We start from the raw sequence: 72,089 nt of genomic DNA, 5'->3' as shown, positions 1-72,089 counted from the left end.
TTAGATTTTAAAAGTGGGACTATAACTCACTTTCACAGATTTTTACTTCGTCGAGAAGTAAGACTTGGCCACTGTTGATTCACGAACCTATAACAATATATACATATATATTAAAGTATGTTCAAAATATATTTACAACACTTTTAATATATTTTGATGTTTTAAGTTTATTAAGTCAGCTGTCCTCGTTAGTAACCTACAACTAGTTGTCCACAGTTAGATGTACAGAAATAAATCGATAAATATTATCTTGAATCAATCCACGACCCAGTGTATACGTATCTCAGTATTGATCACAACTCAAACTATATATATTTTGGAATCAACCTCAACCCTGTATAGTAACTCCAACATTCACATATAGAGTGTCTATGGTTGTTCCGAAATATATATAGATGTGTCGACATGATAGGTCGAAACATTGTGTAATGACCCGGAATTTTTCGACCAAATTATACTTATGAGATTAATATTTACATAAATTAAACCATACCAACATGATAAGCAATCCAAATTGTTGAGACTTGTGTTTTTGAAAAGAGTTTTACACAACGTTTGACCGTCCAATATGACCGATGATATCACGAACTATATAACATACGATAATTATACGTTTGTGTATATATATGTATTTATATATATTTAACATGATTTAAGGATGGTTTAACATCTCATTGTGTACTAATGACAATGAGTTATAAGTATATTTTGAAACTACTCACTTAAGTTTTCAAAACGATAACTATACGTAACATTCTTTGATATATATACTTATAATCTATAATGCTTATACATGTATCGTATATATAATGTATTTAATCACTTTTTAAGGACTTAAATACATAAAACAATATAAGTATATTCACAAAAGATAGCTATATTTGAATTCTCGTTCCGTTCCTCAAGATTTCTATACGTATATCTAGGGTATATGTACCCGTATCATACCCAGCTTCTATATGTATTTACTATTGGTATATACACATCAAATCAACATCCTAATCAACATTATTACTGCCCTAGATATGAGGTAACTAGAATTTGTCAAGTAGTATGAATTATTAGTAAGAAAACAAAATTAGGAATCCTTTTCTTTCTTTATAAACTAAAAACGTTTTTATAAATGAACACCATTTCTTCACTCCATTTTCTCATATCTACACCCTCATTTATCTCTCAAAATACTTCTAACATCATACTTGATCATCTCCGAGCATTTTCCCCATCATTTAGCTTCAATTACAAGCCTTAAACACCATAAGAAAACTCTTTCAAGAACATATCAAAATAACCACCCATTTGAAGAAGTTTACTTCCAACCTTTTGATCTAACTCCACCACTCTTTGATTCCAAGATTATTTCTTATCTTTTGCAGTAACTTTGTCCAAGTAACTTGAGGTAGTAACCTTGTTCATAATTTTATTCAATTCATATTCATATAGCTATCTTATTTTGTGGTATAAAATTTTAACAACAAGAACATAGTTTGAATGATTTCAAACTTGTTCGCAAACTAAATAGATCCTTCTAACTTGACTTTTAAAACACTTCAAGACCTGTAATATATCATAATGATATGCTAACCTAACAAGATATAATTTGATTTTACAAAGAACATCTTAAAAACTGAATCTACGTCGTCAGAGTTCAACCGGGGGCTGTTTTGGGTTGGATAATTAAAAACCATCTTGAACTTTGAATTGGAAGTTTATGTTCTAGAAAAATGATATTTCTTATGAATATGTTAACACATAAAAATTTTATGGTTTAACTCAAAGTGTAAGTATTTTTAGAAAAATGATCATTAAATGTTGTTTTTATGATGGAAAATGATCACTTTCATAAGTTTCACCAAAGTTTGACCTATAACCTATGATTTCGAATACAAACTAAGGTATTTTCAGTTCATATTCTTAAAATTTGACTCGATCCAAGGAAGTGGCAAGTTGAACCAACAAAAACGGAGTTGTAATGAAGAAACTACTACTAAAATAAGATTGGGTATCCGAAGCTAGTTTAGCTACGAAAATATTTGGAGAAAAAGTAAATTAATCATATCTTTTCTAATTAATATGATATTTTATATATAATTACTTATGATTTGATTTTATATATTTCAGGACCACCCGTAAGCAACACGAGAAGATTAATCATAAGACCTCATGATTGTACGCAACACGTCATTTGACAACACGGTACTTTATGTACGCAACACGTCATTTGACAACATGGTACCATGGGTCGAGATTAATTCTGATCAATACGAATACGATGGGGTCTTTATTTATTTTATTTAAGCAACTAATTGTGGACCACTAACATCGGACTAAGAAAATATTAAAAGTATTAAAAGTATATGTAACGATTACTTAAAAAGAAAATATGTTGATATATTATATATATGGTTAGGTTCGTGATATCTATCGGAGACCAAGTCGAATTAAATACCTTCAAGGCAAAAGTGAGTTTCATTTGCTCCCTTTTTAATTGCTTTTGCAATATATATTTCTGGGCTGAGAATACATGCGCTGCTTTTATAAATGTTTACAAAATAGACACAAGTACTTAAAAATATATTCTACGTTGAGTTGTACCACTGGCATATTTCCCTGTAGCTTGGTAACTATTATTTACATGGGTATTGTAAACGCGAATCCTGTTGATAGATCTATCGGGCCTGACAACCCCAACCAGACTGGACGACCAGTATTCAACGGTTGCACAGTACTTCGTTTTGGTGACTACACTTGGTACGGTGTAGTGAGATTTCATAATAAAGGGAATATGCGACGTTGATTAAATGTTAAGTATGGTTACCAAGTGCTCAACCACTTAGAATGCTTGTTTATGATTATGAAATCTTGTGGTCTATTAACATATTGAAATGATTGTTATGATAAACCTATGAACTCACCAACCTTTTGGTTGACACTTTATAGCATGTTTATTCTCAGGTACGAATTAAGTCTTCCGCTGTGCATTTGCTCAATATAAGGACATTACTTGGAGCCGATCATCGCAATGGGACCAAATGTTGATGACTTCGTCCAGGTGGATTAGGACGGGTCCTTTCACATTGTATACGTGTCTATGGTATCTCAAGATTACATAATATACAATACAAGTTAATTAAGTTATGGTTGGAATAGATTTGTTACCAATTTTCACGTAGCTAAAATGAGAAAAATTATCCAATCTTGTTTTACCCATAACTTCTTCATTTTAAATCCGTTTTGAGTGAATCAAATTGCTATGGTTTCATATTGAACTCTATTTTATGAATCTAAACAGAAAAATTATAGGTTTATAGTCGGAAAAATAAGTTACAAGTCATTTTTGTAAAGGTAGTCATTTCAGTCGAAAGAACGACGTCTAGATGACCATTTTAGAAAACATACTTCCACTTTGAGTTTAACCATAATTTTTGGATATAGTTTCATGTTCATAATAAAAATAATTTTCTCAGAATAACAACTTTTAAATCAAAGTTTATCATAGTTTTTAATTAACTAACCCAAAACAGCCCGCGGTGTTACTACGACGGCGTAAATCCGGTTTTACGGTATTTTTCGTGTTTCCAGGTTTTAAATCATTAAGTTAGCATATCATATAGATATAGAACATGTGTTTAGTTAATTTTAAAAGTCAAGTTAGAAGGATTAACTTTTGTTTGCGAACAAGTTTAGAATTAACTAAACTATGTTCTAGTGATTACGAGTTTAAACCTTCGAATAAGATAGTTTTATATATATGAATCGAATGATGTTATGAACATCATTACTACCTCAAGTTTAGTAGGTAAACCTACTGGAAGTGACAAGAAATGATCTAGCTTCAAAGGATCTTGTATGGCTTGAAAGTTCTTGAATAAGAAAGATAACCTACTGTATATAACAAAGGTTTCTTGATCTTAGATGATTACTTGGAATGGATTAGAAAGCTTGGAAGTAAATTAGTAAACTTGAAGGGATTTTTGAAGTGTTCTTGAAGTGTTCTTCCTATGATGATTATAGCTTGATTCTTGAAGTGATTTTTGATGAAGATGATGATTAACTACTGGAAAAATACGTTCATAATAGTGTGTGTGTGTTGAGAGAGAATTAGAAAGAGAATTGGAAGTGAAATGGAGTGAATGATGAGTGGTAATTGGTGAGTGGTGAGTGGGGTTAAAAGGAGTTCTAGTTAGTTGACTAGCTCATGGTAGAAGTTAAAATTGATTAGTCATACATGACATAATCAAGAGTGGAATCCCATGCTAGTTCCTATTGGTATATACCCATAGTAAGTACGTTTTGAAGCTGTGTATAATACGGGTTAGAATACGACTAGAATTCTTGATGAAAGAAAAGAATGGGAAAGTAACTGTAACCATTTTCGTTAAGTATGAGTATTTTGATATATGTCTAGAAGTCTTCCAAAAGTATTTTAATACATCTAAATACACTACATGTATATACATTTTAACTGAGTCGTTAAGTCATCGTTAGTCGTTACATGTAAGTGTTGTTTTGAAACCTTTAAGTTAACGATCTCAATTAATGTTGTTAACCCATTGTTTATTATATCTAATGAGATGTTAAATTATTATATTATCATGATATTATGATATATTAATATATCTTAATATGATATATATACATTTAAATGTCGTTACAACGATAATCGTTACATATATGTCTCGTTTCGAAATCCTTAAGTTAGTAGTCTTGTTTATATGTATATAACTCATTGTTAATATACTTATGGAGATACTTACTTATCATAATCTCATGTTAACCATATGTATATCCATATATATATCGACATGTCGATTTTACAAGTTTTAACGTTCGTGAATCGCCGGTCAACTTGGGTGGTCAATTGTCTATATGAAACATATTTCAATTAATCAAGTCTTAACAAGTTTGATTGCTTAACATGTTGGAAACATTTAATCATGTAAATATCAATCTCAATTAATATATATAAACATGGAAAAGTTCGGGTCACTACAGAAAGAATCTCATACATCAGGAAAAATCAGAATATTCTAACTTATTGAATCAGATACTTTCACCAACTTATTGAATTCAGCGGCGTCAGGTTCTTCAGAGAATAGTATGATGGGAAATAGGATAAAACTTCCTTCCTCATTCACAGGGAGTGCTAGATATATGATTAAGAATTATCGTGATGCTATGGCACTTTGTCGTGTATTTGGCTATCCCGACTTATTTTTAACTTTCACATGTAATCCAAAGTGGCCAGAAATCACAAGAGAAATGGACAGGATCGGTTTTAAACCAGAAGACAAACCATCTTTTTGAGCAAGGATCTTTAAAATGAAGCTCGATCAACTAATGAAAGATATAAGCAAAAAAAATTATTTGGTACTGTTAAAGTAGGTTTGTCTATTACTTTTTAATTAGTTTTTGTATATAATCTTCTCTTAAACTATTTAGTTATATGTAATGAGTACATACTAATTGAATAATCACTAATATATAACAAAATTTTAGATTATTCAATAATATAAAACATCCTTATTAATAATTTGTTTCTTTATTTTTTCAGAAGTCTATATCGTGGAATTTCAGAAATGTGGTTTGCCTCAGGCCCATATATGCTTATTCCTTGATGAAAGAAACAAAATACCCAACCAGAAGATGTAGATCAGTATACATGTGCTGAAATACCAAATGAAATCAAAGAACCCGAACTTTATCAACTCGTGTCAGATTTAATGATTCACGGTCCTTGCGGTGAAAGGAATCCATCGTGCCAGTGCACTGATTCAGACAGAAAATGTATAAAAAGGTTTCCAAAACCTTTCTCAGATGTAACAAAAACTGATCAAGACGGTTATTCAATTACCGAAGAAGGGATGATGGAAGAACGGTAACAAAATAAGGTCTTGAATTGGATAACAGAAGTGTGGTAGCTTATAATCCTTACCTCTTTAAAGGTACCAAGCTCATCTCAATGTTGAGTGGTGTAACCAAGTTGCTTCAATTAGTTATTTTTTCAAATATATCAACAAAGGTAATGATAGGATTACAGCGCAGCACTGTAATGCAGAAACTGATGAAATTCAAGACTACTACGATTGTCGATATGTTTCATCGTGTGAAGCCATTTGGAGGATTTTGAACTTCGATATACATCATCATTACCCCAGCGTTATAAGACTACCGTTCCATTTGGTGGGACAACAGCAAATCATTTTTGATGAAGGGGAATTAATTGATGAGGTATTAGAAAAGCCATCAGTCAATACGTCAATGTTCATCGAATGGATGAATTGTAACGCTTCGAACCAAGAAGCACGCGAATTGACTTATGTTGAATTCCGGACAAAGTTCATTTGGAACAAAGATAATCGGAGTTGGATTAGGCATAAAAGAAACACCGGTGCAATTGGTCGTATTCATCATGTGGCACCAGCGTCTGGTGATCTTTTTTTCTTAGAATACTTCTCAATAAGGTTAAAGGTCCAACTTCCTATGAAGATATCCGCACGGTAAATGGTCAGGTATTTAATAGCTACAAAGACGCCTGCTACGATTTAGGTTTATTGGATGATGATAAGGAGTATATAGAAGGTATACAAGAGGCGTTTTTTGGGGAGTGTTGTCATTTCGTCAGAAAATTATTTGCACAATTACTATTATCTAACACTACGAGTCAACCTGAAGTTGTGTTTGAGAAAATATTTCAATTTTTATCGGTGGATATCTTTCATCCGCACAGAACAGGTAAGGATATTTAAATTATATTATACTTCAATTGTCATATTGGAGTATATTATTAAATTAAATTAAATTCATTGCAGGGACATAAATTGAGATTCAACTATTAAAATATTTGACTTTACAAGAGATTGACAAACTACTTCAACGCAATAGTAGTTCATTGAGAAGTTTTAGTTCAATGACATGCCCATCGAATCATACAAGGAATATTTCAGAAAACCATCTTATTATAGATGAGCTCTCCTACGACAAAAGTACACTTACAAATCAACATTCAGATTTCATTACAACGTTAACATCCGAACAAAAGGAGGCATACGATCAGATAATAAAAGCGGTTGATCACGGCAAAGGAGGTGTGTTCTTTTTGTACGGTTATGGTGGTACTGGAAAAACCTTCCTTTGGAAAACACTCTCAGCTGCATTGCGCAGTAAAGGAGAATTGTTTTAAATGTTGCGTCAAGTGGGATAGCAACTTTGCTATTATCTGGAGGTCGGACGGCTCATTCACGTTTTCACATACCGCTTCAACCTACGGATGAGTCATTTTGTACTATTTCTCCAAGCAGCAAATTGGGTGAGCTCATTCAGAGAACAAAACTGCTTATTTGGGATGAGGCCCCGATGGTTAACAAGATGTGCGTTGAAGCACTAGATCGTTCTATGCGTGATATATGTCATCAATCCAATCCTGATAGTATGGATACTCTCTTTGGGGGTAAAACAGTTGTGTTTGGTGGTGACTTTAGACAAATATTACCTGTTATTCAAAAAGGTAAAAGAGAAGATATAGTAGATGCATCTCTAAATTCTTCTTATTTGTGGGATTATGTTACTGTTTTAAAACTTACAGTTAACATGAGATTATGTGGTATTGAAACTGAAGCAAATACTAGAAGTTTTGCTCAATGGATACTTGACATAGGCAACGGTGATGTCGGTGAATCTGAAGACGGAGTTTTTGATATTGAAATTCCACAAGATCTTTTGATAACAGATCTTGATGATCCAATTGGTTCGATCATCTCAACTATTTATCCAGATTATCTTTTTAATCTTGGCAATCCAGAATATTATCAGCAACGTGCAATTCTTGCTCCAACTCATGAAGTAGTTAACATCATTAGTGATAGAATGATGATGTGTTTGGAAGGAGAAGAAAGGTCATATTTTAGCTCAGACGGTATATGTGCGTCATAGAGAGACGCTGACTTTAATAATGAACTATACAATACCGATTTCCTAAATAGCATTGAAGTTGGTGGTTTACCAAAGCACAATCTGAGGCTCAAAATTGGTGTACCAGTTATGTTACTTCAAAATATAGATCAGGTAGGAGGTTTGTGTAACGGTACACGTTTACAAATTGTGCATTTAGGAGAAAAAATCATCAAAGTAAAAATTTTAACGAGCTCAAACGTGGGGAAGATTACAGCGTTATCACGTATGCTTATCGTACCGACAGACAAGAGAATACCTTTCAGATTCCAAAGAAGACAATATCCATTGTCGGTGTGCTTTGCAATGACAATAAATAAAAGTCAAGGACACTCACTATCGCGGGTCGGTTTATTTCTTCCAAAACTGGTGTTTAGTCATGGACAACTATACGTTGCACTATCTCGGGTTACTAATCGGTAAGGAATCAAGATATTAATCTTAGACAATGATAACAAACTATCCAACACAACAAAAAATGTGGTATACAAAGAAGTCTTGCAACACTTATAGACTTAATTGAAGAAATGTTTTAAAAAATTTCCATTTGTATGATATCTTTGAACTATTATGTATGTATAATATTTTTTTATAAATATTTGAATTATGTTACATTATTATGATTTCCACCAAGTATAATCTATTTTTTAAATATGTTTCATTCATATCATATATGTGACAAAAATTGTATAAGTTTTCATGTGATGTTACTAATATTATAAGTACGGTATCTTAGAAATAATATGAATTCCAACGTGCAACGCATGGGCTCCAAAACCTAGTATATATATATATATATATATATATATATATATATATATATATATATATATATATATATATATATATATATATATATATATATATATATATATATACTAGTTAAAGACCCGCGGTTTCGCGGTTTTATGAAATGATGATATTATAAGACAATCTTTAATCATGATAACACAAATAAACAATATAATATTTAGAAAGTTCAAATGTAAAAAAAATGATGTTCAAATCAAAGTAACGGATTTAATAACAACTCAGTAATCAAATACACGATGTCATATAGTTGTTATATACTTATATATCACATAAAATATATAGTTACAAAGTATTTGCTTTAGAAAGTTAATTTTTTAGTTGTATTTCTTTGTTAAGTTGTGTCACTTTGTATTCCAATTTAGATAATCATGTCTACAAATTAACATACATATCAGTATGTTTAATACCGGCGAATTCTCAGAATTAAGAAATTAAAATCCTAATAATGATGTATTTAAATCGAGTGGTGTAATAAAAGGATCTCATAAGTAGGTTTGAAATAATTTGTTTAAGAATATTTCAAGTAGCACTTCATTATCACAAATAGTCCATGATGACATTTCATGTGTGTTTTATAATTTCAGTGCAAATCAAGTTATATTTCAAACCCATGTGGGTTACAAACACTTTTATAAACTTAAATAAGAAGCATCGTCTTTGTTCTGATTTACCCACAAAAATACGAACATATCCTTTAAGTCTTTGTTGCTATAGTGATTAACTATCACACCCACTACTGGTAAATATCCAAATCGTCATTCATTATCTCAGGAATACAAAGCAAAATATGAAGTATTTTTTAGAATATAATGAAATACTACAAATTATAATAATAGTATCAGTAGTATTAGTATTGGTAAAGCTATTAAATCGTTTGTTTTTAAAACTAAACTAAACCCTAAACCTCAAGTCCTAAAATATAAACCCTAAAATCCAAACCCTAATCTAAACCCTAAATCTAGACTCAAAACCTTAAACCTAAACCCTAAAATCTAAACCCTAAACCCTAATCCTAAACTCTAAACCCTAAATCTAAACTCTAATCCTAAGCCCTAAAATCTAAACCTTAAAATCTAAATCTAAACCCAAAACCCTAAACCCTAAAATCTAAACCCTGAACCCAAAATCTAAACCATAAACTCTAAACCCTAAATTGAAACCCTAAACTCTTATCCCTAACCTAACCCTAAAAACTCTAAACCCTAACCCTAATCCCTAAAATATAAACCATGAACCCTAGAATATAAACCCTAAACCTAAACCATAAATTCAAATCTAAACCCAAAACCCTACACCCTAGAATCGAAACCTTAACCTAAACTCTAAACCCTAAAATCTAAACCCAAAACTCTAAATCTAAACCCTAAATCTAACCTTTAAACCCTACACCCTAAATCTAAACCCTAAAGCCTGAACCCTAACCTAAACCCTGAAAACTCTAGACCCTAACCCTAAACCCTAAATCTAAACCCTAAACCTAAACTCTAAACCCTACATCCTAACCTAACCCATAAAAAATCTAAACCTAAACCCTAAGCCCTAAAATATAAACCATAAACCCTAGAATCTAAACCCCAAACCCTAAATCTAAACCCAAAACCCTACACCCTAGGAACTAAACCCTAAACCATAACCTAAACTCTAAATCTAATCCCAAAACCCTAAACCTAAACTCTAAACCCTAAAAGCTAAACCCAAAACCCTAAATCTAAACCCTAAACCCTAACCTAAACCCTAAATGCTAAATCTAAACCCTAAACCCTAAATGTTAAATCTAAACCCTAAACCTAAACCCTGAACCCTAACCTAAACCCTAAAAACTCTAAACCCTAACCCTTAAACCCTAAGCCCTAAAATATAAACCCTAAGCCCTAAAATCTAAACCCTAAACCCTAAACCCTAAAATATAATCGTCATACCTGATGTTATAGTCGATCCTATGAACACTAAATTCATATGAAAAAAAGATAAATCAAATTCACCGATCTGGACAAGCGACACATTAACGTACATGTATTATTGACTAAGATTTTTTTAATTGAAGTTAAATATGGAGTAATATTGCGCTGAAAGAACAGAAGTGCTACTCGTCTCCCATTTTGTCCATCCCTTTTCAAGATCTTTCTAGTCATGTACACTTAATTGAAAAAGGATTAAAAACATAATTGTAATTTAAGATAGACATTTATGAGAATAAGTAAAATTCTATACAAATTTAACCATCATTATACGCAAAATGGATGATACTTTGTGTCAAAGAAACACAACTGATAGTAATTTTATCTACACAAAAAAAGTAGCAAAAAGTAAGCAAATATGACCGACATAATAATCTGTATCCAAACATCACACTTCAAACTCTAAACACCAAGGACACATTTAAATCATAATTACAGCACCTTAATGATTCACAAATATGTCTTAGATGTGTGCGTACATAATACATGAGCTAAAACAAAAACAAAAAAAAACTTTTTTTCTGATCACATATAATCAGTATCCACTGAAACTTATACGCAAGATCAATCTGTAATGCACATGAACATATAATCAGTATCGAGTGTCAGATGGCGTTGGGCTCCCCTATCAATTGTTAACACTTCGGCAATTGCCTTTATGAAATGGTATTTTATATATAAGAATTGGAAAACAGCGGTAATAATTACAAAAATACAAGTTACTAAAGTACTTTCTAACAACGTAAGCCAACTTTTTATTAATACAAAACTTATCTAATCAAACCTCTATTTCAAACATAGCATATAAGAATGAAAATAGTGTAAAGGGAGACTTACTCTGAATTCAGGATCACCCAAGATAGAAACTGAACCAAGCCAATTTGTATTAGCTATTGAAGCTCCTAGTAGGATGCGTGTTGTAACTGCAATGCGTGCTTCTGACAGAATTTAATGAACAAAAAAAATAGACTCATACTTTAAAGATGTTTATCAAGAAAACCTAGGCTGACCCGATCCACGTAGACATGTAACAAAAAAGCACTCACATTCTATGTAACTCCTTCTCACCCATTGACCGACCCATTTTGAAACCTATAGTGCACTTTACAATTGCAAATGATCTACTTATTTAATTTTTAGAGTAATAAATTGTACTTACTCCGAGTGTCTTTAGCAATACACACGAGTGCCTAAGCTCGGGTTTCCTGAATGCAACATCAACTTTCGCCAAAGTCATGGACTCCACAATGGTGTATGATGATGTATTAGTAATCGGATTTAAGTCAAGACACATATCCATCACTACAGCCATGATATCTAAATCTTTCAACTTTTGCCGCTTTCATAAACCCACTTCAGCAAAATCCTTCGCAGAATACATCTAATATCATTTCAGTTCCAGTCAAACATCTAAACTTGCAAAACTCTCAAAATAAGGGGATTTCCAAGATAAAATGGTACATATAGATATAGAATTACACACGAAGTTGATATTAGATTTGTTATCCTTCGTGAAAATCATTCGTATACACATGAAGACAAAGAAATTTAAAGCAAGATGTTTGCATCACATCATTATTCAACAATACATATAGATATGGAATTAAAGTATAGCAGTTAAAAGAAATCACTTTTGCATACGTTCCATGTTGAATTCATCCATTTTGCTTAATGAGATAAAATTCTTCAAATGCCAAACCATATCAGATCAACTTCAGTCACTCATTAAACTGTTTCACAATCAAAACGAATGAATTAAGAAAGATATATTAGATTCAATCGAATAAAAGATTAAGCAAACTGGATCAAAGATGCTAAGCTGTGATATTTAAAAGATTCATCGAATAAAAAGAAGAGTATTAACTCAAAGAAGAGAAGCATCTAACCATGCTCAGACTTCCTTAGAAAGTACCCAGTTTCATCACCCACAACCAATATTAAATATTAATTTGTAATTTTCAAACAATTACAAATTACAAATACAAAAACAAAACAACAGTAAAAATAACTATGAATGTAACACACCAAAACCTCCTATCTGAACTTATTCATTGGTAGCCCAAAGCTTCATACTATAAATCTTAGCATACTCAACCGATTCCGTTGATAATGATCTTCCGAACAAACGAAGCTGATTAAACTGCAGAAACACGCAACATTTATAAATTTAATTAATAACAACTAACAAAACAAAATCATACCAATATAAATAGATACAAATTCACAAGTTACTGGAACGATAATAAGGATATATATACAATCAAAGTAAGTTAAAGTGATTCAAAATCTGTAAAACATGTAAAAATTAAACCTTGTTCCGAAGTTAAGATGGTCAAAGAGGTGTTTGTAACAACAACCTTATACAAAACCTATGCAATCAATCTACAACATGTTATAATTCATCATTTCGACCTCATCGTTACTATCAATTCAATCTGTCGAAGATGGGATTATGACCTGTAAATATGAAATTAGGGTTACTGTTTGCAAATAGATTAGGCATAACAGATTCTTGAAGATGGCGACATACTACAGATTAATTTAAGAAATCATTAACCCTAATCAGATAAGGACATGGTTTTGTTAAAGCAAGATAAACAGACTTGTTCAAGATTAGTAGTTGAATTTAACAAACAGAGTATTTTGAGACATATCTTCCAAACTCATTTAGTTACAAAACAATAATTTTATCAACAAAAGATATACTTAAACTTTTATAATTCTCAGTAAACAAAGTGAACTCATTTCAAACCATTCCAAAAGATTTGACAGATTTTGACTCATTGCCCAATCCACATGAACAACCCCAATGCCACACACAGACACACACAATTTTTTGCACTTCTAATTAAACGGTGTCAAAGAAAATGTGACCTCCTTTTTCGTCTTCACATCATTATTTTAAGGATTACTATCTTATAAACCTGAAATTACTACCTTCTGTAATCAAATTTGCGCGTTGCTCACAACCTGTTGTTCGTGTATAAACGATTGTATAATCACTTAAAAATAAGTTATTGTAAACCAATATTACACCATCAAAATAGAAACTAATGATTTTCTTATATGACCAATATTATCTTAAACTATAAACGATTGGTGATTTAAGATCAAAAATCACATTGGTGATTTAAGATCAAAATGTCATTTATCTAAAAGATAAATGTTAGCTGGTTCAATATTATCAGATTATAAAAAAAAGTCCGTATCAAACAATGTAATATTTCAATATCATTCAATAAATTAGATTAATTCAGACAATCACAAATAATAATCGTCAATCTATACATATATCAGTGAAATCGCATGTATCCATCAAATCAACCAAATAAATCAATGACTTAAACAAATACGTATATCAGTACTTAACTGAATTGAAGTATCAAAAGATATGCGATTATTATCTGACAAAATTACAATATATACTTTTGCGCGGATTTTTTCAACGATTTGGTCTTCAGCGATGTATTACAAGGTCTATAAAATTTATATTTCTTCGAAGATTAACTGTTACAGGTTTCAGAGATTGGAATTTGGTGTCATCGAATTTGAAGAAGATATATTGCCGAAGAAAAGAATCGGTGAGTTTGGGAGAGAAAAAAAAAAGGCTTGAATGAATAGTTAAGGTTTCACGAATCTAATTGACTCTGTAGATATCCCGTATTTTTTTTAATTATTAGAAAAGGGTATTTTAGGAATGAGGGTTTTAACAATTGATTTATTAGCTAATATTTTTAGTGGATGATTAAGGACCGTTAGATAAAGGGGTATTATAATGTAATTTTCTAATCTAATGGTAATTAAGGGGTTTTGAAAACATTTATTAGCTAATCGAGACTCTTTTCTAATGTATATAGTGATAGTGATAGTGATATTTTATATATATATATATATATATATATATATATATATATATATATATATATATATATATATATATGTATATATATATATATATATATATGTATATATCTTTGTTAAAAATATACTTTGATGATTTGATTTATTAATAAGAATATTTTTTAAAATACTTAACATCCGGATATTCATTAACCGCTTTATTCAATGGATATGAATATGAACGAATGAATTATATTTAAATGTATATTAATATGGATATATAAATTAATGTAATATGAATATCATTAATATATCCACATTATTCATCATTTGATCAATGTCTATGCCTCTTGCCGGTTATATCATCCAACTAGTGAAATGAACTGTGAAATCAGGGGTTTGTTTAAACAAAAAAATTTAATGACATGTTTTAGGTATTAAGTGAATGTAAATGCTAAATTCATTTATTTTAATGACCCGTTTGACTAAGAAACTTGTCGTTGTTTTTACAAATATATAGAGACATGTATTTTGGCATACATATGTAACGTAATTAACTTCGTAAAAAGAATACGTACGTATTTTAATATTAATAATATAATAATTATAATTATAATTATTATATTAAAAGTAAATAATAATAATAAAGTTCGCTCAAAGTTGAGTATTTATATTTTTAATAATAATAATAATAATTAGTAATAATAAATGTTTTTTTAAATTTTTTAGAAAATTAAAATACAATTATTATATAAAAGTTGTACAATATGCTTTAAAATTTGAGTGTTCTATAGAAGATTTTACAATTTAGATGAGATTAGTATTTCTTTTTATGAAAGATTTCGTATTATTTTTTTAATTAAATTAATATTAATGTAAAAATTATGACATCATCATTATGAAAATTAAAAGATAATTAACTTAATTATAACATCATCATTTTAGAATTTTATATGACTATACTATATAGATAAATAAATAAATAATGACAATCATTAACTATTTACTTAACTATTTATAATCAAGTAGGCTTTTTAATTTAATTTTAATTTTGTTTTATATAAAAGGACGAAGTCTCCGACGATTATTAGAGAACCAGTTTCCCAACACCTCACATTTCTTAATTATCTCAATATACTAACTGAGAGTGCCTTACTCCTCTGTGGAGTTACTGTTTCATTTGGAGTGATTTGTCCTTTCATTAATTATTATTATTATTATTATTATTATATACCTATATCTAAACGGTAAAGGGGAAATGAATAGCACTATTTCTTTTTCAATTTTCACAAACTTAACCCCTTAACTTTCATTAAAATACAAATCGAACCCCCACTTTATACGTATATTTTTTCCCCAAATTTTACAAGCTTAACCCTCTAACTTTTATTAAAATACAAATCAAACCCCCACTTTACTAACTTTTTTTTTTATTACTAATATTCAAATTTCACAAACTTAACCTACTAACTTTTATTAAAATACAAATCGAACCCCCACTTTACTAACTTTTTTTTAAAAATAAAACACGAACGCTAAAAGAAGCAACTTTCACAAAAGGAACAACCCTTCAATGTTATGTCGAAAAAAATTCTTTTTTACAAAATAGATCAAGACTTTTTTTTAACTCGCATTCAAAACGGAGCCCCCCGGCGCGAAGCGAGGGCTCCACAACTAGTTATTAACTAATTATTAACATTAACATTAACATTAACAACCTTACATACTAAAAGTTGTGGCAAATTGTGTAGTTTTAGTTGTTTTTTATTGTAGTTTTGCTTTTGCGTTCACATTATAACCGGCCCCTCAACTTCGCCTATATTTCCACAATAGTCCCTCAAGTTCACACTTTTTAAGGGGTCAAAAGTGTAAATATATAATTTAATTAAAATATAATAAACTAATTCCACCCGAATTTATAACGGGCTCTATCTTCTCGCTGGGTGCAAGTTACATTTTTCAGATACCGCCGTTCAACTCGAAAAAATCTTCCGAACCCAACGAGACTAACTATACGCGAAACGGACACTTCTCAAAAAAACGCTAAACACAACGACAACCCGTATCTTCCCGCTCGGCACGAGTTAAATTTTTTCGACGGCAACGTCAGACTCGAAATAATTTTATGAACAAAACGAAACTAACCACGTTCGAAACGGGCACTTTTTAAGAAACGCTAAACATAACGACAGCATGTATCTTCCTCCTCGACGCGAGTTAAATTTTTCCGACAGCACCGTTAGTCTCGAAATAATTTTATCAACAAAACAAAACTAACTACGTTCGAAACGGATACTTTTAAAAAACACTGAAGACGACGACACCTACAACGGAGCTTTACAGAGGGCCCGTTTTCCCCTCTGTAAATACACAACGCTACATTAAATATGAATACGCAAGCCGAAAGCCCCGCCGCAACGCGCGGACCGGTCCGAACTAGTTATTATTACTAATATAATATTCTTATTCCAAATTCCACACGCACGTTTGATTCAATCAGGTTCGTTTGGTTGATGCTAATCTTAATTTTTGATGTATATATGTTTTGACTTATTGATTTATTGATCATGACATATTTTTGTGTCTTATTTGTTACTGCATCATAGTATAAGTTTGTGTATATGTATGTTGATCGTTACGCTCTAAGTAGTGATAATTAGAAAAAAATTCGACCGCGCGTTGCTGCGGTTGTATTCAATGCGCGGTCGAATTTGGATATATGTTGTTTGATACCTAATATATCGAATAGATTGAGTTGTTTGTTGTACCTGTATGTATATGTATGAAATATAGCCCGAAATATTTAGTGTTTTTTTAACGATGTCCGTTTCACGCGTAGTTAGTCCCGTTGTGTTCGCTAGATTTTTTCGAGTTGAACGGTGATTTTGGAAAAATTTAACTCGCACCGAGCGAGAAGATAGGGCCCGTTAAAAATTCGGGTGAAATTAGTTTCTTTTATTTTAATAAAATTATATATTTACGCTTTCTACCCCTGAAAAAGTGTAAAGTTGAGGGACCGTTGTGTAAATTGAGCCGAATTTGATGGGCCGTTTGTAGTGTGAACGCAAACTCAAAACGACAATGCGAAATAACTGAAATGACGAAATCCGCTACGCATCATCTTAGTATACAGGTATAATATAATATAATAATTATAACTTGTAACTTACAAGTTGCAATGGTGTTTTATATGAAGTTGTGAATGAACTGATTGTTTTGTTTGGCTTAATTAGGTGTTGAATAGTGATCGTAATTGGTGTTGATTCTGTGAAGAGTGGACTTTTTGTGAGAATATTATTAAGAAAAATGAGCGTGATTGGGTTTGATATTGGTAATGATAGTTGTGTTATAGCGGATGCCAAGGGCCGTGTGATTGATGTATTGTTGAACGAAGAATCCAAGTGTGAGACGCAATCTGTGGTGTCATTTGGTCAGAATCAAAGGTTTTTAGGTTCTGTATGTGCTGCATCCGCTACTGCGAATCCAAAATTAACGATTTCACAGGTTAAGAGGTTGGTTGGTAGGCAGTATAAACACCCAAGTGTTCAGGAAGATCTTAAGTTGTTGCCTTTCGAGACAAGGGAGAGTCCTAGTGGTGGTATTTTGATCGTTATAGATTACCTAAAAGAGAAACGCAAGTTTACACCTGTTGAGATTTTAGGGATGTTGTTTAGTCATTTGAAGCAGATAACTGAGAAAAACCTCGAATCCCCTGTAGCAGACTGTGTGATTGGGGTCCCATCCTATTTTACTTATTTGCAGAGACGTGTGTACCTTGATGCAGTTCATATTGCTGGTTTAAGACCTTTGAAGCTGATGCACGATGGTACTGCTATTGCATTAGGTTATGGTATTAATAAGACTGATTTATACGGAACGAATTCTGTATTTGTGGACATTGGGCACTGTGACACTCAGGTCACGGTTGCAGTTTTTGAACCACGATAAATTAAAATATTGTCCCATTCATTTGATGAAAATCTGAGTGGTAGAGATTTTGACCAAGTTTTATTTAAGCATTTTGCTGCACAATTTGAACAGGATTACAAGATTGATACATACTCTAATGTTGGTGCTTGTATAAGGCTTAGGGCTGCGTGTGAGAAGGTAAGAAAAGCATTGAGTGCCAATGCAAAAGCTTCGATTGGTATTGATTGTCTGATGGATAATATCAACGTGAGAGGAATCATAACAAGGAAATAGTTTGAGAACTTGTCGTCAAAGTTGCTACAATGGATTACCTTTGCTTGCAAAAAGGCGTTAAAGTTTTCTGGTTTAAGTGTTGATGAGATATCTAGTATTGAACTTGTTGGACCAGGATCCCGCGTACCAATAATAATGAAGATATTAACTGAATATTTTAATAAAGAACCAACAATACCACTAAATGCCAGTGAATATGTTGCTAGAGGATGTGCTCTTTATTGTACAATGCTTAGCCCTACTTTTCGAGTTCAAGACTATGAGGTAATACTCGATCTCTTGCAAATTTTGGGTGTTTCTAAGTAATTCATGTTTTATTTTATTATTACTGTTTGTTTGCAGATTCAGGATGTTTCCCCTTGTCCAGTAAGACTTTCACTACATGAAGAAGAAGCTGAAAACAAACCACACCGAGAAAACATAATCTTTCAAAGAGGCAGTCCAATTCCGATTATTCATGCCGTTAAATTTCATGCAAAGACTCCATTACATATTCAAGTCTTCTACATCAACGACACTGGCCCCTTTACTGGACGAGCACCTAAAATTGGTGAATTTAGGGTAATAACTAATAACTTCGCTTTTATTTGCTCAAGTATGTGAAATTGTTGCCTGCTTATGAAATGTCCCGTTCATATCGATTATAAACGTTCCATATTAATTGATTTCGTTGCGAGGTTTTGACCTCTATATGAGACGTTTTTCAAAGAATGCATTCGATTTTTAAACAAACCATAACCTTTATTTTATCAATAAAGGTTTAAAAATATTACGACGATTATCAAATAATGATAATCTAAAATATAGCGTTTTCACACGATTATTACATAATGGTTTACAATAATATTACACATCAATTTAAATCTTCGAATGCAGTTTTTAAACATTATTATACAAGCATGCTGACTCCAACTCTTGTCCATAAATTAGCATGCAACAGCGGAAACTCTTAATAATCACCTGAGAATAAACATGCTTTAAACGTCAACAAAAATGTTGGTGAGTTATAGGTTTAACCTATATATATCAAATCGTAATAATAGACCACAAGATTTCATCTTTCAATAACATACAATCTGTATAAAAATTATTCATATGTTGAACACCTGGTAACCGACATTAACAAAATGCATATAGAATATCCCCAAAATAGAAATCCAACTGTATTAATAACTCGAAGTACTAAAGCATATCATTTTCCAGTATGGGGGGAGTTAGTGCCCGTAGATCTACCTTTAGGATTCGCGTCAATTAGGGTGTCTGTTCCCTAATTCTTAGGCTACCAAGCTAAAAGGGTGATATTCGGTATTCATAATCCAACATAGAATGTAATTCAAGTACTTGTGTCTATTTTGTAAAACCTTTATAAAACTGCATGTATTCTCATCCCAAAAATATTAGATTTAAAAGTGGAACTATAACTCACTTTTACAGATTTTTACTTTGCCGGAAATAAGACTTGGCCACTGGTCGATTCATGAACCTATAACAAATATGTATATATGTATCAAAGTATGATCAAAATATAATTGCAACATTTTTTATTACGTTTTAATGATTTGAGTTTGTTAAGTCAGCAGTCCTCGTTAGTAACCTACAACTAGTTGTCCACAGTTAGATGTACAGAAATAAAGCAATATATATTATCTCGAATCAATCCACGACCTCGTGTATACAAGTCTCAGGCTAGATTACAACTCAAAGTATATATAATATTTTGGAATCAACCTCAACCCTGTATAGCTAACTCCAACATTACTGCATATAGAGTGTCTATGGTTGTTACGAAATATATATATATATATATATATATATATATATATATATATATATATATATATATATATATATATATATATATATATATATATATATATATATATAGATGGGTCGATATGATATGTCAAAACATTGTATTCGTTTCTATGGTATCCCAAGATTACATAATATATGTTAGAATACATGTATAATACAATATAAGTTAGTTAAGTTATGATTTGTATAAATTTGTTACAAATTTCACGTAGCTACAACAAGCAAAATTATCCAATCTTGTTTTACCCATAACTTCTTCATTTTAAATCCGTTTTGAGTGATTCAAGTTGCTATGGTTTCATATTGAATTTAAGTTTATGAATCTAAACAGAAAAAGTATAAGTTTATAGTTGGAAATACAGGTTACAATTCGTTTTTGTAAAGGTAGTCATTTCAGTTGAAAGAACGACGTCTAGATGACCATTTTGGAAAAAACATACTTCCACTTTGAGTTTAACCATGATTTTCGGATATAGTTTCATGTTCATAAGAAAAATCATTTTTACGGTGTTGTTCGTGTTTTCAAGTTTTAAATCATTAAGTTAGCATATCATATAGATATAGAACATGTGTCTAGTTGATTTTAAAAGTCAAGTTAGAAGGATTAACTTTTGTTTGCGAACAAGTTTAGAATATACTAAACTATGTTCTAGTGATTACAAGTTTAAATCTTATAATAAGATAGTTATATATATATATATATATATATATATATATATATATATATATATATATATATATATATATATATATATATATATGAATCGAATGATGTTTTGAACATCATTACTACCTCAAGTTTAGTAGTTAAACCTACTGGAAGTGACAAGAAATGATCTAGCTTCAAAGGATCTTGGATGGCTTGAAAGTTCTTGAAGTAGGATCATGACACCAAAACAAGTTCAAGTAAGATTTTTACTCGAATTAAGATAGTTTATAGTTATAGAAATCGAATAAAAGTTTGAATATGAATATTACCTTGAATAAGAAAGATAACCTACTGTAAATAACAAAAGTTTCTTGATCTTAGATGATTACTTGGAATGGATTAGAAAGCTTGGAAGTAAACTAGTAAACTTGAAAGGATTTTTGAAGTGTTCTTGAAGTGTTCTTCCTATGATGATTATAGCTTGATTCTTGAAGAAATTTTTGATGAAGATGATGATTAGTTTACTGGAAAAATTCATTCATAAGTGTGTGTAAGTGTTGAGAGAGAATTAGAAAGAGAATTGGAAGTGAAATGGATTGATTGGTGAGTGGTGAATGATGAGTGGTGAGTGGGGTTAAAAGGAGTTCTAGTTAGTTGACTAGTTCATGGTAGAAGTTAAAATTGATTAGTCATGCATGACATAATCAAGAGTGAAATCCCATGCTAGTTCCTATTGGTATATACTCATAGTAAGTACGTCTAGAAGCTGTGTATAATACGGATGCGAATACTGAATGACTACGAGTAGAATTGTTGATGAAAATGAATGAAAATGTAATTGTAAGCATTTTTGCTAAGTAGAATTACTTTGATATGTGTCTTGAAGTCTTTCAAAGTGTACTAATACATCTTAATACACTATATGTATATTTATTTTAACTGAGTCATTAAGTCATCGTTAGTCGTTACATGTAAGTGTTGTTTTTGAAAGCTTTAAGTTAACGATCTCATTTAATGTTGTTGAAAGCTTTAAATCAAATTTTAACACATTTTTAATAAAGCGATATTAACCCAAACAGGGGTTGCCACCCCTTGGACCCCGCCAGAGGTTGCCACCCCTTGGACCCCGCTATCGGGGGCGCTGCCCTCGAACCCCCATCATAATCAAGATAAGTTCAAACAAGTGTGCTGATATTGCTCAATAACATCATATATATCTATCGCAATATCGTGTAAAAATGCTCTAGAATGAAGGATAATGAAGGCGTTTTCTACAAGTGATAGGCCAAGATATGCAAATTTGTATCGGAGAGTGATTTATAAAGAGTTTTGATAATTTATGACCTTGGTTAATCCCGATACGAGTTAAGGTCTATTTAGTGCTCTAAAATGGTAAAACAAAGCTTCAAATGTGTTAGGCTTCGTCCAAATGAAAGAAGACTGAAAACAAAACGAAACAGTAGCTTTCTTTACACTTGGACGCCGTCCGGGGCTTTGGGACGCCGTCCAGCGCTTTATTCTTGGACGCCGTCCGGGGAATTGGGATGCCGTCTAGCTCTTCACAACGGGACGCCGTCCAGCCTTTGGGACGCCGTCTAGCTCTTTACAACGGGACGCCGTCCAGCCTTTAGGACGCCGTCCAGAAGTAGGTTTCAGCCACTTTTGACTTTCTGACCTACTTTCTCCACTTTAAAAGCTACCGATTGAGGAACTGTTTTATCACATACGAAACCAGAGGTTACAGAGACGATTTTGGGAGCAAATTTGGTGAACTCCAAGCTCTTGGAAGAGGCTCAACATAAAGTCTTCAAAGATCAAAACATTCTCCATCCAAGATTCATTCTCTAGTAGGTTGTTTTCTTGTTCTCCAACAATGAATTCTACTTATCAGTTGATTGTTATTTTGTTTGTAATTATGATTGTTGGCTAAACTCTATAATGTTTGTCTAGATAAATAACCGAGATGTTGAATGTTTACTTTTGATTGATTGTTATTATGCACGATAGTTTAATGTTTGAATACAAGAACCATTCTTGTTAAAGTTTAATCCTTTCGATTCAACTAATTGATATGTTCATTTGATTAAGAAAGATCATCTTGTTAAATTAATGTATTGATTTACACCTAGTGACATGTGTTTATCCATCTTTTACCAAAAGGGATAAGTTGAGTTCAAATGGTCAGCTTACATAGGAATGTAAGAACGACTCTTGTAGACACTTTCGGATAGCCTAATTGATATGTGTAGTTATATAGGTGAACGATCAATTCCCTAGATTATGTTATACATATTTTCATTACTCGATTCCATATAACTAATAGGTGTTAGTAATTTGCCTTATCTAGTGACGTTTATAGGGATCTTATTACCACCCTAAATTGATTACTTGGGTTGGGTGAATTGAGCATCTAACCGGACCAAGGGAATGAACTAGGCTAAATCATAAGTTGACATAGGAGTGGATCATGATCAACACACCATTGACTTGATCATTCTTCAAGTCTTTAGACTAGTTGAATTAGTTGAATACAAATAGGAGGTCTTAGATGACAAGAACATCACTTGCGTCTTGTAATCCCGTTTGAGTGTTTACTTAAGACTACTCTTGGTAAACCGATCAAGTAGTTCTCGTGCATAACCAATCAATCCAGTCTTAATCCTAAATAACATTCAACATCGAGGGTAAAAAGTCTAGATGATCATTTTTCCTTAAATTGATATCAAAACTATCTTACTTGCTTTCTTTGCACTTATTTTCATCTTATAAACTTAAAAGACCAAAAATATTGTTTTTACATTTAACCTTATCTGATTTGGCTAAATCGTTAAATAGACACCAAAACATAAAACTTGTACCTTTAAGCTTCATTTACTTAGTTAATCATAATATAGTTTATAATTCTAGTTTGAATAATACAACTGTTCTTGGAACGATACACGGAACTAAATCAGTTACTATACTACTACACGATCGGGTATACTGCCCGTTAGTGTGTAGCAATCTCTAATCGGTATTTTTCCATATTATTTTATACAACAATTCATATACCACTTTCCGCACATCAAGTTTTTGGCGCCACTGCCGGGGACAGTTTTGTGTCAAATAGAATTATTAACTAATTTGTGATTAAGTAGTTTCTTAATTATTTTAAATTATTAATAGTCTTTGAATAATCTTGTAGAATCGGTATGTTTAATAGTTTTTGTTAGTTGTGTGATTGACAGATTATAGGTTGCATATGCCACATACCCGAAGTTCAGAATCTCCATTACTTACACCGTTTACGGAACCTGATAGAAAGCTTGTTAGAATTCCAAAAGAAGTACTTGAACTTTTTGAATCTTCATCAAAGCAAGAAACTTTTGATTCAGAATCAAGTACAACCAAGCCTCGATATTCAGATTTTGGTAAACCCGTTCAACCCCCAAAATTTGAAATGGAAGGAGAAAGACCGTTGGTACCAAGACAATCAATAGCGGCTAAGATGAAAGCAACCCGAACCGGCCAAGGTAGTGCTATTATGTGACAACCTGGAAATTTCCAACCAAATTTAAACTTTATCTTTATATTATTCCGACACGATAAGCAAAGTTTGTTAAGTTAAATCTCAAGAATTTTAAATTGTGTTCATACATTCATTATAACCTCGACCAAATTCCGACGATTCACGAACCGTTATATATAAATAAATATGTATATATATGTATATATATATTATAACTTGAGAATATTAATAAAGTATTAAACGTATAATACTTTACATGAACGTATTTGTTTCAATATGTTTATCGATGGAATTAGAAGATAATATCAAATGATTGATTTATCAGATACATTATGATATCATTACGGGTCTATGTTATAAGGTCCACTGTGATTTAAGAAATCTATTCTTTTTGACAACATTCGAAAAATGGTAAAGTGATTTATAAGTAAGAACGTGAAGTGTAAATAACTTAGATGTTGGATATCGACAAGTTAAGTAACTCAACATTTTTCATTAAGATGATTTCATACGTTTATTTAACCTTTGAACTTTATCCCATGCTTCACCAACAAACTGTAATTTAAAAACTTGAAACCTATTATGAATATATATGATTCTACTTTTCTAAAGCATTTTATGATATAACGATTTCCATTATTTTAACCTTTAAACAAAATGATTCTTAAAAATATATTTGGTTTTGGAAAACAAAATTATTATATTTCTTTGATTTAGTTTCAAACGTACAAAAACGTTTTCAGTTTAAAAAGAACTTTATTATTAAAACGTATATAACTTTTATAAATATCTAGAACCACTTTTGACAACTCATTACTTAACCAGTATGATAAAGATAACGATATTTATATTTTATTTTATTAAATATATATAACGATTTAAATTAATATTATATATATTTATACACGTATTATACGTACATAGTTTTATACTTTTACTATACTTAAACTTTACCTTTACTTCATTTTTACTTTACTTTAACTTTAATAATTCACTTTAATAATTCATACTTTAATAATTCACTTTAATAATTTATACTTTAATAATTCACTTTAATAATTCATACTTTAATAATTCACTTTAATAATTCAAAAATCTATTATAAATAGAATTCAATAGGTTTCATTATTTCATAGAAACTTGAAAGTATTTTTCTCTAAACTCTCTCAATCGGTTTACATATATATATATATATTTACTCCGTATTATTTCAAGATATTATTAGTATACATAAAATATTACGTCAGAGTGCTGTCCGAGTGATTTTGAAATTGTTTTTCGAGTGGGATTGGATTAAGGAAATTATGGGTTATAGCTATGGAGGTGATTGGGTATGGTTCATGGGTATGCTCGTGAGGTCAATATAGTGTTTATCATCTCCGTTGCGTCTACGTACCTTTCCTGCAATATTGAATCTCAATATTGATACGTGAGTACTCATAATTTAACTTTTACATACTAATAGTGTATCCCTGACTAGTGCTCGAGTATATAGGATTATGCATGTTTGTACTTTTGATATTGCCTTTAGTTAGGTTATGTTGAATCCTGAATTAGTTATATATGCAACTGAGATAAGGTATAAGATATGCATGTCGTTGGAAAGCTAGCGAAAAATTAAGAACTTTTCATTTAGATATCGAATGATTTCGATGAACGGAATTGAAGTTATAGTCCATCGAATTTTTGTATTATTATTAAAAATGATTATTATTATCGTCGTTATTATCGTCGTTCTAGTTTTATCTTATTATTATTATTATCTTTATCAATAAAAGGATTTATATTTAAAAATTGTTATTTTTTTTATTATTACTATCGTTATTATCGTTAAAGTTATAATTAGTATTATTATTATTATCCAATTATTATTATTATTATTATTATTATTATTATTGGTATTGGTATTATTATTATTATTATTATTATTATCATTATTAATATATATATCATTATTTAAAAATGGTTATTGTTATTGTTATTATTATTATTACTATATTATCATTAAGATAATTATTAGTATTATCGTTAATAATGTTATAGTAACTATCATTATTAATATTAGTGTAATTAAAACAAATATTTGTAACACCTAATTATTTTGATTACTATTATTATCATTATTACGAACACGATATAAAAGACGATTAAAAGCTATTAAACGAAACGATTAGGAAATAATGGGTAAGAGTATCATGATGAAATTAAAATATTATAAGATATTGATTTAGATAAAATTATCGTTCTTATTATTTTTATCATTACTATTATTATTAAAATTATCGTTAGTATTAAAACTATCATTTTAACAAAAATTAACATTTTAATAGAAATGTCATTGTTACTATAAAATATCATTATTATTATTATTTTAAATAGAATTATTATTTTAAAGATAATATTAAAAATTATCGTAAATATTAAAGTTATCATAATTAGAATTATCGTTTTATCACTATAAAATATCATTATTATTATTATTTTAAATAGAATTATTATTTTAAAGATAATATTAAAAATTATCGTAAATATTAAAGTTATCATAATTAGAATTATCGTTTTATCATAATGTCATCTTAGTAATTATAGATATTGATATTTTATAATAATAATAATTATTACAAAATAATACAACTTTTACTTACTATCATTATAGATATTATTTTATCAAATAAATATTTGATACAAACATATTTTACTACGTGTAATAACTTACTTTAATAATACCTATCATATTATCTTTATAATATTAAATAAACCCTATAAATTTTATTACTTAATATATATAAAAGTATATTTTATTATATAAATATAATATAAAATTTTATTTATTAATAAATAAATTATATTATTTACTCTAATAAATCTTTTAAAAATATTTAAAAATATAAAACGACGATATTTAAACTATATATTAATCATGTATAGATTTTTGGAAATTATTTTGAGTCAAATTTACTTTTGTTGACTTTTGCATATTAGTCTAGAGCATTAGGATTGTGGTACACTTTGACTTGACCTAATTTGTTAGACAAATATTGACCAACACATAAATATATATAATTAATTTAGGTTCGTGAATCCGAGGCCAACCTTGCACTTGTTCAATGACGTTATATGTATTTTTACTACGAAATACAATATGGTGAGTTTCATTTGCCTTTTTACCCTTTATATTTTTGGGACTGAGAATACATGCACTTTTATAAATGTTTGACGAAATAGACACAAGTAATTGAAACTACATTCTATGGTTGAATTATCGAAATCGAATATGCCCCTTTTTATTAAAGTCTGGTAATCTAAGAATTAGGATACAGACACCCTAATTGACGCGAATCCTAAAGATAGATCTATTGGGCCTAACAAACCCCATCCAAAGTACCGGATACTTTAGTACTTCGAAATTTATATCATGTCCGAAGGAGGATCCCGGAATGATAGGGGATATTCTTATATGTATCTAGTTAATGTCGGTTACCAGGTGTTCACCATATGAATGATTATTTTTTGTCTCTATGCATGGGACGTATATTTATGAGAACTGGAAATGAAATTCTTGTGGTCTATTAAAATGATGGAAATAAATGATTATAATAAACTAATGAACTCACCAACCTTTTGGTTGACACTTTAAAGCATGTTTATTCTCAGGTGTTAAAGAAATCTTCCGCTGTGCATTTGCTCATTTTAAAGATATTACTTGGAGTCTTTCATAGCATATTTCGAAGAGCGTTGCATTCGAGTCATTGAGTTCATCAAAGATTATTATTAAATCAATTTATAGTTGGATAGTGGATATTATGAAATGGTATGCATGCCTGTCAATTTTTGATGTAAAGAAAGATTGTCTTTTAAAAACGAATGCAATGTTTGTAAATTGTATCATATAGAGGTTAAATACCTCGCAATGTAATCAACTATTGTGAATCGTTTATAATGTATATGAACGGGTCCTTTCAGTTGGTATCAGAGCGGTGGTCTTAGCGAACCAGGTCTGCATTAGTGTGTCTAACTGATAAGTCGTTAGGATGCATTAGTGAGTCTGGACTTCGACCGTGTCTGCATGTCAAAAGTTTTGCTTATCATTTCTAGTCGGAAATCATCTGCTTATCATCCATAGGAAATTACCTGCTTATCATTATTAGTCTAGATACGTCTTGCTACATTAATTGCATGAGTAGTGTATAGACAAAATTCATATCTTAGCATATCTGCTAAATCATATCTTATCGTATCTGTTACTTTAAACTTTGCCTGACATATCCCGCAAATTCCTCCGTAATCTATGAAATCTTTTGATCTCTATATATAGATATCCTATGTAAATAGAATACCACCCGATAGCCGAAAAACATTTTATACCGAAAATCCTTTATCCAATCGTACGAAATGGAATTTGTCATCAGTTCAAGTCACTCGGATTCCGAAATGGAATCTCACTCAAGCTTCGAAAGCAGTGTGACCGGAATGGATCAACCAATCAGTCATCACCTATTCTGGATGAATTGGGGATGGGTTCGTAGCCTCCTCAATCATTGGAGACAAGAAGAAGGTGATCCTTTCCATCCACCACATTGCCCTCTTGGCGAAGAACCTGAAGCACTTACCGGAGAACCTGTTCGAGACACCATTTTCTCTCTCATTTCCAGGGTATCTCGTCACGATTATATACTACATCAAATTCTAGATTTTATTTATCCGCTCGTTCCGACCGACAATCATCCTGGAATAATAGAAGAAGTCAACGAACTTCGCGCTCGGGTAGTGGCTTTGGAGAATATGGTGCAGAGATTACAAACACCAGCAGCAGTACCAGTAGCATAACCAGTACCACCATTATTAACGTCAACAGTACCATTACCACCTCCAACCACAACCGCGTTGTAAACCTCAACTTCACAATCTGTCCCACGAGCATCAACGTCATACGTACCATAGATACCAAGGAGTACCAACAACAATAACTGACGAAGTATTAATTCATAACTTCATTGGAGAAACATTCCGTGGCGATTATATAATCTCTAAAGTCTTAGAGATTATCTAATCTAGCCCTAACCATAAATCAGTTAAGCGAACCAAAATGATAGAAGGAAGAGTAGAAACCCTGACAAAAATGGTGTGTGATTAACAAGTTAAACTTGTTTTACCAACAGCATCAACAGTACCGTCAACGTCACCAGCATCGTCAGTACAGTCAACATCAGAATCAACAACACCTATAACATCACAAACTCCGTCAGTTCAAGAATCACTGTGGACATCATTACGAATTAATAATGTGTATATTGTATCAACAAGTTATGAAGAATTAACTCATTCCCTCTGAAGAAATTATATATATATTTTATATATATATATTTTGAAATAAAAAAATAAATCTTTCCGTGCTAAGCTATTGTGTGTGAATCTTAACTACTCAGTTAATTCATATTACAAATATGTAATAATGTACATCCCTCGCCCGCGACTTAACCATCGTTAACTACAATCTCTGTCTCAATTCAACAAATTCCAATTCCTAATAAATCAAGTATATATTTGATTTTACACTTCATCATTGATGTAACTGAAACTTTTCAGATAACATCATTCGTACTTTGCGAAGTTCACAAGAATTTAACGAAAACCAACATCACATCTCAACAAATAACGAAGTATTGATTCATAATTTCAATATTATTGAAGAAATACTTATGTAACCTCTAAAGCCTTCAAGGAATTATTCAATTCTAGTTCCAACCATAAATCGAATGAGTTTAATTTAGTATTAACTCATTAAAATCTATGTTACATCTGAGGAGAATATATACATATATATTTTCATAAAGACTGTAATAAAATTCTTATGTACAAAATATTAATTGTGAAAATTTTTTAACGGGTAGGTAATACCCGAGAGACATATATAAATTCACAATTAATATGTTACATTCTTCGAATCAGATTAAGCAAATTATCAATTATACTTCCTACTTTCACAATAATATACATTCTTTCATAGAAATCAAAACAACCATACTCATTCAAACCCAATTACATATTCTGCTTTTAAAATCTCAGAATTCTATTTGAGATATAACCGGTACCATCACTTTTAGATTCCTACATCTTTCAAAGCTATACTTTGTCTTCAAAAGTGTGTTAGAACATCAAATGTATACAAACGATTACAATCTGTGTTCAAACCCTTCGAAAATCTCTGAAGACACTTCAAATAATGAGCAATCGAGATGATGATCCAACCACATATTACCCACAGTTATGTACTTAAAAAGCTCTCGAAATCAAAGTCATAATTCAACACATATCTGTGTCAGATCTTTTGGCATTTATTAGCAAAAATAACCTTGCAATTCCTTTGCAAAGTAGCAAAATATATCACAGCTCCAGCAAGACAACTTCGATTTTTTCATTCGGATTAGCCTTATCATAATTTTGATATATGTGATTACCCTTTTGTTACCGGAGAACCTTTCATATTCCACCACATTAGCAATAAACTTACCAACAACTTCACTGATCTTGGGCATTCGGAAGAATCTTTTTATTTATCGAAACCTCATCATTTACTCATCTGCCTCTTGTAACGAGAATTGTCATACGAATCATTGGGAAATAGCAATCAGTATTTTGAAATCTCACAGCATGTTGACGCCAACAGTTATACATAATGTCTATTCCAAGGCTTACATACTTTAAATGTGAAGTTTCTGAAAAACACTCTGAACCGCGAACTAGTTCTCGAAATGCTGATGAAGCAACAAAAACTGTAAATGACCTTAGCAGTAAAAAGTTTGATGATAAAGATTAGTGTATTAACAAAGCTCAGAAATAGAGAAGTTTTGGAACTGGAAAACGGATTGAGCAAAGTATGAAGGAGGCTGTGGACAAATCACAAAGACTGAACCTGCCTTCAAAGAATCTAAATGATTCAGTGTCTGCTGAAGTCATTAACAAATACCTTGCTCCTGACACTAAACCCTCACAGACAATATTCTTCATCATCCTCTGATATTAGAAATTCTAAGATATCATCGTATCTTTCATTATAAATATCCTCCATATTTCTGAAGATATTTCCATAAATATTCTTATCTAGAATCATTTATCTCTTTGCGCTATCTGTATTACATCAAAAAGGAAACTGTTTAGTTCCTATACTCTGTAAACCTTTGAGTTTAAAATATGAATGTTTTTGAAGTAGTGTTGGAAACTGAAGCATGAGTTAGTATAATATAATGACACTTGATCAACGTGATTGTATTACAGTAATTCATGCTGAGTTTCTAAATGGAACGTGATGATTCACAGATCATAACATCATCATGTGCCATGTTATACGACTCTTGTATTCTATTTAACCTCTAAAATATCAAGAAAATATTTCTTGATGATTCGGCCTTTTCCAAGGTATTCTAGTAATTTGACAAGTCAAGATCGTGCCATCACAATTTCCTTCCTAGAACATTAATAATGTTCATTCCAAAATTCATATCTGTAAATTCTGGACCATTACAAGCGGTGCTTAATCGCAAGAAGAAGAAACGAAAGGACAAAACTCTGAAATAGAAATTGGGGTATAAATTGCAGCAAATAAAAGAGAGCATTAACTGTGGATGACAATGATTATAGAAGATAGAAATAGAGACTTTGAAATATAAGGAAAGATATAAAGCCCAACGACAAACCAAAAATTATAAACCATATATATCGATGCATATAGCAATATAAAGACACGGGAGAACTAGAAACACTATAAACCCAAGAGTATAGTAGAAGTAAATAGATTCTTCTGGCGGTAGATGAAAAAGAAGAATGACCGATATGAAAGTTATAAGTATATCGAGAATCAGAACTGGATGGAGCATATTGATGAATACTTTAAAATATGAGTTGAGGGGGAAAGAATAGAAGGTGATGAAACATGACTAGGAACTTAGAAATCAACAGATTTAACTCACACAATGACGGAATAAGTGAATCAAACCCTCTAGTGGATAGGTTAAGCTTTTTTGGATTAATTTAGTCATACCACAACTAAATCAAGTGTGATTAGATCAACACCTAGAGCTATTATTCACCACCTGGGTGATTTGGGTTGAGAGAGAATCGGAGGAGCTCACCAGATCTGAGTGTGTGTAACAAATGAGAGGCTTAACCTAAAATGAAGAACATAAGACTTTATATACCCCTGCTATTGACTCACCCATACGATTCATCCATCACACATACGAGTTGGCTTCATCAGCCGTACGGGTGATCACTCACTTGTGTCTTCTCATTTACGTGGTAATTGTGACTTAGCTCAGCATCAACTGTGCGTATGAGCCTGTCAGCCGTACGAGTGAGGCTTCACTCGGACATCTGACTAAGTCTAACATAGTCAAACATCCAAATCTCGTTTCTGCAGTTGCTGTAACCACATACAAACACGGATAGGATAATAACGAACGATCATGGTGGCCTGTAAACTGTTGTACCTGCAATGGACGTGGGTAGATGTCTAGGGACTTGCATAAAATATATCAACAAAAGGTGTGAGTTGTAAGAAAAGGAAGGAGCTGAATTTATAAGAAAATCTCCGACAGAACAATTAAAATGGACAATCGCATTTAAAGCAGATCCTAATTCCTTTTGTTACCGGAGAATCAAATCTTATTACAAAGATTTTCTTCAAATCTGGAAATCAATCATATCTACGTCAAATGATAAGATGAATCTACACTTACTCATTTCACTCTTCTATGTTAGCTTCATTCGTACTCTTCATATAAATGGATTGTTTATCCAAATTATTCGCTGATGATAAAACTCTAATTTTCAGCCTGTATGCATCATGAAAACATACTTATTATCATTCACGACCTTTCCACTCAAATTTCGGGACGAAATTTCTTTAACGGGTAGGTACTGTGACAACCTGGAAATTTCCAACCAAATTTAAACTTTATCTTTATATTATTCCGACACGATAAGCAAAGTTTGTTAAGTTAAATCTCAAGAATTTTAAATTGTGTTCATACATTCATTATAACCTCGACCAAATTCCGACGATTCACGAACCGTTATATATAAATAAATATGTATATATATGTATATATATATTATAACTTGAGAATATTAATAAAGTATTAAACGTATAATACTTTACATGAACTTATTTGTTTCAATATGTTTATCGATGGAATTAGAAGATAATATCAAATGATTGATTTATCAGATACATTATGATATCATTACGGGTCTATGTTATGAGGTCCACTGTGATTTAAGAAATCTATTCTTTTTGACAACATTCGGAAAATGGTAAAGTGATTTATAAGTAAGAACGTGAAGTGTAAATAACTTAGATGTTGGATATCGACAAGTTAAGTAACTCGACATTTTTCATTAAGATGATTTCATACGTTTATTTAACCTTTGAACTTTATCCCATGCTTCACCAACAAACTGTAATTTAAAAACTTGAAACCTATTATGAATATATATGATTCTACTTTTCTAAAGCATTTTATGATATAACGATTTCCATTATTTTAACCTTTAAACAAAATGATTCTTAAAAATATATTTGGTTTTGGAAATCAAAATTATTATATTTCTTTGATTTAGTTTCAAACGTACAAAAACGTTTTCAGTTTAAAAAGAACTTTATTATTAAAATGTATATAACTTTTATAAATATCTAGAACCACTTTTGACAACTCATTACTTAACCAGTATGATTAAGATAACGATATTTATATTTTATTTTATTAAATATATATAACGATTTAAATTAATATTATATATATTTATACGCGTATTATACGTACATAGTTTTATACTTTTACTATACTTAAACTTTACCTTTACTTTATTTTTACTTTACTTTAACTTTAATAATTCACTTTAATAATTTATACTTTAATAATTCACTTTAATAATTCATACTTTAATAATTCACTTTAATAATTCATACTTTAATAATTCACTTTAATAATTCATACTTTAATAATTCACTTTAATAATTCAAAAATCTATTATAAATAGAATTCAATAGGTTTCATTATTTCATAGAAACTTGAAAGTATTTTTCTCTAAACTCTCTCAATCGGTTTACATATATATATATATATTTACTCCGTATTATTTCAAGATATTATTAGTATACATAAAATATTACGTCAGAGTGCTGTCCGAGTGATTTTGAAATTGTTTTTCGAGTGGGATTGGATTAAGGAAATTATGGGTTATAGCTATGGAGGTGATTGGGTATGGTTCATGGGTATGCTCGTGAGGTCAATATAGTGTTTATCATCTCCGTTGCGTCTACGTACCTTTCCTGCAATATTGAATCTCAATATTGATACGTGAGTACTCATAATTTAACTTTTACATACTAATAGTGTATCCCTGACTAGTGCTCGAGTATATAGGATTATGCATGTTTGTACTTTTGATATTGCCTTTAGTTAGGTTATGTTGAATCCTGAATTAGTTATATATGCAACTGAGATAAGGTATAAGATATGCATGTCGTTGGAAAGCTAGCGAAAAATTAAGAACTTTTCATTTAGATATCGAATGATTTCGATGAACGGAATTGAAGTTATAGTCCATCGAATTTTTGTATTATTATTAAAAATGATTATTATTATCGTCGTTATTATCGTCGTTCTAGTTTTATCTTATTATTATTATTATCTTTATCAATAAAAGGATTTATATTTAAAAATTGTTATTTTTTTTATTATTACTATCGTTATTATCGTTAAAGTTATAATTAGTATTATTATTATTATCCAATTATTATTATTATTATTATTATTATTATTATTATTATTATTATTATTATTATTATTGGTGTTGGTATTATTATTATTATTATTATTATCATTATTAATATATATATCATTATTTAAAAATGGTTATTGTTATTGTTATTATTATTATTACTATATTATCATTAAGATAATTATTAGTATTATCGTTAATAATGTTATAGTAACTATCATTATTAATATTAGTGTAATTAAAACAAATATTTGTAACACCTAATTATTTTGATTACTATTATTATCATTATTACGAACACGATATAAAAGACGATTAAAAGCTATTAAACGAAACGATTAGGAAATAATGGGTAAGAGTATCATGATGAAATTAAAATATTATAAGATATTGATTTAGATAAAATTATCGTTCTTATTATTTTTATCATTACTATTATTATTAAAATTATCGTTAGTATTAAAACTATCATTTTAACAAAAATTAACATTTTAATAGAAATGTCATTGTTACTATAAAATATCATTATTATTATTATTTTAAATAGAATTATTATTTTAAAGATAATATTAAAAATTATCGTAAATATTAAAGTTATCATAATTAGAATTATCGTTTTATCACTATAAAATATCATTATTATTATTATTATTTTAAATAGAATTATTATTTTAAAGATAATATTAAAAATTATCGTAAATATTAAAGTTATCATAATTAGAATTATCGTTTTATCATAATGTCATCTTAGTAATTATAGATATTGATATTTTATAATAATAATAATTATTACAAAATAATACAACTTTTACTTACTATCATTATAGATATTATTTTATCAAATAAATATTTGATACAAACATATTTTACTACGTGTAATAACTTACTTTAATAATACCTATCATATTATCTTTATAATATTAAATAAACCCTATAAATTTTATTACTTAATATATATAAAAGTGTATTTTATTATATAAATATAATATAAAATTTTATTTATTAATAAATAAATTATATTATTTACTCTAATAAATCTTTTAAAAATATTTAAAAATATAAAACGACGATATTTAAACTATATATTAATCATGTATAGATTTTTGGAAATTATTTTGAGTCAAATTTACTTTTGTTGACTTTTGCATATTAGTCTCGAGCATTAGGATTGTGGTACACTTTGACTTGACCTAATTTGTTAGACAAATATTGACCAACACATAAATATATATAATTAATTTAGGTTCGTGAATCCAAGGCCAACCTTGCACTTGTTCAATGACGTTATATGTATTTTTACTACGAAATACAGTATGGTGAGTTTCATTTGCCTTTTTACCCTTTATATTTTTGGGACTGAGAATACATGCGCTTTTATAAATGTTTGACGAAATAGACACAAGTAATTGAAACTACATTCTATGGTTGAATTATCGAAATCGAATATGCCCCTTTTTATTAAAGTCTGGTAATCTAAGAATTAGGGAACAGACACCCTAATTGACGCGAATCCTAAAGATAGATCTATTGGGCCTAACAAACCCCATCCAAAGTACCGGATGCTTTAGTACTTCGAAATTTATATCATGTCTGAAGGAGGATCCCGGAATGATAGGGGATATTCTTATATGTATCTAGTTAATGTCGGTTACCAGGTGTTCACCATATGAATGATTATTTTTTGTCTCTATGCATGGGACGTATATTTATGAGAACTGGAAATGAAATTCTTGTGGTCTATTAAAATGATGGAAATAAATGATTATGATAAACTAATGAACTCACCAACCTTTTGGTTGACACTTTAAAGCATGTTTATTCTTAGGTGTTAAAGAAATCTTCCGCTGTGCATTTGCTCATTTTAAAGATATTACTTGGAGTCTTTCATAGCATATTTCGAAGAGCGTTGCATTCGAGTCATTGAGTTCATCAAAGATTATTAATAAATCAATTTATAGTTGGATAGTGGATATTATGAAATGGTATGCATGCCTGTCAATTTTTGATGTAAAGAAAGATTGTCTTTTAAAAACGAATGCAATGTTTGTAAATTGTATCATATAGAGGTTAAATACCTCGCAATGTAATCAACTATTGTGAATTGTTTATAATGTATATGAACGGGTCCTTTCATATTACTCCGCCCACTGGTGAGGTAAATTTTCAAGAGATATGTCTTCTTTTCAAACTTAAACCAGGCACTGACCAGGCCATATTTTTAAGACTTTTCCCATGGACACTCTACGGGGAAGTACGAAGTTGGTTAGATTCATTAGCCGAGGCTACGATAGAAACTTGGGATGGTATGTTGGAAAAATTTCTTAAGAAATATTTTCCAGCTTCTAAGTCCGCGAGACTCCAACACGAAATTACCCAATTCTGTCAAAAGCCGATGGAAACCTTGTACGAAGCATGGAATCGATTTTCCAAAATGCTAAGAGGATGTCCGAACCATGGTTTGGATACCTTCCAAAAAGTCCAAATCTTTTACAAGGGTTGTGATGTTGCAACTCGAATTTCCATTGATCAAGCGTCCAGAGGTTCACTCATGGACAAAACTGAGCAAGAAGCTTATGAGATAATCGAGAAGCTAGCCGATTATTCTCATGAGTGGCATCAAGAACGACCAATTACTCGTAATGCTCAAGTCCAAAGCGCCGGTGCTTATGATGACCTTAGTTCCCTAAGTGTGAAAATAGACGGTGTTGCTCGAAACATGGACAAAATCACCAAGGAAATTCATAGTATGAAAGTAGGTTGTGAATACTGTGATGGACTCCATTTAGGAAAAGATTGTGATGCCGGTTTAACTATGGCTCAAAAAGAAGAAGTGGCTTTCATAAGCCAAAGAAATAATAATCAATTTCAAGGAAGAGCCCAGTTTAACCGGAACTTCAACAACCCCTACAACCCTCAAGGTCAAAATTCCAATTACCAACAAGGGTCAAGTAGCGGGTACCAACAACAAACTCCGGGTTTTTATCAAAAACCCCAACAGGAAGAGAAAAAGTCAAATTTGGAGAGTATGTTGGAAAAGTTAATTGCATCACAAACTCAGCTTGTCACAAACATAAACCAAACCAACGAGAAAAACAAACACCAGTTTAGAAACCAACAAGCCTCAATACAGAACTTGGAGAAGCAAATGAGTGGGTTAGCTAGTTTACTTAGTGAGAGAAAACCAGGAAGTTTACCGGGCGATACCAATAAGAACTCCCGAAATGAGCACGCCAATGTTATTACCACACGGAGTGGTTTAGCATACGATGCTCCAAAAATGCCCGAAAATTCTAATTTCAGTGTTCCCTTGAACCAAAATGATGAACCGGTTAAGGAGCCGGAACAAGTGGTTGAAAAGGAAGAACGGAAAAAACCAGTAGTGAAACCATATCAACCACCGCTCCCATACCCAAGAAAGCAAAAACAAGAAAGGTTAGAGGCCGAAAGGTCGAAATTCCTAGATATGTTTAAACAAATTAACATAAATATGCCTTTCATTGATGTAATCTCAGGTATGCCCAAGTATGCTAAGTTCTTAAAAGACTTACTTACTAATCGGAAGAAAATGGAGGAACTTTCATCAGTCACCATGAATGCTAATTGTTCAGCAATCTTGATGAACAAAATACCAAAAAAGTTAGCAGATCCTGGAAGTTTTACCATACCATGTCTCCTTAGAGATTTGGAATGCATTAAAGCATTAGCGGATTTAGGGGCTAGCATAAATTTAATGCCTTATTCATTATATGTTAAGCTAAACCCTGGGGTACTAAAACCAACCCGAATGACAATTCAACTAGTAGACCGCTCTGTTAAATTCCCCCGTGGAATTTTAGAAACTATGTTGGTAAAAGTAGGTACCTTAGTATTTCTGGCTGATTTTGTAATTTTGGACATGGAGGAGGATACACGTGTGCCTCTTATATTAGGTCGACCTTTCCTCAATACTGCTAGAGCTATGATAGATGTTCATGGGCAGAAATTGACCCTTAGTATTGAGGATATGAAGGTTACCTTTTCCGTTGACCATGCCCTGCAATACCCCGAATCTACTGATGATCAATGTTATTATTTGCAAACCGTAGACACATATTGGAATTGTTGCAGGAATTTCTAGAATTGCAAGGTATGGGAGAATGCATTTTTGCGGAAGGTGATGAAGAGAATATGGTGGAAGAAGTGGAGATGTTGACCACCTTGATGGCTAATGGTTATGAGCCAAATGATGAAGAGTACAGAAAGTTGGATTTGGGAAATGAATACCGATGTAAAACATCAATTGAAGAACCCCTCGTTTTAGAACTCAAGCCACTTCCAAAACACTTGGAATATGCTTACCTTCAAGAGGGTTCTACTCTTCCGGTTATCATTTCATCCGAACTCTCTGTAAGTGAGAAGTCTAAGCTTGTTTCCATGTTAAAAGCCCATAAACCGGCTCTAGCATGGAAAATTCATGACATCAAGGGTATAAGTCCCTCTTATTGTAAGCATAAAATATTAATGGAAGATAACTATAAACCATGTGTACAAAGACAAAGGCGACTGAACCCTAATATGCAGGAAGTTGTTAAAAAGGAGATTGTCAAACTCCTAGATGCAGGTCTTATTTATCGAATTTTGGATAGTCCTTGGGTGAGTCCGGTCCAGTGTATACCCAAAAAGGGTGGCATGACCGTTATCACCAATGAAGACGACCAATTAATTTCCACCAGGACTATCACGGGTTGGAGGGTATGCATTGATTACAGAAAATTAAATGATGCTACCCGAAAAGACCATTTTCCACTTCCTTACATTGATCAAATGTTGGAAAGGTTGGCAGGAAAGAACTTTTATTGTTTTCTTGACGGTTTCTCGGGATATTTCCAAATCCCTATAGCACCCGAGGACCAAGAGAAAACCACCTTTACATGCCCTTATGGTACTTTCTCTTACCGATGTATGCCCTTTGGCTTATGCAATGCTCCTGCTACCTTCCAAAGGTGTATGGTAGCTATTTTTCATGATATGATCGAAGACTTTATGGAAGTATTCATGGATGACTTTTCAGTCTTTGGTGATTCTTTTAACTCATGTCTTAATAATCTTGAGCGTATGTTGATTAGGTGTGAAGAATCTAATCTTGTGCTTAACTGGGAAAAATGCCATTTTATGGTAAGAGAGGGCATTGTTTTAGGTCATAAAATTTCCTCTGCAGGACTGGAGGTGGACAGAGCTAAAGTGGAAGTTATAGCTAAATTACCACCACCGTTAAATGTGAAAGGTGTAAGAAGTTTTCTGGGGCACGCCGGTTTTTACCGGCGGTTCATTAAAGATTTTTCCAAAATTGCAACCCCGATGAACAAACTTCTTGAGAAAGACGCTCCATTTGTCTTTATAGACGAGTGTCTTAATGCCTTTAACCTCCTTAAAGCAAAACTCACGCAATCACCCATTCTCATATCTCCGAATTGGTCAATTCTATTCGAACTTATGTGTGACGCTAGTGACTTTGCTATTGGTGCAGTCTTGGGGCAAAGAATTGAAAAACATTTCAAGCCCATTTATTATGCTAGTAAGACATTGCAAGGAGCCCAACTTAATTACACTACCACCGAGAAGGAACTCCTGGCAATCGTCTTTTCATTTGATAAATTCTGATCCTATTTGGTATTAGCAAAGACGGTTGTCTATACAGACCATTCGGCATTAAAGTACTTGCTTGCTAAGCAAGATGCTAAACCCCGGTTAATACGTTGGGTCTTGCTTTTTCAAGAATTCGACATTGATATTAAAGACAAAAAGGGGGTCGAAAACCTAGCAGCCGATCACCTTTCTCGACTTGAGAACTCGAATCTTGAGGTTCTCCATGAGACCGTTATTCAAGATAATTTTCCGGATGAAAATCTCATGAAAATTGAGAAAATTGATGATCCCTGGTTTGTAGACATAGCCAACTATCTTGCGGGTGGATTCCTAGAAACCGGTATGTCACATCAAAAACGAAAGAAATTTTTCAGTGACATAAAATACTATTTTTGGGAAAACCCGTATCTCTTTAAACGGTGTCCCGATGGGATAATCCGTCGTTGTGTCTCCGGGGAAGAATGCAATCAAATTCTTCTCCAATGTCATATTGGTCCCACTGGTGGACATTTTGAACCCCAAATCACGGGGAGAAAAGTCTATGAGGCCGGTTTTTATTGGCCTACCATCTTCAAGGATTTCCACCAAATTTGTAAATCATGCGATTCTTGCCAAAGGGCAGGAAAAATTAGTCAAAGAGACGAAATGCCTCAAAACATAATCCAAGTTTGTGAGGTTTTCGATATTTGGGGCATTGATTTCATGGGATCATTCCCAAAATCTAATTCCAACCAATACATACTCGTTGCAGTTGACTACGTGTCAAAATGGGCTGAAGCAAAGGCTCTCCCCACAAACGATGCACGAGTTGTTGTAATTTTTCTTAAAGAGCTCTTTGCCCGATTTGGTACCCCGAAAGCATTAATTAGTGACCGTGGTACCCATTTTTGCAACACCCAATTAGAAAAGGTGTTGAAACGATATGGGGTAACCCATAAAATTTCTACATCTTATCACCCACAAACAAGTGGGCAAGTTGAAAATACAAATCGGGCACTAAAAAGGATCCTTGAGAAAACGGTTGGATCAAATCCTAAGGTGTGGTCGACGAAGCTTGACGATGCTTTGTGGGTGTTTAGAACTGCCCACAAAACTCCTATTGGAACCACACCTTACCGCCTAGTCTATGGGAAGGCATGTCATCTCCCTTTGGAGATATAGCACAAATCACATTGGGCTCTTAAGACATGTAATCTCGATCTTGAAAAAGCGGGAAACCTTCATTTAAACCAACTTAATGAGTTGGATGAGTTGAGACAAAATGCCTATGAAAATCGCTCATATACAAGGAAAAGACAAAAGTTTGGCACGACAACCGTCTTAGGAATCTGAAAGATTTTAAAGAGGATGATCGTGTTTTGCTATTTAACTCACGATTTAAACTTTTCCCTGGAAAACTCAATTCCCGATGGATGGGACCATTTGTTGTTAACAAGGCTTTTCCATATAGAACGGTGGAGTTAAGGAATGCAAAAGGTGAAACGTTTAAGGTAAATGGCCACCGGGTCAAGCATTATGTTGATGGTCCCCTAGAAATCGAAGATGAGGTTAGCCTCAACTTCGAGAACAAAGCGTAAATCGAAATGGGGACTAGTTGGGTGAATAACTCGTTAAAAAGTGGTTCACAAATGTAAATATTTTGAATTGTGTGTACGATAATTTTTAGTGTTGTGCAAAATGATTTACGTTTGGACTTAAAACTGGCGAGTGTCAAAAATTGAGGTCAGTAAGTTTTAGTTCATTGGGACGCCGTCCCAAATCCCTGGACGCCGTCCCCCTTTTAAATCCTGGACGCCGTCCCAAAATGCAGACGCCGTCCCACTTCATAAACTTGGACGCCATCCCATATCCTGGACGTCGTCCAAAGTACCTGACTCAGAAAAAAATATACGCGTTTTATACCCTATCCACCCCATTTCTCAACCACAAAACACATTTTTTATAAAGTTCTCTCTGCCAAACACGAACCCACTTCCAAAAACCCTAATTTCCTACCTCAAATTCGCGTTTTCTTCTACCAAATCCAAGCTCCAATCATGTTTTATAGGGTATGGTTACTTCATTTTCACATTTTTCTTTCTCAATTACTTGAATTGTATGTTTATATGTATAAATTGGTGAAGGATAAGTGTGGGGTGTTTGAATTTTCATGATTCATGTTTAGATTAACATGCCTTACTTGTTTAATTACCCATATTGTGTTGATTTTGCAAAGATTACATGTTTTTAAGGGTATGCTCATGATTCTAGGGTTTGTGATAATTGAATCCGAATTTAGGGTGATTAATTCATGATATTGAGTTTGTATATGATGTTAATGAAGCTTGTGAAGTGTTTAATTGTGTTGGTGATATAGATGTCAATTTGGCCGGGTCATAATTTGAATATTCTTGAATTTTTAGCATATTTTTGAATTGAAATGAACTTATGAAACATGTATGCTTGATTTTCATTTATGTGAGCCTGTTGAAGTAGATTGATGGTATGGGTTGCTATAATGGATGACGTATAATGGTCCTTTTGAGCTAAAATTGTGAAAATTTGTGTTATGATTTGTAATGAATATCATTAGAATGCAAGTTTAAATGTTATGACCTATGAATGCAACATGCTTGAATCCTAAGTTGATGCTAAATTGTGAAGTTGTGATTTTCATTTTTGAAAGTGTATTAGCGGGTTTATGTTAACTTTGGTTGACTTTGGTTAAAAATGGTGAACATACGCTTTTGTTTAAATGAATCATAATACTTATGAACTTTGTATGGAATGATTAGGTTCTCTTGCTACTCGGTTATGTTTTTAGCTAACATTAACACAACGGTTTCTATGTTCTTTTGGTTTGGTGTTATTATGTTTTGCAGGGACAATCTAGCAGAAGAGGACAACCAAAAAGAGGGAGGACTTCAGGTTTGGTTCCACCACCACCACCACCACAACAACATTCATCTTCATCATCTGGTGACGAAGAAGAGGAGGATCTAAATGATCCTCGAGTTTGGTTGACACAGGTTCAAAACGACAACTATTACGCAGAAACATTTGAGAGGATAAACAGTAGGCCCATAAATGCAATGTGGTACTTTATTTGGGGCCCATTGGATGAGGCAAATATGCACCAACATGTTTCTCGTTTGCTAGCCATTCCCTACGATAGGATCGTTACCTACGCGTGGGAGCACGTTTTTAGCATCCGCGAACCAATTTTTCCGGTGTTGTTAAAAGAATTTTACTCAACTGTACGGTTTAATAATGTTCGAGATTATTTGTCGAATGATTTTCTTCAGTTTCGATTAGGGGGCGAAAATAGAGGGATAAGCAAATTTGAGTTGTGCAGAGTGTTGGGGATTTTTGAGGAACTTACCGACAACCAATTGGGTGATTACTTGCGGGGTTCGGATTACGTTGGTCGAGAGCCCTTTAATGAGATTGCTTATTGGCGAAGAATTTGTGGGCCGAATGCATCTACACCGTTCAGATCAAGCAGACACAGGTATAATGAGATTGCATCCCGGGATGATAGACTTCTTCATCGACTCATCACATGCACTTTCAATGCGAGAGTAGAAGGCAACGAAAAGTTTAAAACATTGGATCTATGGATAATGGATCAAATAAAACGAGGTTACTATACTGATATTCCTGGGTTGATAGGAAACTATTTTCTGGCCATCGCTACCGAGACACGGAGAGAAAAGCCACTTCTTGGAGGCCACTATATCACGAGGATTGCTCGTCTCTTCGACATAGATTTCAGCCGATTGATGGAGTGTACTAACGTCATGAAACCATTAAAGAAAATTTCTTATATCAACGCTGATATTCTCATGAAGGATGCAAATGGGCATTTGGTACCTTTTGTGGCAGGTGGCGCGAGTGGTAGTGGCGTGCAGCAAGAACAACAGGTAGAGGAGGAAGCAGAAATGGAGGCGCAAACGAGCGTTGGTGATCAGGGTCCTTGGCATCCGTCCCAATCTAGTTGGGATAATTTGATTAGTAGTGTTAATAATATGAGGTTGAGTCCGAGTGACCAAAGGACACACAGCGATCGAATGTGGGATAGTCAGCAGCGAATAGAGCAATGACAGATTGCTCAAGTGCACGATCAGGGATGGATGAGTTATGGTATTGATTGGAATAACCATAACTCAGAGTTGTTTTATTCCAACCCCGAGCAGTACTATGGGACGACACGACTGACACCCCAATATTACACGGATCCTCAACACCCACCTCCTCCTTACCCGATTTATGATAATAACGCTGCGATGCAGGATGCTAGGAACCGATTTGATCAGGAATTCCCGCAAGGACGCCCGTACAGAGATGGTTCGGGAAACTACTTTTGGCCATATGGTAACTAATCCAGTTAAGGCCTGCGTGCCTTTGATCATTTTGTACACTGTTTTCAGACTATTTAATTTGTGTGGTGTGTTTTTAGACAATATTTGGTTTGTAATAATTGACTAATTGTGTGGATTGATAATGGGTGTGGTTGACAAAACACCATTATTTTTAGAATTATTTGTGTGGTTTGTTTTTTTTGTGCAGCGTGATTTAACTTCAAAGACTGGCATTAAGTTCAGCAACATTTGATATTGTGATGTGTGTATGATGATAATCGCGGAATGGACGATGTTCTTATGCTGGCAGTAAGTTCAGCGGCATCCGTCTACATGTTCCACGACTTGCAGGTTAAAAAAAATTTTTTAAAAATTTCTACAATCACCCTATCACTTTGCCCTCTAAAATTAATCCTTTTTCTGATTTCATGCAATGAGGGCCTTGCATGATCTCAGGTGTGGGGTGGGGAATAGAAATTTATCGGGAACTCGTTTTACTAAAATTAAGGCATTTATTTAAAAATTTTAAAATTTTCAAGTAGCCTTACATGTCCAAAAACCACGTTACACACATTGTGGTCTTAAAATCTAGAAAATAAATGTTGATTTATGTTTTAAATTATTAATATTTTTTGAAGTTGCACTATCATTCAATTATTTGGATGAAAATCCTACTAGTTTAGTAAAGCTAACTTGTAGGTCACTTGTACCAAAACGAGTGTAAACCGTGAGAGAGCGGTGATTGTATAGCGTGGTCGGAAACCGGATCTCGTGCCAAATCAAAAACCCTAAGGGCGATCCTCATTGTTTCTCCTAACAAGGACAATGTTGCGTCCAACCACTTGATATGACCAATAGGATGTATCTATTCCATCCTCAAGGAAGTAAAGTCTTCCGAATGACACACTTACTGATTCAATTCAGAAGATGTAGTCCAGACCAGTTGTAGGGTGACGAAAAATCTTGAAAAGTCATTACTAACATCGACTGGAAATCTACCAGGCCCCAACGTCAAACAGGGAAACTGGTAGTCAAAGTTTGTCTCAATGAGGGAGATTTACTAGTAAAACGGGAGGAACCATGCATACACAAAATGTTAGTGATTTATCAGATTCCCGGAAGGATAACCTCCAGAAAGGTAAGATATCAGCTTTTAAGACTGATGAACCTCAATCTTCATGATTGATTTAATAGATTAGATGATTACCTCATAATTGTCAATAATATCCGGACGTAATGTGTATCCTCCTAAGCACATTATTTTCTTACCAACATCTTGTGATGTTAGGTACCGTGGGAGGGATTGACTTGACCAATAGCGGGAAACCCGCACTCATTTTTTCAAAATTCAGAAAATCCAAAAAAATCAGAAAACGTGCCTAGTATTAAAACTAGCATAATATTTTCAAAAACATAAAACGTTTTCATAAGGTCCTGATTTCCGTAGGATCAAATTTTTCGGATACTTGGCTCTAATCTCCCAAAAATGAGTGTGTGTGTTTCCATTGTGTACATAGCGTGAGTGTAATTACAATAAAGGTGTGTTATACTTAAAGCGTGTGTTTCATATAGCGTGAGTTGCGTTTCATATCAACGTGTATGTATCGTGTGCTTCGAGTGATTTATGTAATGTTTGTAATCTATATTGTGTGATTGTGTTTGATATTGTTCTACTTTGTAAAGAAAGAATTGCTTGAGGACAAGCAAGGTTTAAGTGTGGGGTGTTTTGATATTGCTCAATAACATCATATATATCTATCGCAATATCGTGTAAAAATGCTCTAGAATGAAGGATAATGAAGGCGTTTTCTACAAGTGATAGGCCAAGATATGCAAATTTGTATCGGAGAGTGATTTATAAAGAGTTTTGATAATTTATGACCTTGGTTAATCCCGATACGAGTTAAGGTCTATTTAGTGCTCTAAAATGGTAAAACAAAGCTTCAAATGTGTTAGGCTTCGTCCAAATGAAAGAAGACTGAAAACAAAACGAAACAGTAGCTTTCTTTACACTTGGACGCCGTCCGGGGCTTTGGGATGCCGTCCAGCGCTTTATTCTTGGACGCCGTCCGGGGAATTGGGACGCTGTCTAGCTCTTCACAACGGGACGCTGTCCAGCCTTTGGGACGCCGTCTAGCTCTTTACAACGGGACGCCGTCCAGCCTTTAGGACGCCGTCCAGAAGTAGGTTTCAGCCACTTTTGGACTTTCTGACCTACTTTCTCCACTTTAAAAGCTACTGATTGAGGAACTGTTTTATCACATACGAAACCAGAGGTTACAGAGACGATTTTGGGAGCAAATTTGGTGAACTCCAAGCTCTTGGAAGAGGCTCAACATCAAGTCTTCAAAGATCAAAACCTTCTCCATCCAAGATTCATTCTCTAGTAGGTTGTTTTCTTGTTCTCCAACAATGAATTCTACTTATCAGTTGATTGTTATTTTGTTTGTAATTATGATTGTTGGCTAAACTCTATAATGTTTGTCTAGATAAATAACCGAGATGTTGAATGTTTACTTTTGATTGATTGTTATTATGCACGATAGTTTAATGTTTGAATACAAGAACCATTCTTGTTAAAGTTTAATCCTTTCGATTCAACTAATTGATATGTTCATTTGATTAAGAAACATCATCTTGTTAAATTAATGTATTGATTTACACCTAGTGACATGTGTTTATCCATCTTTTACCAAAAGGGATAAGTTGAGTTCAAATGGTCAGCTTACATAGGAATGTAAGAACGACTCTTGTAGACACTTTCGGATAGCCTAATTGATATGTGTAGTTATATAGGTGAACGATCAATTCCCTAGATTATGTTATACATATTTTCATTACTCGATTCCATATAACTAATAGGTGTTAGTAATTTGCCTTATCTAGTGACGTTTATAGGGATCTTATTACCACCCTAAATTGATTACTTGGGTTGGGTGAATTGAGCATTTAACCGGACCAAGGGAATGAACTAGGCTAAATCATAAGTTGACATAGGAGTGGATCATGATCAACACACCATTGACTTGATCATTCTTCAAGTCTTTAGACTAGTTGAATTAGTTGAATACAAATAGGAGGTCTTAGATGACAAGAACATCACTTGCGTCTTGTAATCCCGTTTGAGTGTTTACCCAAGACTACTCATGGTAAACCGATCAATTAGTTCTCGTGCATAACCAATCAATCCAGTCTTAATCCTAAATAACATTCAACATCGAGGGTAAAAAGTCTAGATGAGCATTTTCCTTAAATTGATATCAAAACTATCTTACTTGCTTTCTTTGCACTTATTTTCATCTTATAAACTTAAAAGACCAAAAATATTGTTTTTACATTTAACCTTATCTGATTTGGCTAAATCGTTAAATAGCCACCAAAACATAAAACTTGTACCTTTAAGCTTCATTTACTTAGTTAATCATAATATAGTTTATAATTCTAGTTTGACTAATACAACCGTCCTTGGAACGATATACGGAACTAAATCAGTTACTATACTACTACACGATCGGGTACACTGCCCGTTAGTGTGTAGCAATCTCTAATCGGTATTTTTCCATATTATTTTATACAACAATTCATATACCACTTTCCGCACATCATGTGCACTCCACACTTTTCCAAACTTGTTCGATATTTATCAAGGTTATTTTGGTTAACAAATTAATCCCATTACACTTAAATCATATTGGTGACACAAATCACCAACAATGAATATATCATAATATGATACATATGTATTTAGTAAGGCGTTGCTATAACGATAATCGTTGTATATATCGTTTCGAGTTTCATAATTCAATAGTCTCATTTTATGTATATAACTCATTGTTAATATACCTAGTGAGATACTTACTTTTCATATTATCATGTTAGCTATATACATATCCATATATATATCATCATATAGTTTTTACAAGTTTTAACGTTCGTGAATCGCCAGTCAACTTGGGTGGTCAATTGTCTACATGAAACCTATTTTAATTAATCAAGGCTTAACAAGTTTGATTGCTTAACATGTTGGAAATATTTAATCATGTAAATATCAACTTCATTTAATATATATAAACATGGAAAAGTTCGGGTCACTACAGCTTACTCGAGTAATTGAAAAATATATCAGTTGACAAACAAACCAAAACCCACCATGAATGGGGTTCTACTTGTGACGACCCGAAAAATTTCGACTAATTTTAAATCAAACTCTCGATACGATTTAATATTTTTGACACGTTAAGAAAAGTCTGTTAGGTTGAGTCTCAAAAATTTTGAACTGTTTCATGAATCCATTTACTCTTCGACCATTTTCGACGATTCACGAACAATTAATTGTAAATAGATATGTGTGTGTATATATATATATATAAATAATAATTGGAAATATAATATTAAATATTATATGTTGTTGTTATTAAAATTAATTATGTAAAATAAAATAAAAATATGATATTATGATAATTATTATTTAAAACATATCTTTATATATAAATAAAGTATGTTATATATATATTTTGTGATTTTTGAATCTATTTGGTAAACAACAGTAACACTCAATTGCCATTCGATGGATATTAAACAAGTTAAAAACGAACTCATGTGATTTTAAAATAAACGGTGATCCAAAAATGATATATATAAAGTATAGACTTATTAAAAATGTATTTAGGAGCTATTTGTTAAATTTTAGAATTTTTTATATTTTACCTGTGATTGAGCGCGGACAGTTATGTAATTTTTATTTAGTAGTTAATAATCAAATTTTATACCATAATGACTAAAATAAATAAATATAATTATCATAAAAATTTGGAATTTATCTGAGTACTTTTATCCGCCACTGATTTATCAACGGAGCACGAATTTTAGTCCGTAAATGAAATAGTAGATGACGGCTAACAATTTACGCGTTTTATATTTAAATTATATTATAATTATTATAATATTTTATTATTGCTTTAGTTTGTTAGGATCCGTGAATTTCAATTGTATCTATCGTTGTCTCTTGCCACCTAAAAGCATATACAATGCATATTATTGAATTGAGAACACTAGTTGATATTATTGTGTTGAGATTACTGTATCTCTTGTTTTCATCCGACCACTACACTATTATAAATATTATATATCTCCTACTCCATATATAGAATATACATATACACATCAATATGAAGAACCCACCCACCCATCTATCTATCTGTGTGAGTCAATAAACCTTCATCATCCTGTTTCGATCACCACCATCTCACAGTTTATGATCATGTTCGTACATAACCATCACCTACATAGATTCATCACCATTAAAACTCATTTAAAACCGACACCATCAATCACTTCGACTTCCCATCTATCTATCTCTTTTCTGTATTGTTGATAACTTGATGGAAAACCGTGTGTACTTTTAGATTTTATAAACGCAGCGGAACATGAAAAATAAACATCTATTATTAACTTTAAAATAAACATCATTTATTTTATTATAAACTTTCAAGTAAAACATTCACACGATTAACGATCCCAACAAGATCCAATTACACCACTAATAATTGTCAACTAATAAGTTCACAAAGAGGAGTTTAGATATACCTTTAGTGAGCGATGCAAGAATTGTAGAAAGAACTCTTCTTGTCTAGGTTGAAACATATTCAAAATATATGAATATCTCCATGGTTGATCCACACATCACGTCGAGCAACACCAATCGGATGCTAGTCCGTTTATAACCGAAAGTAATATCTAATATTACTTTTAGTCGAATACTCAAAAAGAAACAAACTATATTAGCTTGAATTCTCGTAGTGATGTTAGTCACCAACAAAAAGGTTAAACCTTTATTTGTTTATGTTGTTTTATATCAAATTCATACCCATGTTACTGCATCCCTTATTTTCTTTTTATGCCTTTTGACAAAAACAAAATGATTGAGTTTTTGGCAAACGAAAAACCACCAACTCCTATTATCTTTTTTCCGTATATAAATAAAAACCAAAAGGATAGTCCCCTTTTATTCTTTTTATTCCTTTTGACTGTCAGTGGATAAGTAATACAACAACTTATTTTGTTACTTACATCACCAAAACATCACCAATGTTTGTGACTTCCTGCTTGTTCTATACGATGGCTAATTGAAGCTGTGTATATATTTTTTTCTTTTGTTTCCTCGAACGGGTGAAGACAACCAACAAATCCAAATCCGAGTTATTTCTTGATTTTTCCTTCCTAAACCCACTTCATTGCAACCACCTTCGCTCACATTTTCTCTTCGACAACTCGACCACAAACTTCACAACCGAGAGCCACCACTGAAGAACCACTGTAATCTTCTCTCTCTTCTACTCTCTCTATATTTTCAGTATTGTAAAAACCATATAAACCGCCACCATCCATTGTTTAAACCACCATTCACTTGTGAATCACTCGGTTTAAAACACCATAGAAACCCATTAAAAATCCTCCTACATGTTTTCTGTTTACAGTTCGATTTCAAAACCTATGAAACCCATTTACTGTTTCTTTCGAATAACCTCAACATCAAACAACATTAAACCATAAACTAAATGATTACTGTTGTACATTCTTATAAACCGAACCCTATCACCTTCAAGTTTCTACTTCGTGTTACAATATCATCGAGCACATCCACATCTGCCACTTTCAACACTCATTACTATTCCCGTTTCTTTTCCTTATTCGAAAAAAACCATCAACACCACCATTGAACTATTTGTTTTACTCATGAATTATCTTTTGATCATAACCAACCACCACCGAAACAATTAAAACCCACTTGATCTTCTTCGAAAACCCAACACCACGATAATAACATCCATCACCACGTACGACTTCTACTGCAACTGCAGTTTCTATTTTTCTGAAACAGTGAATGCGAAGGAGGAATGGGAGAACAAGGAAAATTATAAAGGTGACTATAGATTTATAATAATATTAAACCAAAAACAGATTGTCGGTACATGTTGGTTATGGGATTTGATGATTGCCAGCTAATATATCGACTTTGTAAACAATTTATTTCCTTTTAAAGCTGCCGACCAAACTTGTCCCACGTGCAATCTTGTTCCCACCCTCGTATTCGCTTAAACAGGCTATTGGATCATACTTTAGATGACAATGATTCGGGTTTCTTTAAAGTGGTAGTGGACTACAAATTTTGATCTTGACTTTGGGCCTTCGAAGACTACCCAACAAAAACTGATTTGTAAATATAAAAACAAGCCCAAATTCTCAATGTTACTCCAAATGATAATTCATTCATAAAAGGGTGAACGAGTTCTACGAGCTATGTAAACCCTAATCTAAGATCATGATGTTAAGAATATGATGATGATGATGACGGTATAGATATGATAACGACAATGAAGGTGAGAGAGTAGGATAATGAGTATAGTGGTGATATTGATGATGAGCCGTAAAAAAAAATGACGATAGATGGTGATAATGATTATTATGATATTCGTTTATGATGATAACGTTATATGATCCATGATGATAACAATGTTACATGATGGTTCGTGAATCCTAGGCCAACCCTGCATTGTTCAGTTCTGTTATATGCATATTTTTACTACAAAATATTGTATCGTGAGTTCATTTGATTCCCTTTTACTCTTTACATTTTTGGGACTGAGAATACATGCGCTGTTTTATAGCTGTTTTATTAAATACTTTTGTAATCTATATTTTTGGACTGAGAATGCATGAAATGCTTTTATAAATGTTTGACGAGATAGACACAAGCAAAACATTCCTCAAATGAATTATTATACAGACAGAAGTTCTGTTGATTATTATTGAATTAGTTGGACGTTATAATTGCCACTAATTGATGTGAATATTTCCCCTTGATTATTATATCTTGGTAACCTAAGAATTAGGAAATGGGTATGACCCCTAATTCACGCGAATCCTAAAGGTAGCTACTGGGTTTAACACCTCCACCCAGAATGTTCACTAGACGGAAGAGCTAGTGGGCGTGGTGTTTAGTACTTCGAGATTTATATATTTATTACAGAGTGAAAGTTCTGTTTATTTTGGGGATATTTATGATGTGCATTAAATGTTAAGGTCGGTTACCAAGCCAAGCAAAGAAAGCAAAGTGAATGTTATATATAGAGAGAATGATTTTTATACACAAGTTATGTGTATGATATTTTGTACACGAGATATGTGTACGGTTATTAAGCATTTTGAAAAATGATTTCGTACACGAGATATGTGTACTGTATTTAAAAGAAATCGCATGTACATTACATGTGGGTGTAGGATTCGGGCCCATTTGTACCATGTACATTTAAATCTTGTGGTCTATCAAAATTATGAATTTTATTGTTTACGATAAATCTATGAACTCACCAAACTTTTGGTTGACACTTTAAAGCATGTTTATTCTCAGGTATGAAAGAAATCTTCCGCTGTGCATTTGCTCATTTTAAAGATATTACATGGAGTCGTTCATGGCATACTTAGGACAGTTCATCGCAATGGGACCAAATGTTGATGACTTCGTCCAGGTGGATTAGGACGGGCGATCACAGTTGGTATCAGAGCGGTGGTCTTAGCGAACCAGGTCTTACATTAGTGAGTCTGATTGATAGTCGTTAGAATGCATTAGCAAATCTGGACTTCGACCTTAGCTGCATATTATAAATCTTGCTTATCATTCCTAGTACAAAATTACCTGCTTATCATTCCTAAGTCTAGACATGTCTTCCTGCACTTATTGCGTAGATAGTGTGACGACCCGAAAATTTCTGACCAAATTTAAACTTAATCTTTATTTGATTTCGATAAGATAAGCAAATTCTGTTAGGATGAGTCTCAAAAATTTTTGAACTGTTTCATATATTCATTTACCCTTCGACTGCTCTCGACGATTCACGAACAACTAATTGTAAATAGATATGTATGTATTTAAATATATATATATATATATATATATATATAATAAAATTTAAATATAATTTGAAATATTATATTATTTAGTTATTAGAATTTATTTTGTAAAATAAAATAATATAAGATATAATAAAATTTATTATTTAAAATGAATCTATATATGGATATAAAAGTTTATTGAATATATTAATTAATTGTAATACTCGGTTGGCATTTCGTTGGTGTTCATATAAATCTAGTGCGAAATTATGAAAAATTAAAATAAAAGATAGTCCGTAAATGGATTACGAAGATTATAGGTTTGATAGGAATATGATTACCTTTTTAGTTTAAATTTTAGTACTTCGTATATATTACTTAGAACTAAAAACAAAATATTAGACGAATCTTTCTGATCAGGTTTCATACAGTTAATGACCAGAATAAATAAATGGATTTAATGTAAAAATTGGAAAATTATTTCGAAAACTTTTATGTTTAACTGATTAGGAATGGACACGATATAACACTGCGTGATTTGATAATAAGCCAATTCATCCGGCGGCTTAACTGTGGCACATTCTATGATTTTTATTAATCACTGCTTTACTTTTGCTTTTGTCTTTCACTAACCACCATATAACATATAATATATATAGATACCTACATACACCCGTGAATCAAATTGGCTAAAATGATTGATAAGGATTACAGTGTTTAATCATCACTTTTTACATATAACATATATAAACATATTACATATGCATAAATAGATGACACAAATATATATTACATACATTCATCCCATCACCTATAATCAACACCTTCACCTTATTCTTCAAACAACCATCTTCATGTTACTTTTACCATTCGAGTTCTTGATCGATTACAACCAACACCTAAGATCATCATAACCTAATCAAATACCATCATGATAAACTACTACTATTTTTGTTTACAAACTATAAACAACGCACACCGCAACTCAACTTTGTGTTTCTCTTTTTCTCTAACTCGAATATCACCACCTTTGATCATCATCCCCATTTAAACACCACCATCATCAACTTATGAACATCACCTATGTAAACACCCGACATCACCACCATCACATGTATTTTATCTTCCATCGAAAACTGCTGCACCTTATTTGTTTCTGCTTTAAAAACACTCGCATATGCTATTTCAGTTTGAGCCATATATAAATTGTCCCACCTTGAAACTACCATCACCATCTCAAACTGCTGCATTTGCTCGCTACTATCTACCATTCGAAACATCTTCAACCAGACCACCTTCGGTCTCCTAAATTACAACTACTACTTTTGGTCCCTGTTTTATAATCGAAACCCAAAACAAACACTCACCACCTTTATTTCCATGTTTCTTTTCTTAGATTAAACAACCACCTTCTATCTCCACCCCATCACCACTGCCGCCATCACCATGCCATCTCCATCACCTCACCTGCACCCCTTGAAACCACCACGACCACCCACTTCGAACCATCACCTTATTTGATCCGTTATGAATAATAGTACTCGATATTACTCGGAAGGATGACATGTAATTCGGTTTCTTTTTTGGGGGGTTACTATTTGTTATAGCACAAAAGAAAAATGGCTGTAAGAATTGTAATGTTGAAAAATGGTAAGCTTTTATTAATCTTTGCTAATACACACAATAAGAATAAGATAGTGTTTGCTGTATATGCTTTTTTTTTTTCCTATTCGACCGACACTCACAAGAAATCCACTAGCTTCAATTAAAAAAAATATAATATAATAAATAAATAAAGATAAAATGATGGCTGCGTTCTTTTTGAGTGGGCCGTGATTCTTGGGCTATGATTCAACAAATAATTTTCTATTGGAGCCGTAAGGAATTAAGCTGTATTTCGGCTTTCTATTTAGTAAGAAGAACGAGTGATGAATGATGATGATACATAAGCAACAACGATGTAAGATGACACGGATGATGATGATATGATGATGGTTTAGAATATGATGATTATGGTAAATATGATGACGGTATAGATGTAGATGATGTGGTGTGACGAGATGATGATAAAGTTATGATGAGTGAGGATAATGATAAATAAGGATAGTAGAAGATAATAATTTTGATAATAACTCGAATGATAATGATTAGGATCACGATGTCATGACCAAGATTATGATGATGATGATGATGATGATGTATGTATGTTTATGATAGATGATATTGAAGAAGAAAATGAAAGCAGATAAAAGATAAATAGATTTAAGTTACAAATTATTTCAGAAAAACATAAGCAGAGTAATTGTTTGGGTTAGAGATTGTTGAGCGAGAGGTCGCGGGTTCGAGACCGGGCTGGGGCATTTTTTTTTTAGAAAAAGAAGGAAACAGGGTTTTATGGCTTAAAAGGTTTAATGGGCGATTTATGTCAGTAAATAAATAAATAGGGGAATGGTTAAGGATATTTTTGGGTTAGCGGGATGTCGCGGGTTCAAACCCGAACTTGGGCATTTTTTTGGACTACTTCTTTGAGGTAGTTTACTTATTACTCATTTTTATTTTTATTATTATTATTATTATTATTATTATTATTATTATTATTATTATTATTATTATTATTATTATTATTATTATTATTATTATTATTATTTTTATTATTATTATTTTTAATGTAAGTAGTATTATTATTGAAACTAATTTTCTTTTTATAAAAATTATCATTTTTATTAATAGAACTATCATTATTATTATTATTATTATTATTATTATTATTATTATTATTATTATTATTATTATTATTATTATTATTATTATTATTATTATTATTATCATTATTATTATTATTAGAATTATCGTTATTTTTATCATTATTATTTTATTATCATTTTTATTATTTCTAACACTAATATTATTATTTTTATCATTATTATTATTAGTATTATTAATATACCAAATAAAGATTTTCTATATAAAAATATATTATTTACATAAAACATAACTATATTAATATGTTTGTAATAAATATTAATTATCTATTTAATGTATATAAAAATAAATATAGTTAATTTAATTATTAATGAAACGTACAAGTTACTAAAATAACAATTAATAATAATACCTAAATTCGTTCGATTACAATTATATGTGTTAATATATATATAAATGATATAGGTTCGTGAATCCGAGGCCAACCCTTCATTGTTCAGTATCGTCGTATGAATATTTTTACTACAAAATATTGTAGAGTGAGTTTCATTTGCTCCCTTTTTAAATGCTTTTGCAATATATATTTTTGGGACTGAGAATACATGCGCTGCTTTTATAACTGTTTTACGAAATAGACACAAGTAATCGAAACTACATTCTATGGTTGGATTATTGAATCGAATATCACCCCTTTTAGCTTGGTAACCTAAGAATTAGGTAACATACACCCTAATTGACGCGAATCCTAAAGGTAGATCTAGGGCACTAACTCCCCCCATACTGGAAAATGGTATGCTTTAGTACTTCGAATTGTTAATAATGATGGATTTCTATTTTGGGGATATTCTATATGCATTATGTTAATGTCAGTTACCAGGTGTTGAATCCATATGAATGATTTTTGTCTCTATGCATGGGACGTATATTTATGAGAAATGAAAATGAAAATCTTGTGGTCTATTAAAATGATGGAAATGATTATTTATGCTAAACTAATGAACTCACCAACCTTTTGGTTGACACTTTAAAGCATGTTTATTCTCAGGTATGACAGAAATCTCCCGCTGTGCATTTGCTCATTTTAGAGATATTACTTGGAGTCATTCATGACATATTTCAAAAGACGTTGCATTCGAGTCGTTGAGTTCATCAAGATTATTATTAAGTCAATTATAGTTTGATATATTATGAAATGGTATGCATGCCATCAACTTTCGATGAAATGAAAGTTTGTCTTTTAAAAACGAATGCAATGTTTGTAAAATGTATCATATAGAGGTTAAGTACCTCGCGATGTAACCAAATGTAATGTATTCATCCAGATGGATTAGGACGGGTCTCTACAGGTGGTATCAGAGCGGTGGTCTTAGCGAACCAGGTCTTGCATTAGTGTGTCTAACTGATAGTTGTTTAGACGCATTAGTGAGTCTGGGCTTCGACCATGTCTGCATGTCAAAAGTTTTGCTTATCATTTAGTGTCAAAAATTATCTGCTTATCATTCTTAGTCTAGACATATCTTACTGCATTGATTGCCTGAATAGTGTATAGACAAAATTTATATCTTAGCGTATCTGCTAATTTATATCTTAGCGTATCTATTACGGTAAACTTTGCCTGATATCTTCCGTAAATTTCTCCGTAATTTAAGGGATCCTGATACTATATATATCTATGCATATTGTGCATTGAGAATACCATCCAACTATCATTTGTTGTCACTAAACGTTTCATACCAAAAATCTTTTCTGTGATCGCGTAAGATGGCCTCTACGAATCGACCAAGTTCATCTGACTCCGAAGACAGCGTGACGAGAGCGCACCAACCGATCAACTACCGTGATTACTGGAGAAACTGGGGGTGGGTTCGCGACATACTCACCCTATGGAGAAGGGAAGAAGGTACTCCATATCATGAGCCGAATCTACCGCCTAACATCAGAGTGCTCAACCCGCTCACTGGCGAACCTGTTCGCAACACTGTTTATACCCTCTTTGCGAGAATTTTTCGTCTTGAGGCAACCATTAACGGAACTAGAGAAGATATCTAACCTCCACCTCACACTGATAACCAGCCAGGGTTAGTAGAAAAAGTCAACGAGCTTCGCGCTCGAGTAGTGGCTTTGGAAATTATGGTGCAAAAATTACCAGCTTCAGCAACATCATCGACATCAACAGCACCACCAGCATCATCACCAATAGCACCAATACCACCAACAACACAAGCCTCAACATCCACATCCCAAGCCTCAATTTCACAATCTGTCCCACGAACATCAACATCATACGCACCATAGATACCAAGGAGTACCAACAACAATGAACGACGAAGTATTGATCCATAACTTCATTGAAGAAATATTCTGCTAAGAATATGTAGTTTCTAAAAGTTTTAGAGATTATGTATTCTAGTTCTAACCGAAAATCAAATGAGCTTAATATCATATTAACTCATTAAATTCATGATTTCATCTGAAGAAAATATATATGTATATATATTTTCATAAAGATTGTAATTAAAAGATTCTCTTGTACAAACTGTTAATGGTGAAAATATTTTAACGGGTAGGTAATACCCGAGGAATATTTAGATTTCACATTAATAAGTTACATTGTACATTCTTCAATTTAGAATCAGCAGTCATTAACAATACTGCTCAAATCCACACATATACGTATATGTTCACCAAAGAATAACCATTTTCATTTCAATTCAATTTCATATACGAGTTTCTGCCGATCAAAATCCAAGTCAAGATTTGACAAGTGGCATAATAAAGAAAATAATGAACAAAATAATATTGATTAGCAACCAATTAATTAACTACGTAAAATTTTAAACCTATATTAACCAAATCCTAGCTGACTGTTCCTAGCTAACTGTTCCTATATGACTATATCCTTATAATATACTAGTTTTGGTTGAACTGTTGGACTATTGGACTACTATCATGGACAATTAAAAAATATTAAAAGAGTAGGAAATAGTAATTACAACACATTTTGACTTAAAATATCGTAAATAAATTACATCTACTATAGTTAAATATTTCCTCAAGTTGTCACTTGATTTCATCTTAAACATCCTCTGTATCTTGGCGATTACAATTAGCGTTTAATCATCTAAAAAACATAATTCTACTGAAACCACCTTGGATTGAAAACTGATGATTCAGATATGGTAGCATTAAATGCAGAGGAAACAGCAAAATTTTGGATGGTCTAAATGGCCAAAAGTTTGATAATAAAGAATGGAATGTTGGGAACGCTCGATAGAAAATTTGGTACTGAAAAACGGATTGAGCTAACCATGAAGGAGACCAAGGACAAATACAAGGACCATACCATGTATTCCAAGAATTCAAATAATTATGTATCCGATGAAATCTTTAGAGAATATCTTGCTCCGAAGTCATGTTAAAATCTTGCGGAAAATCTTTATTCATCAACCTTCGAACTTTGAAATTCCAAAATATCATCATAAATATCTTCGATATTTCTGAGGATATTTTCATAAATATTCTCGTCCGAAATTATATACCTCTTCGTGCATTCTGTATTCCATTATATTGGAAACTTCTGTAAAACCTAAATATAAATTACGAATGAATTCTGGAGAAGTGTTAAGAATTTGAGCATGGGTTAGTATAATATAATGACACTTGGCCAACGTGATTATATTACAGTAAGTCATGCTGGAAGTTCTATTGGAACATGATGATTCATAGATCATAACGTCATCATGTGCCATGTTACACGACTCGTTCATTCTGTTTCACCTCCGAACATATCAATAAAATATATTATTGATAGTTCCATCCTCATTGATTCTGGTAATTCAAATAATCAAATTGTGCTATTACGTTCCTTCCTGCTTAGAACATTATGATCAAACGAAACTTCATACCTACGAATTCTGTATCATTATTCGCTTTACCTAAGATCGAGAAGAGAAAACAGAAGTATGGAGCTTCGAAACATGAATAGACGTATAAATCACAGCAAATAGGAGAGATCATTAACCATGGATGTCAATAATTATGGAAAGACAGAGGCAAGATAGGATTATGAAAACCACCAACTCAAGAGCGTTGTAGAAGTAAAAATATTCTTCTGGGGAGAGATAGAAAAGAAGAATGACGATAAATATGGTTAATGTCTTAGCAAGGACCAATACATGATTAAGCATATTAACGGATCTTGTGGAAGTATGAATTGAGAAAGATAGAATAGGAGTGGTGAAAATAATGGATCGAAAGAGATGAATTTATAGCGAAATATCAGACATAGAAATAGAAGCAGATTACCGCATTTAATCAAAGCGGATCCTAATTTCCTTGATTTCCAAAGAATCAAATCTTATATAGATTACGAAGACTTTCTTTAAATCCTTGAAATCCGAAAATCAACCGTTACTACGTCAAAAGTTAAGACGAACTTTGTTTTAATCATTTCACACTTTTGTGACAGCTTCACTCGTACGCTTCGAGTAATCGAATCATTTTATTTATATTACTCAATGATGATAAAACTTTATTTATTAACTCATATTCGTCATGAAAACATTCTTATTGTTAGCCACGACTACCACACTCAAATTTCGGGACGAAATTTCTTTAACGGGTAGGTACTGTGACGACCCGTAAATTTTTGATCAAATTTAAACTTAATCTTTATTTGATTTCGACACGATAAGCAAACTCTATTAGGATGAGTCTCAAAAATTTTTGAACTGTTTCATATATTCATTTATCCTTCGACTGCTCTCGACGATTCACGAACAACTAATTGTAAATAGATATGTATGTATTTAATATATATATATATATATATATATATATATATATATATATATATATATATATATATATATATATATATATATATATATATATATATATATAATAAAGTTTAAATATAATTTGAAATATTATATTATTTAGTTATTATAATTTATTTTGTAAAATAAAATAATATAAGATATAATAAAATTTATTATTTAAAATGAATCTATATATGGATATAAAAGTTTATTGAATATATTAATTAATTGTAATACTCGGTTGGCGTTTCGTTGGTGTTCATATAAATCTAGTGCGAAATTATGAAAAATTAAAATAAAAGATAGTCCGTAAATGGATTACGAAGATTATAGGTTTGACAGGAATATGATTACCTTTTTAGTTTAAATTTTAGTACTCTGTATATATTACTTAGAACTAAAAACAAAATATTAGACGGATCTTTCTGATCAGGTTTCATACAGTTAATGACCAGAATAAATAAATGGATTTAATGTAAAAATTGGAAAATTATTCCAAAAACTTTTATGTTTAACTGATTAGAAATGGACACGATATAACACTGCGTGATTTTATAATAAGCCAATTCATCTGGTTGCTTAACTGTGGCACATTCTATGATTTTTATTAATCACTGCTTTACTTTTGCTTTTGTCTTTCACTAACCCCCATATAACATATAATATATATAGATACCTACATACACCCGTGAATCAAATTGGCTAAAATGATTGATAAGGATTACTGTGTTTAATCATCACTTTTTACATATAATATATATAAACATATTACATATGCATATATAGATGACACAAATATATATTACATGCATTCATCCCATCACCTATAATCAACACCTTCACCTTATTCTTCAAACAACCATCTTCTAGTTACTTTTACCATTCGAGTTCTTGATCGATTACAACCAACACCTAAGATCATCACAACCTAATCAAATACCATCATGATAAACTACTACTATTTTTGTTTACAAACTATAAACAAAGCACACCGCAACTCAACTTTGTGTTTCTCTTTTTCTCTAACTCGAATATCACCACCTTTGACCATCATCCCCATTTAAACACCACCATCATCATCTTATGAACATCACCTATGTAAACACCCGACATCAACACCATCACATGTATTTTATCTTCCATCGAAAACTGCTGCACTTTATTTGTTTCTGCTTTAAAAACACTCGCATATGCTATTTCAGTTTGAACCATATATAAATTATCCCACCTTGAAACTACCATCACCATCTCAAAATGCTGCATTTGCTCGCTACTATCTACCATTCGAAACATCTTCAACCAGACCACCTTCGGTCTCCTAAATTACAACTATTACTTTTGGTTCATGTTTTATAATCGAAACCCAAAACAAACACTCACCACCTTTATTTCCATGTTTCTTTTCTTAGATTAAACAACCACCTTCTATCTCCACCCTATCACCACTGCCGCCACCACCATGCCATCTCCATCACCTCACCTGCACCCCTTGAAACCACCACGACCACCCACTTTGAACCATCACCTTATTTGATCCGTTATGAATAATAGTACTCGACGTTACTCGGAAGGATGACATGTAATTCTGTTTCTTTTTTGGTAGGTTACGATTTGTTATAGCACAAAAGAAAAATGGTTGTAAGAATTGTAATGTTGAAAAATGGTAAGCTTTTATTAATCTTTACTAATACACACAATAAGAATAAGATAGTGGTTGCTGTATATGCTTTTTTTTTCCTATTCGACCGACACTCACAAGATATCTACTAGCTTCAATTAAAAAAATAATATAATAAATAAATAAATATAAAATGATGGATGGGTTCTTTTTGAGTGTGCGGTGATTCTTGGGCCATGATTCAACAAATAATTTTCTAATGGAGCCGTAAGGAATTAAGCTGTATTTCGGCTTTCTATTTAGTAAGAAGAACGAGTGATGAATGATGATGATACATAAGCAACAACGATGTAAGATGACACGGATGATGATGATATGATGATGGTTTAGAATATGATGATTATGGTAAATATGATGACGGTATAGATGTAGATGATGTGGTGTGACGAGATGATGATAAAGTTATGATGAGTGAGGATAATGATAAATAAGAATCGTAGAAGATAATAATTTTGATAATAACTCGAATGATAATGATTAGGATCACGATGTCATGACCAAGATTATGATGATGATGATGATGATGATGTATGTATGTTTATGATAGATGATATTGAAGAAGAAAATGAAAGCAGATAAAAGATAAATAGATTTAAGTTACAAATTATTTCAGAAAAACATAAGCAGAGTAATTGTTTGGGTTAGAGATTGTTGAGCGAGAGGTCGCGGGTTCGAGACCGGGCTGGGGCATTTTTTTTTTAGAAAAAGAAGGAAAAGAAGAAGGAAACAGGGTTTTATGGCTTAAAAGGTTTAATGGGCGATTTATGTCAGGAAATAAATAAATAGGGGAATGGTTAAGGATATTTTTGGGTTAGCGGGATGCCTCGGGTTCAAACCCGGACTTGGGCATTTTTTAGGACTACTTCTTTGAGGTAGTTTACTCATTACTCATTTTTATTATTATTATTTTTATTATTATTATTATTATTATTATTATTATTATTATTATTATTATTATTATTATTATTATTATTATTATTATTATTATTATTATTATTATTATTAATATTATTATTATTATTATTATTAATATTATTTTTAATGTTGTAGTATTATTATTGAAACTAATATTCTTTTTATAAAAATTATCCTTTTTATTAATAGAATTATTATTATTATTATTATTATTATTATTATTATTATTATTATTATTATTATTATTATTATTATTATTATTATTATTATTATTATTATTATTATTATTATTAGAATTATCATTATTTTTATCATTATTATTTTATTATCATTTTTATTATTTCTAACACTAATATTATTATTTTTATCATTATTATTATTAGTATTATTAATTATTAATATATCAAATAAAGATTTTCTATATAAAAATATATTATTTACATAAAGCATAACTATATTAATATGTTTGTAATAAATATTAATTATCTATTTAATGTATATAAAAATAAATATAGTTAATTTAGTTATTAATGAAACGCACAAATTACTAAAATAACAATTAATAATAATACCTAAATTCGTTCGATTACAATTATATGTGTTAATATATATATAAATGATATAGGTTCGTGAATCCCAGGCCAACCCTGCATTGTTCAATATCTTCGTATGAATATTTTTACTACAAAATATTATAGAGTGAGTTTCATTTGCTCCCTTTTTAAATGCTTTTGTAATATATATTTTTGAGACTGAGAATACATGCGCTGCTTTTATAACTGTTTTACGAAATAGACACAAGTAATCGAAACTACATTCTATGGTTGGATTATCGAATCGAATATCACCCCTTTTAGCTTGCTAACCTAAGAATTAGGGAACAGACACCATAATTGACGCGAATCCTAAAGGTAGATCTACGGCACTAACTCCCCCCATACTGGAAAATGGTATGCTTTAGTACTTCGAGTTATTAATACAGATGGATTTCTGTTTTGGGGATATTCTATATGCATTATGTTAATGTCGGTTACCAGGTGTTCAATCCATATGAATGATTTTTGTCTCTATGCATGGGACGTATATTTATGAGAAATGAAAATGAAAATCTTGTGGTCTATTAAAATGATGGAAATGATTATTTATGTTAAACTAATAAACTCACCAACCTTTTGGTTGACACTTTAAAGCATGTTTATTCTCAGGTATGAAAGAAATCTTCTGCTGTGCATTTGCTCATTTCAGAGATATTACTTGGAGTCATTCATGACATATTTCAAAAGACGTTGCATTCGAGTCGTTGAGTTCATCAAGATTATTATTAAGTCAATTATAGTTTGATATTATGAAATGGTATGCATGCCGTCAACTTTCGATGAAATGAAAGTTTGTCTTTTAAAAACGAATGCAATGTTTGTAAAATGTATCATATAGAGGTCAAGTACCTCGCGATGTAACCAAATGTAATGTATTCATCCAGATGGATTAAGACGGGTCTCTACAGATAGTGTATAGATAAATTCATATCTTAGTATATCTGTTACTATAAACTTTTCCGGACAGCTTCCGAAGATACCTCCGTAACTTATGGGATTTTGGTATTATATATACATACGAAAATTATGTATTGAAGAATATCAATCTAGGTCCTATAATCTATCTCCTATCGAAAATCATTTCCACGATCGTACAAGATAGATTCTGCAACCAGTTCGAGTTCCTCGGATTCCGACAGCTATTCCAATACGAATATTCATCCGAGCTCCGAAAGCAGTGTAACCAGAATGGATCAACCAATTAACCATCATCAATTCTGGATGAATTGGAGATGGTTTCGTAGTCAACTTAATCAATGGAGAAGAGAAGAAGGCGATCCCTTCCACCAACCGAATTCACCACTTGGCAATGAACCTGAAGCATTTACCGGCGAACCAGTTCGAAACACCATCTTTACCCTCATTTTTAGAATAGCTCGCAACGATTACATAATATCTACAATTCTAAATCTTATTCATTCCCTTGTTCAAACTGCCAATCATCACGAAGAAATAGAAGAAGTCAACGAGCTTCGCTCTCGAGTAGTGACTTTGGAAGATATGGTGCAAAACTTACAAGCACCAGCAGCGTCACCAACACCAGTACCACTAACAACACACGCCTCAACATCACAATCTATACCTCAAGCATAATCTTCGTTCTACATATCGTTCTACATCGATTATCTTCATTCTACATCTTGTTCTACATCATTATCTTCGTCATACATGGCGATTATATAATTTTTAATGTTTTAGAGATTACGTATTCTAGTTCTAATGGTAAATCACATGAGTTTAATATTATATTAACTCATTAAATCCATGATTACATCTGAAGAAAATATATATGTATATATATTTTCATAGAGATTGTAATTAAAAATTCTCTTGTACAAACTATTAATGCTGAGAATATTTTAATGGGTAGGTAATACCCTAGAAATATTAAGAATTCACATTGATATATTACACTGTACATCCTTCAATTCCGATTCAACAGTCGTTAACTATCCTATTCAACTCTGCAAATATATGTATCCGTTCACCGAAGAACAACCATTTTCATTCAAATTTCATATTTGGATTTTGACCGATCAGAATCCAAGTCAAGATTTGACAAGTGGCATAAAGAAGAAAATAATGGACAAAATAAAATTGATTAGTAACAAATTAATTAACTACGTAAAATGTTAAAACTATACTAAACAAATCCTAGCTAACTGTTCCTAGCTAAGTGTTCCTAGCTAACTGTTCCTATAACTGTTATAACTATTTCTTTATTTCATTTTATTTATTGTCATTTTAATTATCACAATTTATTTATCGCAACTTTAATTATCGCAATTTATTTATCACAATTTTAATTATCGCAATTTATTTATCGCAATTTCAATGCTCGCAACTTTATTTATCATCATTTATTTTACGCACTTTATTTATCATCATTTAAATAGTGTTATTTATTTTACGCATTTTAAATATCGTCGGACAATCGGGACACATGTACACATGTACAATGGGTCACGATACGTCTTGATTAACTATATTATATATTGAACTATTGGACTATTGGACTACTAACATTGGACTACTAACTTTAGACAATTAAAAAGTATTAAAAGAGTAGGAAATATTAATTACAACATTTTGACTTAAAATATCGTTAATAAGTTACATCAACTACAGTTAAATAATTCTTCAAGTTTGCCACTTGATTTCATCATATATATCTTGACGATTACAATCTGCGTTCAAATCCTTTAAAATTCTTGAAACACCTCGGACTGATAACCAATTATTCAGTTATGATAATTTTGAATGCTGATGAAGCAGCAAAACTGTTGATGGTCTTAATGGCCAAAAGCTTGATACTAAAGAATGGTGTGTTGAAAAGGCTCAGATTTGGAACTGAAAAATGGATTGAGCAAACCATGAAGGAGACCGAGGACAAATACAAGGACCAAACCCTATATTCAAAGAATCCAGATAATTCTATATCTGATGAAATCTTTAGAGAATATCTTGCTCCGTACTCATGTTAAATCTTGTGGAAAATCTTTCTTCATCAACCTTCGATCTTAGAAATTCTGAAAATATCATGATAAATATCTTCGATATTTTTGAGAATATTTTCATAAATATTCTTGTCCGAAATTATTGTAACATCCCGCCTTTTTCCATTTACTTTTCCGTTATACTAATATAAAGTCCGTTATATGTTTATAACATCTCCCGTTGATACGCGTTTTAAATTATCTCGTTTAGGTAATTTACGCACCCGAACGAAAGTTGAGGGACTAAACTTGACAAGGGATCAAACCCTTGACTAGGTCAAAGGGTCAAACCCCTTTCACTCATTCATTATCATCTCCATCTCTCTCTCTTTCTCTCTAGCAAGAACACACACACCATTTCCAAATTCATTCAATCATCATCTAAATCCGATCTAGGAGGCTTACAACAAAATAAATTACATATTCGTAATCCTCTCTTCATCCTCTTCATTTTGGTACCAACTTCATCTCGTTTGGGTAACATTTCTAAAACTCTAGATTTCTCTAAATTCGTGTTTTTGACTTGAAATGGTGTTAGTTAGTGTCTATGGCTCATTGTGATGTCGTGTGTGTAATTTATATGCTCGATCTCGTTGTTTTAGTGTAACTAGCATGAACTTGAATTTTGGTGTGTTGTTCTTAAATTTTGGATGATCATATGTTGTTAGATGTTAAAAGTTCATGTTATAATTGTGTTACTAGTATCACTAGCTTCAATTTGATGTGTAGGTTGCTTTAGAAAAGTTCATGAACTCGATTTATGATTTTGGTGAAATTGGGTTAGGGTTTGATGAACTTGAAATGGACTTTTGATGCATTGAATGCCATGGATTATGGTTGGTAAGTGTTTAGTTAGAATGTATGCTTGATTACCTTCGAAACGGCATATCATTCATGTAAATTGGTTGCCCGAATCATTGAATTGCATTTATGAACTTGTATGCGATTAATGTTGAGCATTAGATGCGGTTTTGGTTGTTATAATAGGTAGATTGATTGATGAAATGTGTTTAGTTGTGTTCTTTGTCAAATTACCTTTCCAACGATATAAGGTGCGAGTTCTAAATGTTAGCGGTTTGTAATTTATGCTTGAAAGAGTTTTGATTTGGGACTTGAACAATTGAGACTGACCAGGTACCAGCGCACGGCCAATGCCGCGGCGCGGCCAGACTATGTCGCGGCGCGACATAAGCCGTGGTCAGGTTCTGACCACCATGTCCAAATTACGAAAAATGTTTGGCATACTATGGACCTCCGATTCACATGAAACTTGTTCTAACATACTCATATATGATTAAAAACCTCAGAAAAATAGTTCGGGACCCGACCCGAACATGTTGACTTTTTCGTTGACTTTGACCCGACCAAGTTGACTTTTAATCAAACTTAACCAAATGGTTGTGCAATCGTTCTAACATGCTTTTATACTTGTATCTTGCATGAAACATGACAATTTGATTCACATGCTATTATGATCGAGTCTTAACGAGCCATAGGACTAATTGAACATCTTTGACCTATCGTGTTTACCGTTAATGATACAACCTATTGTTTAGGTCAAGACTAGCATTGTTCTTTGCACACGGTTACTTGTTGAAGTACTTTACTACTCGTGCACTCAAGGTGAGATCATAGTCCCACTTTTACTCTTTTTGAACTTACATTTGGGATGAGAAAACATAAACATTTCTTTACTAAGTGAACACAAGTACAGGAAAACAAACATTCTACATACGAGTTTAGAACAAAAATCCTCAATTCGATTATCATTAGTTACACTTTCTGGGTGTAAGCGAGAACTTATGTTGTATGGATCCATATGGGTTTGACAAACCCTCATTCAAACGGTTCGCTACCGTTTACGAATGAAATATATTTTCGAGAAACAGTGTATGTTCTAGCACTAAGTGATGGGGTTCAATGGAAGGAAATGTTAAGCATTGATAATTGGGTGCTCGTGAAACAAACTTTTGGAATGTATTACTATTAATTCATTGATGCAAATCTTGTGGTTCACTTGTACTTACTTACTTAAACCTATGATTTCACCAACGTTTTCGTTGACAGATTTCTATGTTTTTCTCAGGTCCTTGAACAATACATGATACATGCTTCCGCTCATTATTTTGATACTTGCATTGGATGTCGAGTATATATGCATACATGGAGCGTCTTTTGACTACTTTTAAATTGTGTCGCATAAGTTTCATTTGTACTTAAAACTTTGTATCGTAACTTGTGGTGGAACTATTCTCGTAAACTTTGAACAATCTTTACATTTGAAATGAATGCGACATATCTTTTGGTCAACGTTGTTTTAAAGACTTATGACCACGTAACGGGACCTAAGTAGACGGCGCCGTCAAACATGATTTGGTCGGGTCGCTACAGATGGTATCAGAGCGTTGGTTGTAGGGATTTAGAGTTCATTGGTGTCGACCCTGAGTCATAGGGTACATTGGTGAGTCTAGACTACAACCGGCATATAGACTTGAAGTAGGAATTACTTGACTACTTGTGCATTTATACTCGAACGCTTCTACTCATATCTACTCTTAGTTCATCTTAATCTCACGTTGTTTAATTTGATTGACGCGCCACCTTGACTATATGAAATGATGTCGAATGCACATATGAATCAGGGTAATATAATTTCCGGGATTATATTACGGTGACTCATATGAACGTTCCGACATTATGACATAAAGAATTTAAGGCGAGTCGAAAAAAAAAAAAAAAAAAAAAAAAACTTCTCTTTATCTTTATTCTATATCACGGTTAGTATTATTGAGAATACTAATCAATGATATTCTTGTGTCTTGAAGGAACAATGGCTCCTCGTCGTGTACGCCGCAATGAAACTCCCGAACAAGCTCTCGAACGGATGATAGCTACCGCCGTAGATGCGGCCATGGCCGGTCACTCATCCAACAACAATAATAATAACAACCACAACAACAACAACAACAACAACAACAATGGAGCCGGAAACTCAAACGAGGGATGCTCCTATAAAGCTTTCATGGGGTGCAAACCTCACACTTTTGATGGAACCGGGGGACCGGTCGTGCTCACCCGATGGTTTGAGCAAACGGAAGCCGTCTTTAGCATAAGCGGTTGTCGGGACCAAGACAAGGTCAAATACTCCACTCACACTTTCTCCGGAATTGCTCTAACATGGTGGAACACCTATGTTCAATCGGTGGGTACCGATGAAGCTCATGCCCTCTCTTGGGCCGATCTAAAGGAAAAGATGATTGTTGAATATTTTCCGCGCGAAGAAACCCGAAAGCTTGAGGAAGAACTAAGAGCTTTGAAAGCGGTCGGAAACGATCTTAAAGCTTATAATCAACGCTTCGCCGAACTATCCTTGATGTGTCCTAATCTTGTTAACCCCGAATCTCAAAGGATTGAGCTCTACATGCTCGGTCTTCCAAAAAGCATCAAACAAGGGGTGATGTCATCCAAACCCACTACTCATCAAGCCGCTATGAACATGGCTCGGCAACTAATTGAAACGGTTGACGAAATCGTAGTTCCGGCACCTAAGGCCGAGGATAAATCGGGCAGCAACAAAAGAAAGTGGGAACACTCCCAATCAAACAACAACAACTTTACTAAGAAGCCTTACACCTCCGACGGCAAGAAAGGTTATGCCGGGAACCTACCTCTTTGCAACAAATGCAACAAACATCACTTTGGTGAATGTAGTAAGTTAATTTGCCACCGGTGCCAAGGAGTTGGTCATAAGGCCAACGATTGTAAAAGTGCCACTCCCGTCGCTCGAAAGTGGCCCAATGCACCAAAGACGGGCACTTGTTACGAATGTGGCCAAACGAGTCATTATAGAAATGCATGCCCAAAGAAGAAAGATAACCCCAATACGCGCGGCCGAGCTTTCTACATCAACACCGAGGAAGCCCGGGATGACACTGAACTAGTCACGGGTACGTTTCTTCTCAACAATTCTTATGTCTCTTGCTTATTCGATTCGGGTGCCGATAAA

At 32.2% G+C, this 72,089-nt stretch overlaps 2 protein-coding genes, 1 long non-coding RNA gene and 1 pseudogene across 7 annotated transcripts in view; 3 read left to right on the top strand and 1 right to left on the bottom strand.

Moving 5' to 3' along the window:
- LOC139842341 (uncharacterized) overlaps positions 1–7,183 on the top strand; it is an 18,581-nt gene extending 11,398 nt beyond the window's left edge. The window contains exons 3-6 of the mRNA XM_071832491.1: positions 5,644–5,878; positions 5,946–6,430; positions 6,550–6,735; positions 6,858–7,183. Coding sequence (XP_071688592.1) covers positions 5,644–5,878; positions 5,946–6,430; positions 6,550–6,735; positions 6,858–7,183 — 1,232 coding nt within the window. The remainder of the gene's footprint in view (positions 1–5,643; positions 5,879–5,945; positions 6,431–6,549; positions 6,736–6,857) is intronic.
- Positions 7,184–7,356: 173 nt separating this feature from the next.
- LOC139842340 (uncharacterized) lies at positions 7,357–7,932 on the top strand. The gene has a single exon (XM_071832490.1). It carries the CDS (start codon positions 7,357–7,359, stop codon positions 7,930–7,932), a length of 576 nt encoding a protein of 191 aa, XP_071688591.1.
- A 3,429-nt stretch (positions 7,933–11,361) lies between these two features.
- LOC139844581 (uncharacterized) lies at positions 11,362–14,312 on the bottom strand. Of its 5 annotated transcripts, XR_011758017.1 has the most exons (5): positions 13,033–14,077; positions 12,747–12,861; positions 12,353–12,451; positions 11,881–12,102; positions 11,362–11,659 (listed from the first exon to the last, which is right to left on the bottom strand). It is a non-coding gene; the product is annotated as an uncharacterized lncRNA (long non-coding RNA). The 5 variants fall into 5 exon arrangements; XR_011758015.1 differs by having other exon boundaries at positions 11,362–12,102; XR_011758016.1 differs by lacking the exons at positions 11,362–11,659; positions 11,881–12,102 and adding an exon at positions 14,092–14,312 and having other exon boundaries at positions 12,128–12,451; positions 13,033–13,178.
- A 3,555-nt stretch (positions 14,313–17,867) lies between these two features.
- LOC139842339 (heat shock 70 kDa protein 16-like) lies at positions 17,868–45,701 on the top strand (annotated as a pseudogene).
- Positions 45,702–72,089: the final 26,388 nt, after the last annotated feature.

Source organism: Rutidosis leptorrhynchoides, chromosome 4, assembly GCF_046630445.1.
Source record: "Rutidosis leptorrhynchoides isolate AG116_Rl617_1_P2 chromosome 4, CSIRO_AGI_Rlap_v1, whole genome shotgun sequence".
NCBI lineage: Eukaryota > Viridiplantae > Streptophyta > Magnoliopsida > Asterales > Asteraceae > Rutidosis > Rutidosis leptorrhynchoides.
The sequence above is the reverse complement of the archived record's forward strand: the minus strand, read 5'-3'. Positions and strand labels throughout refer to the sequence as shown.

What these genes read in the sequence shown, in the direction of transcription:
- LOC139842340 (XM_071832490.1), top strand. Translation starts at nt 7,357, where the DNA reads ATGGTTAACAAGATGTGCGTTGAAGCACTAGATCGTTCTATGCGTGAT.